The 60,948-nt window shown below is 39.3% G+C and overlaps 2 protein-coding genes and 1 long non-coding RNA gene across 4 annotated transcripts; 2 read left to right on the top strand and 1 right to left on the bottom strand.

The window, feature by feature from the left end:
• The first annotated feature begins 5,565 nt into the window (after window positions 1-5,565).
• On the top strand, window positions 5,566-30,578 carry LOC139585763 (desmoglein-4-like). Its single transcript, XM_071418698.1, has 16 exons — window positions 5,566-5,743; window positions 12,368-12,403; window positions 12,774-12,902; window positions 13,582-13,737; window positions 13,871-14,018; window positions 14,976-15,139; window positions 15,389-15,523; window positions 16,090-16,275; window positions 16,446-16,705; window positions 17,646-17,788; window positions 17,937-18,155; window positions 19,297-19,800; window positions 21,885-22,033; window positions 22,528-22,588; window positions 23,993-24,201; window positions 25,659-30,578. Exons 1-16 carry the CDS (start codon window positions 5,696-5,698, stop codon window positions 26,628-26,630), a joined length of 3,519 nt encoding a protein of 1,172 aa, XP_071274799.1. The 5' UTR covers window positions 5,566-5,695; the 3' UTR covers window positions 26,631-30,578.
• LOC139585776 (uncharacterized) lies at window positions 16,462-37,948 on the bottom strand. Of its 2 annotated transcripts, none has more exons than XR_011677296.1 (3): window positions 37,433-37,808; window positions 24,013-24,103; window positions 16,462-16,619 (listed from the first exon to the last, which is right to left on the bottom strand). It is a non-coding gene; the product is annotated as an uncharacterized lncRNA (long non-coding RNA). The 2 variants fall into 2 exon arrangements; XR_011677295.1 differs by lacking the exon at window positions 16,462-16,619 and adding an exon at window positions 19,569-19,704 and having other exon boundaries at window positions 37,433-37,948.
• A 5-nt stretch (window positions 37,949-37,953) lies between these two features.
• Window positions 37,954-59,828, top strand: LOC139585773 (desmoglein-2-like). The gene is made up of 15 exons (XM_071418709.1): window positions 37,954-38,113; window positions 43,953-43,988; window positions 44,859-44,993; window positions 45,955-46,113; window positions 46,384-46,528; window positions 47,636-47,796; window positions 48,633-48,767; window positions 48,914-49,099; window positions 50,049-50,308; window positions 50,994-51,136; window positions 51,767-51,994; window positions 53,505-53,735; window positions 54,760-54,906; window positions 56,040-56,380; window positions 58,422-59,828. The coding sequence occupies exons 1-15, from the start codon at window positions 38,069-38,071 to the stop codon at window positions 59,445-59,447; spliced, it is 3,378 nt and encodes a 1,125-aa protein (XP_071274810.1). The 5' UTR covers window positions 37,954-38,068; the 3' UTR covers window positions 59,448-59,828.
• Window positions 59,829-60,948: the final 1,120 nt, after the last annotated feature.

Below are 60,948 nucleotides of genomic sequence, written 5' to 3' on the forward strand. Positions count from 1 at the left end.
CAAAGCAGCACACAGGTCCTGCAGCAGTGACCTGTCTAATTTTCTTGACTAAGACCATTTTCTCCCTTGAGTAAGCAATGAGTATGCTTATTGTTTGGTTTCAGTTCCTGGCTCCAAGGATGCTTCCCCTCATACTTAAACATCTTCAAAAAAAGCAGCTCTAAAATCACTATCACAGGCCAAAGCCAGTGACTGTATGGATTGGTGATGACTTTGCTAATCCCACCAGGAATGCAAGGTGTTCACCTTCCCTTATATGAACCATAAATTTCAAGGATTATTATTTTCTGTGATATCTGAGTAAAAACTGCAGAAATTTCTGAACATATCCTTTCTTTTGTTTCTCCAGCACTTCTGCATCCTGCTCAGAGCAATGATCCTGGGACTCTCTGTTGCTCTCTCTGGTGAGAGTGAGATAAGATCAAGGCAGAGTCCAGTCCCCACAAACCGATACTCTTTCACCAGAAACAAAAGCAAATTCTAGTCTGGACAAATCTTTTATACACAACTGTGTCTACTGTTTTTGAGACCCAGGTGCTACAAAGACAAGGCCAAGCATCCTTACATCTTGCTGGAGGGAGTGGGAGCAGCTGCATCTGGTTCCTGAAAACCAAACACAGAAGTAATCAATCAGCAGTAAAATCTAGAAAAGGAAATTAAGGTGATCATCTTCCCCATCTTTAAAGGAATAATTTGTGCAATTGGCCAGTACGTATTAAACTCACAACCTGAGCAAAGTTCTCTTTGATCTTTACCGCTCCTGAATTGCTGCTGCTTTCTAGAGACTATTTGACATCTGTTGCCCTGCCTTCGGGTCTTCCTTTCTAGGCACTGAAGATAAGCTAAGTAAACTCAATGAGAGAAGAATCTACTTAGCCTCTTTTCTTCCAAGAAAAGAGGTAAAGAAAGCGAGGAAGCTTGGGACAATTTCAGTAGTAAGTGAATTTTACCTTCTCAATTAAGTCTTCCTTTTTAGAACATAATAATGAATGGCAGAGGATAGCTTTGGGCTTGAGGACAGATGGGGAGATATTGTCCAAAGACTTTCTCAACTATCCAAGATGATACTTGAAGACCTCTGAAGAACTTCTCTGGCCAGCACCTCATGTATTCTCTGGTATCACCTCCCAGATATTGCCATGCCAGTGAATGTTCTCTTTTACACCAGAAGTCTCTGCTCTGTCATGGCAGAGCTGCAGACTTACACAGAAAACTCAAGGGAAGTAGCATGGTTTGGACATGGGTCTTGGAGAGTTCCTGGGCTGCACAGTCAGGCTGAGGAGCTGGGAAATACTCTCATGATTGTAATAATACAGAGATAGCAAGACTGTCTTTCAGTGGTGGGATTCATCATTTAGGGGGAGCTGTGGCAGTAACTCATTCAGGCATCCATATCCTGCATGTAAGCCCAGGCCCTCCACTGAACTGAGCTTCAGCAGAAGATCAAACTCACTGGCTGTTCATTAAAAATAAAAGGAAAATTACACCCCACAATGGGAGAATAAGAAGGCAGCCAGAGGATGCTAATTGCTTGAAAAAAATAGCAGGTGACTGCCACTCAGGGCTCTTATGAATCCAAGTATTTTTCTGTTGCTGTTGAATTCAAAGGTTTGACAGAGATGACAGGAATAATCTTAGAGTGGGCAATTCTGTGATTGCATTTCTTTAGTAATTCTTATTTCTGCACACTTTTTCTCATATACATTTTCTAATTTAGATGCAAGGTTGTCTTTCTGATTATATGCCTAGGTTTGCCCCACACATTTTCAGCAACTCAGAAATAACATTTTTGTCATCATGATTATTAGTATCAATAGTATCTAGAAGCAGTAAGATGAATGAATAGGCCGGAAAAATCATCTATTCTGAGGAAACTGAAAGTTGCCTTTGGCATAATCCTGCCAAAATCAAATTTTAACATTCAATTTCATTCCCAGACAGATAGGTTGATAGTATAATGAGAGAAATTCTTTTGGACTGATATGTATGCTTAGCAATCTAAAATAATGTTGATAGGAGAAGCTCATAGTGCATAAAAGTTTTCCCAGCCTGCTGTGGTCCTGCTGATATTTAAGTAAGATTCCCAAAATATATCAAAACATAAGTATATGATGAAACAGAAACCCATGTATCAAAAGCATTGCAAAGTGTGTCTGTGTGCCTTACCTGTCAAACAAGTCCCAGGAGCTTAATCTCCATAAATGTAAAATAAGCTGTATCAGAAGTGAGTGCATTGCCATATGCCGCTCATAAGTTATCTTCAAGTGCACCAGGTGAGACAGAGTGCTGCCCCTACTTTGCTGAGATATTTCAGGCAAGTCATTGCATCTTGCTGTGCCTTGGGTTCCTCATATTAAAACAAAAGACATATTAAATCTTACCAACATCATCACACACTGCTTTGATAGAGCACTTGTCATTTTCCATTTGCCTTCTCTTCATATTACAGAAACTCTCCTTTGTAGCCTTGCATATAGGTCTGAATATAAGACTGATAAAATAATTCAAATCCACATTCTTGGGTGTTTTCCAGAAAACCAATAGTTCAGGATTTAGGCTGGATTTCTCTTTCAGAATGGAGAGAAATTCTTTCTTTGTTAACTTAAGTATGACAGATTCTCCAGGTAATTGCTGAGTAAACCTACTTTCTTTAATCAAGAGGGTAAAGCTAGAGCAGAAAAGTTTAATTGTTTCTGTTGTTGGGGTTTCTCACTTCCCACACAGGAAGGTTAATTTGAGAGTGCACTATTAGGGTGTGTGTTCATTATTATCTCATGGAGATAAAAGATCCTTGAGGGGGAAATTGCTCATTGCTGACCTGGATCAAACACCTCCTCTCCAAACCCCACAACAGGGGCAGGCATGAGTCATTGTGGACTGTGCCAGGAGGGGTACAGGACCAAATATTTTCCTGTGAAATGTTCAGAAAGCTGTCTGAAATGTGTGTATATGTATATATTTATCTGAAAGTAGACTGCATCAAATATGGATGAAGCAGGTCTGAAATCAGCTTCAGATTTGGACTTTTGCAATCTTGGAGACCCATTTTAAAAAAATTACTCAAGAACTGTGTTTTAAAAGTAACAAGACCACTGCACAGAAAAAGGGTGCTTTCAGAAGCAGTCAAATATGTCAGCTAATTCCTGAAAATGGGAGTCACTAGGATGTGGACTCTTAGCTGGCTCTGTAATATCCATAGGTGACTGGTTGAATTTTCAGATACCAAAAAATATATTTGAAAAATCTTTCCATGAAAAGAAAAAATTTAATTAACCACATTATACACCAATTATATTTTTAATTCTGTGTCTCTGTTTCCAAAATGGTCCATGGCCCTTTTCTCTACTGTTTTGTAAGGTGCTAACAGGGGTAAGAGAAAAAAACATAAAAACCTTCATTCAGAATATAAAGGAGAGAAAAGCACAAAGATTACAAAACAACTGTGAGGTGAATGCCACTAGTACTCCTTTATTAACTCCCATACTCCAAAAGGGTAATGGCCAGCTGATTAGGATTTCTTCTCCAAGCTGCATCAAACTACTGTAGATTTTTCAGTCATTTTCAATTAGACAAAACTATTTTTTAAACCTTGTAAATGTGCTAATTATATTTTAAATATTTATTTGGAAGTCCTATTTGAAATTTCATTACAAGTTTTCCCATTGAAGAATTGCTCTTATTTATCTTTTTTCATAAATCCATGTGCACTCTTCATAATGAGATATGGCAAAGAAAGATGCAGTGCAACAGCTGGTAATTTTGTTTTCACTTCTGCTGGGGCTATTATTGTTGTTTGAAGAATTTTATCAGCTTTTGTAGATCAAATTATCTTCTGTTATAATAAAAAAATTGACTCAGCAAGGGATATTTTGGTCTGTAATAAAATATGCCTATCTTGCAGTTGCAAGAAATAACTTCTTCTACCCAGTGGTCAAAATAGAATTTCAGCATTGCAAGGAGAGGTTTTGAGTGATACATACTATCAGACTTTCTTGGCTATCAGTCTGGTATGAAAGAATAAAAAATACAAAAATAATGTTTCAAATTCTGCAAACAAAAAAAAAAAATCCATACAAACTGAACAGCTGAAAAATCTAAAAGTAAAAATGCTTTAAAATTGACTTTTTTAAATTTATGATTAGGCAAAAGTTCTGAAATAGGACACTTGGGTTCATAAAAAAATACGCATATTTTATATGTACAACAATTAACTTTTCTCTTAAGCCGAAAGCAAATTTCAGATTGTTGAGAATTTCGCAGAAAAATAAAACTGCAGATAGAATCCATTTAACATTGCCTGTCCCAGTGTGCCTCACTGACTCACTGATGGGCATGTTGAGCTTGGTACCAAGGGCTGAGTGACAAATGGGGACACGCACGACTGGCTTTGGCAGCCCCAGCCAGTCGCAAGATAGCAAAGTAGCCGTGCTAAGTGGCATGGAGACGCGGCGTGCTGCAAAGCTGCTTACCCAGCAGGAGCATGGGACCTCACCCTGGCAGGGGCTGAGCAGCCCCAGAGGTGCTGAGCACTCTTTTCCCAGCTCAAGTCCAGCCCTGGGAGATGCCAAGCACCATGGAGGGCTCAGCAGGCTCAGGAGCACACCAGTGGTATTGCACTTTTGGAGGTGAAGTGTGCACCCTCCCAGCTTCAGTCACAGAGCAGAAGGCCACTCTAACTTCTCCTTGCCCTTTAAGGGGTGGTTCAGGTGTCCCAAAGACATGAGGAGGCACTTAACAACCACTGTGCTGCAGAACAGATAGTAAAGTGGGGAATGATCTGTGGTTTCTTGGTCCCCCACACAACTGTGCTCATGCCTTTAAAAACGAGGCCAGAAGAGAGCTTTGCAGCACATGCTCTCTCTCCTCCACTACCTGCTGTTTTGAGCAGCTTCCCCGTTTCTCTAACACTCTCCCTCTCCACTGTGTCAGCGAGAGCACAGCCCATTGGAAGGGAAAGGTATGGCATGAGGAGGCTTTGCAGCTGGTAAAGGCAGAAAATCTTCCTCCTCTGCTTCAGATATTCTTGCAGTCTCATGAATAAAGCACTATTTTTTTCCCCAAAACTAATAGGATATCTCTCTAGTGACAGCCCCATTCTGCTCTGAGTGCTCCATTCTGTGAACAATGTGCATGGAACTCACTCCTTTGTGCCTGGAAGTAAACAAACGAACTACTAATTTTAATGAATAATTTTTTTAATTCCGTATTCTTTATCGTAATATTCATTTAGTTCTTCTATTATACAGGGTGCAAAGAGAAAACTGGAAGTTGCATTCAAAGCAAAGATAAGTTACCATTTTAATGATTCCTTATGTTGTGAGTAATTTATAAATCACCCGGTATCTTCTCAGCAAAGCTTGCCTCTGTTTTTAAAACGTACCTTTTTGTATCCAACAAAGGGTTTCAGTGCAATAAGAATTAAGGTGTGTCTCTTAGCTTTTACCTGCAAGCAATAATGATGTTGTCAAGCATTTCAGGTGAGACCAGCCCAGGATTTTGGGGTGGGGAAAGACACTCTGTTATACAGCATCTTCAGTTCTTCCCTCAGAGGGAGGCAGAGACACCTTGAAGGGCTGAGTATAAGGACATGTACAGAGTGTCTTTTTAAATAGTCACCAGAGCTGGGGGGGGAGGGGAACAGGAACAGGCTTGTAACCATAACTCAGTTGGACTTGTTTCTGAGAAGTCAGATGCCATGGATTGGCTCCCTCACCGAACGGCTGCTTTTCTGTTCCTTTTGTTGGTAAGTCGGATTTTAAAACAATATTTGTAAATGCTGTGACTACGCCAGTTTCATCTTCCTCAGCAGACCATTACATTTTACATTGTAAACTATTCCCCAAAAATATCTTGTGAAATTTACCATAAAAACCAAAGCTCTGCTCATTTTAAACAGCACTTCTGAATGTTCTATAAAATCAAATAAGCTTTTCATTAAATACTGAAAAATGTTTCTTTTTAGACTTTTGGCAATCTGTTGATGTTCAAGATGTGACTTTCTATGTTTACTGCATGATTTTTCAGGCAAATGTGGCTGCTATTTAAAGGTCACAGTTATTAATAAAATGCTATAATTATAAACATTTTAATGGTTGGATATAATCCGGTTCTATGTCCTTACTTTTTTATCAGTTGAGGAAATACATTTTCTAAAAATTTAAAATGCCGTTTTTCTAAAACAATTAGCAAGATCATTTCAGAGCTGACCAAATCCTACAGCTATTTTCAAGAGAGAAAAAATGACAAAATTTAGTAATCTCAGTCAAGTAAAAATCAAGACTTGGCCTATTATTTCACATTGCAAAGGATTCCTGTGTTGTTGTGCCTTAGCGTCTGAGCCGCCATGTGCTGAGCAAGTGAGTGCATGATGAAAGTGTTGCTCTTTGGGTTTGTTTTTCTCACTGTAAAAGGAAAGTTGTGGCTATGGTCAAGTGGCATAGCTGTTCAATGTGTTCATTAAGGCATGGAAATTACCCAGAAGGGACTTAAAAGGGCTATGGGTGCCCTATTGCTCCTGCAATCTGATTTTTGCGTGGATTCATTTTGCTCATCTGTGATGACCTCTTGAAATTCGGTAGAGGTTTAAGGCCCTGAAGATTGAGAAGAGCAGGATTTCTGCTATAGTTATGTCCTGTGGTTTTCATGAAATTTTATATTGTACACAGTGTATTAGTATGTGTAAATGTTTGTTAGCTTCTCATTATTGAATTCTCTAGAAATGCTGTAGTCTGAGAAAAAGTTTGTGTTATAGTTTAAGAAATCCTAAAACTATTATGAAAATACAATCGATTAATTTTAGGTGACAGCTCTGCAGTCAGTAAAGTAGAACTAATTAACACAGAGCAGCTGCCAAGCAAACAAGGGCAAAACTTGGCAAAAGCAAGTTATGGTTCGGATGAGTTTCAACTTGTTCAAGGCAGCAGAGAGGTGTCTGACACTGGCCTGCTGCACATCACACTAACACTTCTGGATTTTCATGAAGCACAAGTAACTATTCATTTCACTCAGTTACCTGGTGATGCACACTCCCAGTGTGTTGAAGTTCAAAATGCTTGACTGTTTTATGTCTAAGACCTGTCCATTCAAAGGCATTTTGCTGCTTTACTTCTCCCAGCAACTCTGGAGCCATTTTCATTCTATCATTATATTGTTGTTACAATTGCAAATGATGGAGGGTAGGTGCTGGGTCAGAAAAAAGGAGCAATTCTGGAAAATGCCATTGTGTTTTGATGACTATCAAATATTTGAACTTTTACTACCCAGAGGAAACCCTTGTTGTTGTTATGTGTTCTTCTGCCCAGCAATGTTCATGATGGCCTGTACGACTTAATAGCATCTCCCAACTCTTTAAAGAAAGGTGGCAGACAAACTCTCGAGATCAAATTATACATTTACGTATCAAGTTTTAGTGTATTCTGAGAAAAAGTTTTGGCTTTTGGCTTAACTAATCTTTCATGAAAATCACTTGTCTGAATAGTGTGTCTGGTTAGTATATTGTTAATAAGTTGCATCAACTAAAATTAACATGGAGTTATACATATTTTAGTATACTTCTGCATTTTCAAAAAAAAAAAAAGGAAACTTACCAGCCCCGAAAAAAATAATTTTCTCTATGGATTTCACCATTGGTGGGACTGATTCTGCAACCTTTGCTCATGTGACTTCAAAGACATTATTCTCATGAGTAAGGGAGTTCTGTTTGTGATACTAGCACAGACACGTTTTATGGAAATAACCTGTTTGATCAGGTATGACTCTTCTCCTGCCAGCTATCATGTGACAGCCAATAATTTTAAATTCACCACATCTCTTATGCACTTTTGTCTGGATACATTTTCCCATATGTTATCTAGGCTTATTTTTCCCCCCTCAATCATAAGGCTATGGTTACACATGCTACTCATAACTTGATTGCGTAAAAATAACGTAAAAATTGTCAGGAGCTACATCCTCTTTTTGTATATTCATGTGAAACATCTGCCAGAATTGAATCAGGAACCTGCAAGTTCTTCTGCCAAATAATTCTGTTGTAGAAATATAAACTAAAGCAATTCCACATCCAGGAACTATCTCCTAAGATTAGGTACTTAAGCCTGCAGTTTTACATTCCTAAGTAAAATGGCCATTAAGCAAACATGCATTTGCAGCCAGAACGCTCTAAGTCATATCAGAATTCAGGTTTTATTGAGGAGATTTATTGAGGGCACTTAGCATGGCTAATTTGAAAAACTCAAATTTTAATGATAATGGCGTACACCCTATATTGAAATTACTTTTCTGTTCATTTTTCTAATGGTTAAGCTCATTTGCTCTATGGAAATGTATTGTATCTGCATACAATAGAAGATACAATAGCAGAACAGAAATAATCTCAGTGGAAACTTTCCTAAAGTTGTCAGTTCTTTGAGTAAACTTATTTTAAAATAAATAAAACTTAGAAGTAAATTCTTCAGCTTAACATGAGCATTGTCATAATTCCTGAATTATTCCTGTCACAACTCTTGAAAGAGTAATGGATTATCCATCCTGGGTGCAACTCAAAGTATTGCTAACCTAGGAAACACCTGACCTCCTCTGAATTAGAAAACAAAATGCCAGGAAAATAATCCAGAAAATCTTTCCCTTTAAATTGGATGAAGTACATTCATAAGTGACATATGAAAAAGTGAAGTATAGTAAAAGAAAATCATGTTGCAATGTTTAAAAAGTGATAAAATGGCATCTTTTTAAAATATCAGGGTTTGTCTTATATTTGAACTCTGCTTTTCATTATTTCATATGCACTGATGTATCATTTTTTAAAGAGATGCAGAATGAATAAAGGGGAAGGGCTCATTATTGCAATCCTTTTCTAGTCAGGGCTTTGGATGAGTAAGAAAGGTGTAAAAGTCCCAAAACGCTGACAGTGCCAGAGCTACCACGGCAGCCTGATGACTAACACAATACGTGTGAGTTCTCAGCACTCCTCCCATCCAGGCCAACAACAATGCCACTGTTGACTTCAAAGAGAGAGAAGCAGATCCCATATGAATAATGCTGGGAAGATGTTAAAGGCATGTTCAGTCATTTAGATTTGAGTAGGTGGAGAAGGGAGGATTCTGTAATTACGTATGATATTGCTTGGTACTCAATTAATGATTAGTTAATTCTTGTTTGTAAATTGCTTTGAGGGTGCAAAGAACAGAAGACATCCTATGGGCCTAATTCTGTCCCCAGTTACATCAGAATAAATCCAGATTAACTCCAGTGTGACTCTAAGGTGTCATTTTGGACACAGTGTCCAGGTATCATTACAATAAAAGACAAGCTTTCAGACAGAACACTGTGCAAATGACAGAAACCAAGATGACCTGTTTCCTGCCTGCCCATCTCCCAACCCATAACAGAAACAGCTTGTGCAACCAGCATCTAGATTCTCTGCAGCTTCCTTTTTTTCACAGTCTCTCAGAGACTAACAGGACAGCAAATCTTGGCATCATTCTCACCAGCTTGCCTACCCCAAGGTCCTCAGGATGCATCCCACACATTCCAGTGGCTCCTATTGCTTTAATTATTGTTTATCCCTGTGTCTTTGGAAAGTACTGTACTTCGATATGGGTTTAGAATGGATTTTTTAACTACCTAAAAATTTGCAGGGTTAGCTGCTAGGAGACAGAACTTATCTGCTGGAAATAGCACTAGAAAAAGAAAAGGTTTGCATCTCAGATAAATATTAGAAATAGACAACTAACTGGGTTAGGGACAGACTTCTAACTGCTGGTGACAGTGGAGAACCAGAAGACATTAGTTGGGGAGGGGGAGGAGTCTCTATCCCTGAATCCAGTAGGATAAATGTAATTTCAAAATTGTTCAGATTTATCTGGTGAACTAGACATTTATGTCTGAGGTCTGCCTGTCCTCCTTCCTGTACCACAGCTATAACTGAGAGACATACCAAACAGAGCCACCATCGGAGTTCATCAGATCAGCCTTTTCAATAATAACATGAACTGTACTAAGGATTCCGAATTCAAGATCTTCCATTACCAACAAGTAGCAAAATGGGGTTTTCCTTCACTATCACTGCACAACTGTGAAAATACAGGGCCTAAATTCATAATCCGCAGCATCACCAACTGACAAATTCCTGATGCTCCCATTACTGGTGCTCAAAAACAAAGGATAAGACTCCAATGTGAAATATATATTTTTCACTGCTTGAAAACAGAACTCCCTATAGGCTGGAATCAAGAGATTTATGAATGCTCATGTCTTTAAGTAATAGAATTCTTTACAGGTATAATTCTTATTTCAGAAAAACTCAGAATAGTTTTTCAGAATATGAGAGTGATGTGGCTGGGTGTCAGGCATTAGTCTCACTGTTAAGTAACAGGATAGGCCACATGATGCAGACAGCAGACAAGATTCACTAACATTGCACTGGGAGGTGCATACCCATGGTTTGCCGGGTCAAGACAATTGTTTGCATGCCAGAAGGGATTTCAGCCTAAGGGTGGAGAGGATTTCATTGTGCTCACCAAATGAGGTGGGATAGACTGATAAGAGACGTTCAATTAGTGTTATTTCTGGTGGACCTCATCACTCAGGTTCTCTCGTGAGGGTGTAGTCTTCCCCTTTGACTCTTCCATGTTCCCCTGGGCTCCAAAGGGGATTATAAAAAAAGAGGACTGAGCTCCCACTGGGGCAAACAAACCCTGCCATTCACAGGGAGTCTTATATTGTCCCTTCTCTGACATGAGGAACAGAATGGCTGCACGTGAATTTGAACCCTATGCTGAAGCTGAAAATTTAAACAGTCATAAACCCAACAAAAGTTAAATGATGTATTGGTACTTTTAGCACAACATGAACATATTGTAGTGATTCTCCTGCAGAGTACTTTTCTTTACCATTTATGTCAGTAGCTGGCTCAAACAAGGAAAAAAATCCTTACTCTGTGAATAGTCAAAAAAACTTCAAGGAACATAAGCACATCAATTGGGCAGATCCAGTCTAAACTCCTCCATTGAGAAGCGGATTAAGGCATCCATTATAGGCCAAGGTCTCAAGGGATGTTTTGGGTAAAACCAGATCATAGGAAAACACTTTTTTGTAAATGACAGATGGTAAATTCTTGCAGCATAAAGGTAAATGGGGAAGAGAAAGAGGAAGGAGGGTGAAGCTGCTGTTCATTAATCTGTTGCATGTAAGAAGCTGTCTTAACATGAAGTAAGTGGAAAAAATTTTGTGTCCATGTTCCAGTCTTGCCAGTACAATGCAATAAATTTGAAGTGAGGAAAGTCCTATGATGTAAGGATAAAAGACGCCAGATTTTATCCAAATATAGCTGACATAAAACCCCACCGATATAACATATCAGACAAAAAACAAAGAAACCAAAACAAACAAAAAAGCTATGGGAAATTATAAGGAAGTGAAATACTCATAACTGCAGCTGTTAACATTTGTTGAGAAAAGAGAAACACTGCAATAATTTTTGAGTCACCTGGATATTTTGTATCTTCCAATGATGAATGAAACAAGAATCCAGTTCTGAAAATCCCACATTCTTCACCCTTTATTGTCTGAGGAGAGCCAAAGCAGATCCTAAACCTGAAAGAAATGCTCTGAAGAAAGTGAACTTCATTTTCACATCCTATTTAGGAATAAAGTTAATTAAATTGTGCTGTCTTTTAAATTGTGCTAATCAAGAAATTGAGGCTACTCTCATTTGAATTTTAGTTTTAAAGTAATTACATACTGCATCTGATCCTGCTACCTTTATTTACTCAAGATTAGTTACATAGTTGAGTCTTAAATCAAAATCAACTGCACTCCAGGGAAATTTGCCTGAAAACTTCAGGTGGGTTTCCATCTTACATTGAATCTCTTCAATCTCACTGGGGAGTTCCAAAAAACCCATTCTCATTCTTTCTGGTTAAATTACATAATTAAGTACTCCAGGGTTATTGTCAACTTTCCAAATTGGAAAAAAATGAAAAAAAGATTAAATTATTTATGATAAATACTTTCCTGGTTTCCTACGGTGTTTGATAAAAACTCTTACAAATACTTCTCTCTTCAGCTGAAGTGTTAAAAATCTGTGTGAAAGCTTTATTTTGATGAAGGTATAGTTTGAAAATTGCTCTGGTATATCCATTCAAGTTCTGTCTTGAAAGACAGAATGGATTTTGAAGGTTTTAACTCTCAAGGAATTTATGTGCTGGATATAGAAAAAATTTGAATTTCACAAACTCATTTATGGAAATCTTGCAGCTAAGTAAGCTATTGCAATAGGCCTGCAGTATAGCAACGTCTTACAGATGGGTTTTGCTTGCTGCATTTTGCCTTGCAGTTTTACATGCCAATTTTTTTATTGTTCTTGCAGGTACTCTTGGATTTCAGCACAGGATTTCATGTGGAGGTAATATTTATTTATTTAGAAACTATTGTTCTGATTAAACAAAATGTAACAAATGAAAAAATCACGTGGAAAATACTCAACTAAGACACTTCTGAACCTGAAGATTGAAAACATATTTAAATATTAAACAGCTGCAGGTAATAACCTGCTAACCCTCTCAAGAGAAATTCACTTAAATCTAAATGAGTATCTCATACAAATGAGTAATTTTAAAATAAACATGTACGGTCATAGAGTTTGGGACTCACAGACATGTAAAAAAGCACATGGTCTACAAAAATCTCTTTCCTTCTTATTGTTGGAAATTATAATTGTCTATATTTATTTTAAATGGACTGAGGTCACATGATACTGGAACTCTCTGTTAAAGGTAAAAGAATGGGATGAAAATGGAATGGCAAGATGGAAAACCTTTAGAAGACAAAAACGTGAATGGATCAAATTTGCTGCAGCTTGTAGAGAAGGAGAAGACAATTCCAAGAGGAATCCAATTGCCAGAGTAAGTAGAAAGAAAAACACAAGTATTCACTGACAAGGAAGTTTTGCCAAAGACAGGCTGATAAAAGCAGAGAGATTTAAAAATACATATGCTTAGAGTAGTAAGAGAAAGGAATGCAGAATAAAAGAAAGATCATGCAACATTCCCAGCTCTACTGAGACAGTCTCATAAGGTGAATCCACGTGGCTGTTGAGGAGTAACCAGAGGCTTCCTAGAACATTGCCATGAGTCTACTTCCCAGGCAGCTCCAACCAGTGACATTTTTCTTCTCTCTCTCTCTCTCTCTCTCTCTCTCTACCTGGGAAACCCCTGAGCAGAAATTCAAAGATTGTACATGACCTGTGGGAAACAGAGAAAAAGAAATATTTTCCTATTCTCTCACTGTGATCATGCCCTTACTGAGTTCCAGCCACAGTGTGATACCCTTGGAATATCTCTTCATTTCCCTGACAGGCATAGGAGAAATAAAAGGCCCATCCAGCCCTTAAGGGTTCACAGATGTCTAGGTTGACATTTTGTAGAGGAGCCTTCCATTGATTCTGTCAACTGAACCTTGTAGTAAGTGGTTGAGAAACTGAAGTTATATAGAATTTTTTACAGGAAGTAGGAATAGAAGAAAAAACCCTGTAGGTGTCCTCAGTAAACTGGCATAAATTATTATTATTATCTGTAACTGTAGATCCGGTCTGACTGTGAAGAAGACAATCCAATCACATACAGCATCTCTGGAGTTGGAATTGATCGTGCACCCTATGGAATATTTGTTGTTAACCCAAGAACAGGAGAAATTAATATAACATCAATAGTGGATAGGGAAATAACACCAGTATTTGTTGTAAGTACTCCCCTTTTTCTTCACCTTTATAATGATGGATCCGGGATGGGGCAGACAACCAATTGGTTTTTTTCAGATTGCTACTTTGCTTACAAAACTTTTGGTTTTAAAACAAGTAAATCTCTTTATTTAGATACGTTGCTTTGCTAAACACTCAGTGACCGGTATAGATTTGGAACCACCTCTTGAACTTCGAGTCAGAGTCCTGGATATAAATGATAACCCTCCTGTATTTGCACAAACTGTATTTACGGGATCTGTTGAAGAGAGCAGCATGGACAGTGAGTACCTGTGCTATGCTTTCTTCAGTACTGCTAGTGAAGCTCACAGAATACAGTTAATATAAACCCGGGGAGCTCTTTCGGCTTTTCTTAGGCAATGACATAAAATGGTCGGGGCCACTGCCGAGGAGGGAGCAGCAAATGCTTCTCCAAGTGCTATTTGAGCCAGGGCCTGGGCTAATTGCTATAAATTAAACAGCAATGCTTCCTTCTCCCTTTCCTCCCACACACGAGTGCTGAATGTTCCAGCATACCATCATGCAAATTCTTTCAGATGTGAAAATGTAAAAGAAATAATTTCATTCCTTCTCATTAGAATAAAAATATCATTACACTGATTTCCTTGGAGGGTATGTAAAATACATTTTTCCCCATTTTTCTCTTTCAAATATTTGTACTTGTAGCCTGTGTATTTGCAATTGCAGCAGAATATTACTAAATAATTCTGTACTTAAACCATTAAAATAGTTCTTTTTACCAAAAATGCAGCAATCAACATTAGACATGCAAATAGCACTGAGGCAATGGTGCCTAACACTAATTTTCTTCTTTCTAGAAATTCTCATTTAAAGCTGTGATTTCTTATAGCAATCTCTACAAGCTCAGTACTTACTGTATTTGCATATTCCCTATGGTGATAGGGAATTTAACTTCTTTAAAGAAGTTCAGTGAAAGTCTGCATTATTCTTTCTGACATGGATTTTTAATTCATTTGAAGTTATTAACATTGTCAGAATCAGTACTACAAAACTAAAGTTTTGGTTTTCTCTGTAAATGTCAAGGAATAGATAGCCTTCTATCATTTTCATACACTGTTTTAGCATTGTCTTCACGAGTTGTTTGCAAGAACTCAAGAGATTTTGGGGGTTTTTTTGGTTTGTTTGATTTTTTTTGTTTGCTTGTGTGCTTGTTTTGTAGGGTTTTTTTAATTACTATTATTTTTAAATTTATTTTTAGACACACTGGTGATGAAAATCATTGCAACAGATGCAGATGAACCTAACCACTTGAATTCTAAAATTGCCTTCAAAATAGAGAGTCAGGAACCTTCTGGTCCACCCATGTTCATTATGAATAAATACACAGGAGAACTCCATCTTGCAAATTATCTTGACAGAGAGGTAACATTTCCCCTTCCAAAGCTAAATAAAATTATGCTGTAGTGACTATGTGCTATGAGAGCGAGAAAAATATAGAAGAGAGAGAAAGGTTGTGGTTTTTTTAAATATTAGTGGAGAAATGCATGGTTTTGATGTGTCGCAATAAAATGTCTAAGTAGAATTCCTGTATTAGGAAATAGTAGCAAGCATGAGTTATTTATAAGATGCACAGATGGTCTTCTAACATACTCATTTCTCTTTTTGTGACAGCAACATAGTAGCTACACTCTGGTTGTGAAGGCATCAGACCGGGACGGGGCTGCAGATGGAATATCATCGCTTTGTAGCTGTAATGTGAAAGTTATTGATGTCAATGACAACTTTCCAACTCTTGCTCAAAGCTCTGTAAGTTTCCAATAACAAAGGCAGCAATACTGATTTAAAACCCCATTTAAAAGCCCCATTGGTAACAGAGCCCTTACTAACCCCTAGAGAACTTTCACATTTACATGCTCCATGGGATTGACAGAGTTGTTCCCTTGAAGAGTGCTCAAAATACAATCTGCCGCTTGTGCAACAATTCTGGTAACATACACACAGATCATTTTTGCATCCAGAGATGTAAATCCTGACACTGTTAGGACTGACTTCTTTGTATTCAGAGAAATCATACAGGTGCCCAGATCCCTGCAATATGAGATTATGTAGAATAACCCAGTCCTTGGAAGACCATTTCTTATAGAAAGCACAAATCCTTTTCTTCTAAGATGCCTCTGCAAACCTTGGAGGTGACACTTGGAGATTTTCAAATCTGTAATCATAATCACAATTTTCCCAGAACATATTGTTTTTATTTAAAAAATTTATTCTTTGCTCAGAACATCCTTCAAAAGAATCTCTGCAAACAGCTGTGGTTTCCTGTTTTCCAAACATATATATGTTTGCTAATAGGTATTTGTCTGTCATTTCAGTTTTCAGCAAGTATTTCAGAAAATTCACTCAGTTCAGAACTGCTACGAATACAAGCTCTGGATGCTGATGAAGAGTTTACAGACAATTGGTTAGCAGAGTTTTTCTTTATATCCGGTAATGAAGATAACTGTTTTGAAATTGTTACAGATCGAGCTACAAATCAAGGAATCCTCAGAGTAATTAAGGTATGGATAAATATTGTGATTCAGCTCTTGACTTAAAATTTTAATTAATTGTTAGTAGAAATAAACAGGCAGTAAAAACACTGTCAATCAACCATTAAAAATAAAAAATATTTTTAAAATATTAAAGGAGCTTTTATGTATTATCTAGTTCTCTGTGGTTTACCTTTTAGGAGCTGGATTTTGAACATATGCGAACTCATTCACTGATGATCGGCGTCAGGAATGTAGCTGCATTCCACCACTCTGTTGCACATGAGTACCAGATATTTGGGACACCCCTCACAGTAGAAGTAAAAAATTTGATTGAACCACCAAGATTTCATCCATCTTCAGTTGTGTTTTCCCTGCCAGAAGGCGCAAGAGTGAATTATGTTGTAGGAACATACACAGCTATGGATGAGGACACTAGAACCATTGCATCAAATGTTGTGTAAGCTCTGCTCCGCTTAACTTCCTGGATAGAATAATTATTTTGAGATTTCAATGGGAGGAGGAATACGTATTTTAAAGGATGCTTTAAAAAACAATGATTATTGATTAGCAATAGAAAAATGGCAATAGAATAGTACTATATAGTATCATACATTCTATGTTATTATGGAATAGTATATAGCCCATTTTGTCCTTTTCTTTCCTGACTACTTTTCTTAGCCTTATGCACAAGACAAAGAAAAGATCACTTTTCTAACAGGCTGTAACTTAAATAGACTAGAAGAGGGTTTGTTGTTTTTTTTTTTTCTCAGCCTAAGAATGCTTTTTCTTGAAACACTTGCTACAAGGAGGGAATTTGTTAGCATCTCAACAAAGCAGGCAGAAAATCCCAATAACAGTCAATATTTTCCAATCAGAGTAGAATAAGCCCCTACTAGCTCATTCTCTAGTAAAAAAAAATTTACACCTGTTTCTCTTGAAATTAACAATAATAACTGAGACTATAATTTACTTTTCAGTGCATGTAGAAATAAATACAGCCTATTTACAAATAGTTGAAAAAAATTCCTAAGACACAGAAATGTGTCAGCAAATACAACTTTAGAATGTAATAGGAAGAACTGTGGATTTAACCATTGCAATCAACAAGGATTCTAGTAAAGGTTTACAGGATCCAGAAAAGTTTTACTTTTGGACTATGATGCCACTTTCAAAATAAAATGGGTTTCTATGCATTAGCTTTATTCCTAATTACTTTTCTGGTCTACATTTTTTTGGAGTCTACATGGATTTTGCTTGAACTGGGTGAAATGCAATAGGATCTAGCATAGCCGAAAGAAAAATGCCAAAAGAAAAGTGCCAAATTTTGTCCGCAAAATAAATATGTAATATGTATATTCATAACATAACGCTGAGTATTTTTACTTCACCAAACACAGATATAGTATAGGACGTGATCCAGCTGCCTGGTTCAGAATCAATCAAAACACTGGTGAAATCACACTGAACAAAGTTATTAGCCGGGAATCTGTCTATCTAGTCAATGGGCAGTACCAAGCAGAGGTTCTGGCTATCACCAGAGGTAAGAAAAGAGATTAATTTTTCCAAAATAAACTCTTTGTGTTCCAGATTTCTCTAAATGTTTTTTGCTGTTTCTAGTTTTCCAACCCTAACTGCATTGTTTATAGTATCAGTATTCCCTCCTGACCACAAATACCTTCTTTTTACAGGGGTTCCTCGATATACTGCTACTGGCACCGTTGTGCTTTCACTGGATGGCATCAATGCCAATTGCCCAGCTATTAATACTGAAGTGAGGAAAGTATGTATGCATTCCCCATCAGTGGTTATCTCAGCAAAGCCTAGGGATGGTGTTGTCTATGCTACCCCCTTCACATTCAGCATACATGGTGAACCTCAGACTACATGGATTATCAGACGAATAAATGGTAAATTAACCTGCATTTTATAACAGAATAAATGATAGCAATAAGCTCTTATCTAAAATAACTGATTGGGATGTTACTTTATTAACAAACAAAACACTTATTAGAATCTATTCAAATCACAGTTAAATACAAATCTAAGAAGTTACTCCAAATTTGAATATATGCATGCAAATACATATATATTAGAATATTTAAATCAGAAATATTACATGTATTATATTTTAAAGAAAACTGAAAATTTACTAGCAAAACTGTACTTTGAGTATAGATATGACAAGAGCCTTTATGGGTCTAAACATAATGAAATAAATCAAAAGGAGTAATTTGACACTTTTTTATTTCTGTGTTATCTAAAAAATCCTAAGCATATATCAAATCTCAAATTTGTTTATTAAAGTATAAAGTTTATAGTTAGCAGATATTTACTTTTATGACAGGCATATGAAAATGGCAAATTAAGATTACAACTTTTAAAATTTATTGTACCAGTCACACCTACTTGTATTTTAAAGAAAATTGTTTTAGTCAGTGCCCAGTGAAGCTTTGCCAGTTTCCTTCAATACAACATAACAAAATAATGAATTAATCAAATCCCATGCATAACTAAATGACAGAATTTGCATAACTTACTGTTTACACAGAAGACTACATTATATGGCTAGTATCACAATTGCATGTATTCTTCAGTCTCCTACCTGTCCTAAACAGCTGCAAATATGTAATCTTAAATATTTTAAACCTTCTGAAAAACATGGATGAGTTCCTTGAGAGAGGAATAAAAAATGCATAAAACTTTCAACATTTACCTTTACCATTGTGCAAATAAAATACAGGAAATTCAGCAGTAGAAATAAAAGACTTCATTTTCCCCTTTTGTATTGCTCAAGTTTATAAGTGATAACTAGACTGATTTGGCTCAGGTTTTGCAAGGAAAAAAACAAGCATAGATGAGTACTTTATGTTTCAGCTTTGAGTAAATACTGTAGATGCATAAGTAATTGAGGTGCTTAGAAAGGGAACACTTTGTTTCATTCTGTTCTATGAATGTAATACACTAGTATAGATTTGTACAACACTTATAGTCAATACCTTCATCCAAATATTTTTCTCTTTTTTTTTTTTCTTTTTTTTTCTCTCCAAGATTCCTCCGCGGAACTAGTGGGCCAGAACATAGACTTTTACCTTTATAGGATCTACATCGTTGTAAGGGACAGCCAAGGCCGGCGCTGTGCTCGACCACACATAATTCCTGTGCAAGCCTGCCAGTGTGATAGCCGGAACTACTGCACCAGTGGGGCCACAAGAATAATTATCATCGGTGGTGGTGGTGGCGCTGGTGGTGGCACCGGTGGTGGTGGTGGTGGCGGCGGCACTACTGGCGGTGGTGGCGGCGGCACTGGTGGAGGAGGCCGGGAAGACGGAGGACAGCAAGGTGGTGGTGATTATGGAACTGGAGGAGATTATGTGGACCACACAGATTGGCAGGGTTATACTGATGGCTACGGTGGAGGTGAGGAAGGATATACTGCCTCCACTGATGACGGTTACGCTGGAAATGAAAATTATGGCAGGCAATTAGACTCAAATACCACACTTAGTGGTGCTGCCATTGGCCTGATGTTCCTCGGCGGATTAATATTTGTTTGTAAGTATAAAATTAAGAAAACTGTTTTTATTATTTTTCTAAATAATGTAAAAAATGCATTTTTCAAGTCTTCTAAAATAAGGTTACTTTTTCAGTTGGTTGTTAATCCACTGGCTGCTATTGGCCATTTGATAGAGAAAAAAGTTGTCTTTTAAATGAAAAGGATTTCCATAAGTTTTATGTTATACATAGATTTTTCATTTAAAATTAAGCATTTTCTTTCCAAGACTTCTTATTACAATTTTTAGACAGAGCTGTCCTGTCACTTACATTTTGCAATTTCTACTTCCATTACATTACTAGAAGAAATGGGTAAGTATCAGCTCCGAGTTTGGTATGAAAGGATCTAAAGAACAAGATTCCTTTGAACTCAAAGCCAGATTTCAGTAGCAGAACAATAAGTCATAGATTTTGAAACTTTTGGCTACTCCTTCCAAACATTACATCTAATAAAAAACCAGTAGCATTTTTGATAACAGGATCAAAACAGGATGTTAATTCATTTGTCCTAGTATGTTCATGAAGAATTATGAGTTTCGTGGACTCAAGTTAGAATTTATACAAGCAATTATTTCTCAGACTACCACAATCATAGGTGATCATGCCCTGGGCATCAAGTAATCAACATCTAAAATTTTCCACTGCAGAAATACTGACTACCAAACCTGAGGAAATTGATTTTTTTTCCCCCTGATTTTTTGAGGAGGGGGTTTGGCTTGGGTTTTGATCTTTGTTTATTAGGAATCAACAAATACAAAATTTTGAAGCTTCAAAAGGCTGTGCAATTTGTAGTCCCCAGATGGTTTAAGTTACAGGACAGACTGTCTTTCTGCCTTTGTAAATTTCCCCTCATAGTCTGGAGTAAATACATCCTTAGTCATGCTGTATGAGGCAGCACTTTGTACACAGTGTAGTCCTCTCCCCTTTTCATTTCACTTTGATGTTCAAGTAATCAGAGGGCTGGAGCAACTCTCCCATGAAGACGAGCTGAGAGAGTTGGAACTGCTCAGCCTGGAGAAGTCTCCAAAGGAAACCTTAGGGCAGCCTTCCAGTTCCTAAAGGAGTCCTGCAAAAAAGCTGGAGAGGGACTTTTTAAAAAGGCATGTTGTGACAGGACAAGGAGCAATGGATTTAAACTGAAAGACAGTAGGTTTAGGAAGCAATTCTTAGCTGTGAGAGTGATGAAACAGAGGCACGTGTTGCCCAGAGCAGTTGTGGATGCACCATCTCTGGTTCAAGGCTGGGCTGGACAAGTCTTTGAGCAACGTGGTAAGTGGAAAGTGTCCCTGCCCATGGCAGAGGGATTGGAACTAAATGGTATTTAAGATCTCTTCCAACCCAACCCATTCTATGATTCTATGAATTAATACTGCATTGCCTTTCTAAAATAAGCAGTGTTTTTGATGCTCGCCATTACAAGCATTCTGCAATTTCCAGCACTGAGTTTTTTAAACAACTAAGCATAAAACAGCACTCTGGGAAACCTGACTCACTCTATGTAAACATTTGGTGAAACTAGGGCTTGGGGATTGCCCCTACTGCTTTTTCAAATCAAGCATTATGTATATGTAGTGTACAGCTGGAGCCTTAGCCAATGATCTCTGTAGTCAGGTGGACTCTCCACTGATTCTCATATGTCTATTATCACTAATGTGTATTTCTTTTCAATTATTATACTTGAAGAGAAAAATGTATGCTCATATATCTGGAAAGAATAGCACTGAATGCTATACATAGCAACACTGGTTTTGTTTGTTTAATTTTAATATGTATGCAACTTATATTGGTTCAGCTGAGACAGATCAAAGTCTGTTCCCAGGTGTATAAGCATAAATTTAGAGTAACAGCCCCACCCCTATGCTGCTGTGCTATAACTAAAGGTACAAATTATTCTGAATTTACAAATACAGGTATCTCCATAAGCAGCAAATGATTATGAAAGCCAGACTTACAGGCTGCTTGGTTAGAAACATTTGAAAGGCGTATTTTCAAAAGTTCATGAGCACCTGCCCTCTGGGGAGAGCAGCTATTCCTGCGAGGAAGAGATGTGTTAAATCATTGTTTCCTGTTTCTTTCCTCGTTAGTGATTCCAATTTTGATGTCAATGAGCGACTGTTGTGGCTGTGGACCTGGCGCTGCAGGTGGAGTTGGAACTGGATTTGAACCTGTACCCGAATGTACAGAAGGGGCAATTCATCCATGGGGAATAGAAGGTGCACAGCCTGAAGACAGGGTCAGTACATCCCATGTTTCTAAAACCAGAAGTAATTCATGAGTAAAGGCTGCATTTTTTTTAGAGAAAGTGATAGTAACACTGTGTAATCTAAAACCAGTCTGGCATTGTCAACTATTGCCAGGCAGATATGAAAGGTGATTCTTAATTAACATTCACTGATGGGGTTTATGTGTTTTAAGCAGTGGTAAGTTAGTTTGGCACAAAAGTTTGGTGCCACTGTTCCTTCAGATGAAGCATAACAACCAGCAAGCTTCTTCATGCAAGTTTAGGAGAAAAGAACACAAATAATCTTCATTGATCATTGTTCATGTTGACAAGGGAAAAAACTTGTAGTCTCTTTGTTTTGTTTTGTTTTGTTATGGAGATGGTGATAATGACTAGCTACCATTAACAGTTTGGACTGCTAATTTCTTAACATAATTCACAAAGTCTCGGTCTTCATATGGGAATTTCAAGGTAATCATTCAAGGAGTCAAAATATTGTTTTCCAGGATGTCTCACACATTCTTGCCCCAACAACCGCTGCAGGAGGTGATTTTGGTGAACCTTCGGGTAAGCAGATCCTTACATCTTCTATGTTATGCTGTCATAAAGCTGTCTTTCAGCACTTCATGCCTTCAGATTCATGCGGTCCTTTGTTTTCCCAGTTTAACCCAACCCTTCCAATCTCACATCTGCAGATAGTCAAACTCATGCTGGTAGCACTTCCAGTATGAATAAAAAGTCTGGGGTTTGAGCTTTTGAACAGATTAATTTCGGCAAAGTACACTTATTTTGAAATAGCTGCCACGGCTTTCAAATCCCAGGTATTTTTTCTTTATCAGTACAGCTACTGAACGGAGGGCATTTTCAAGACACCAGTTTTAGCAGAAATCATTCTTTAGCCAGAATAAGGATATTTGCTTTCATACCTTGGGTAAAATCTTCAGTTCTCCCCAGTTTCCGGCTTCCCACAAGGGAGCATGTGAAGTAGCTAGTTAGTTAGTGACAATTTGTGTGTTAACCTAGACAAGCTGATACATAACACAATAAATGTATGCTTCTGAGATAAGGTTCCTCCAGGAATTCAATGATCATAGAGAATAAACCCAGCTGTGCAGCGCTACTTTCTCCTTCTCCCCCATTCCTTACTTCAGAAGAGGAATGGCACAGATCCATTTTCCTGAGCTTCTGACAGGAAGAAATGTTTCTCTGCTGACCATTTATTTATAGAAGAATGTTCTCAGATTTCTCATTTCATAAAAATGAAAAAAATATGCAATTTAGCCTGTTTCCCATAGCCATAGTCAAAACTACTGTGTGCAATTGTTTTAATATATGTTGATCATTAAGAAAATTCTTTCCTTTTTATCATGTATTAAAAATATGGAGAAGATAAAATCCTGTAAGTATTACTTCATAACTTATTATAAAGGCCATTTCCATTATGCATTATAAACTGGTGGTTATTATGATCCATTGTTGTTCTCCCCTAAAAAATCTAGAACATGTGAAAGCTCCTTATTTTCTAGGATTTACAAAACTCTTTATTTTCTAAGTGTGTAAGGGAAAAAAATAATGCCAATGTGATCATAAATAATGCATTTATGCATTTGCACAGATAAACATTATCTGATTTTCTAACACAAACCCCATGACAGCACATATATACACTAGACAGAATAATCTGTCCAGCCAATAACAAAATAAGTAACTGATTTTCTAAAACACATGCACTCGTGTTGCCTAGCCTCAAGAATAAAATCAAGCACTTACGTGTCTGTTAATACATATATAATTGTTACTGCAGTTTCAAAGTTTGGTGCCTGTGCACATACCTGTGACTGAGACTGGCCTAAAATACCTTTAGAAACTCAGAAGTGTCATTATAGCATTTGTAAAAACAACTGACAGATTGTGTGTAAAGTTTCACAGAGCACAGCAGACATATATAATAACAAATTTTTCTGCTTTCAGACATATATAATAACACATACGGAGGAGGAGGAGTAGTAGCTTCTGGAGTTGAAGAAACTACAGGTGTTGGCTATGGCACTGGTACTGGCTACGGAACAGCTGGAGGAATTTCTGGAACAGGAGAAGCAAAAGGGTCAATCGGAGGAACAATAAAAGAGTATCGAGAAGGAGGAGTGAACATGGCCTTCCTAGACAACTATTTCTCTGAGGTAATTAAATGCTGTTCTTTGAATTACTACTGTGAGCAGGCTTTCTGTTAGATTCTCCTTCCCAGGTTCCATGGTGGAAATACAAATTGATTCTACTCAAATTGAAATTTCCACGCTATTAGACTGCTGTGAGAGCAAAGCTGATCACACTGGTAGGAAAAGTTACAACACTAGTAGTAGTAATGTCTTTGGGCTGCTGCCATAGTAGGTGGATTGTTCAACAGCCTTTTTGTAAAATTGATGGACATAATGCGGGTCGGGGTAGGAAGCAATTAAATTATTTCATAATTACCCACCAAATTTATGTATTCCCAACCTTTCTCAATGTATAAATATTTAATAACTTTTTGGAATTGTTCACTCCTGCTTCCTGTACAGTTTGTTTGATGCAGTAATTTTAATCCTGAAAGAACTTTAAACATCAGTTCTTCCTTATTTTTATTGCCATTTCTGGTCCCTAAAAGACTCATGAACTACCAGTGACACCAATATGAAGTTTTTCAATTGGCAACACCTAAATTCATCTTTACATATGGGATTAAAAAAATGGTATGGAATTTACATGATTAATGGTTTCATGGGCTATATTTTTATTCATATGCATGAACTGTGAAACATAAGCATTATAATTGCATGTCACCAAAATATCAATTAAGATATAAGGATTGCTATATTTCAAAATCTAAACAAGGTTCATGGAGGAGAGAACAGAGCAGTCCTGATATCCTGAGCATGGATTTCTCCCAGACTGCAATCTTCCTGCCTTGGCCTGAAGCACCATGTATTAATTGTCTGCCTGCCATAGGCCTCCACATACTACTGCTATCCTCCTGGACTATCTCAATTCCCAAACTCTTTGACTCTCCCTCCCAGGCCTCCCCTTCCATCCTTTTCTGCTTCCTCCAACCCAAATCAGCACTCACTTTAAATTCTCCTTTTTCCTGCCTGATGTCTTTGCAATCACCACACCAGGATCCAAAGCATCATTCCCAGTTGGCAATTTCCTTCTTGCTCAAAATGGACTCCCCTCTGGACTCACCAAGTCTCCCCCACTGTGGACAATCCTCCATCCCCATCCTCCTCTTTCCTGGTCTTTTCATTGCTCCCCTTGTCAACCTGCTTCACTCCTCTTCCTACCACTTTGCTCAGATACTGCATCTGTTTGCCTGTCCCTTTTGTCCCACAGTCAGAGACATTGACGGCAGACCAAATTTGAGATGCTACATGTCAGCAGAAACAAGAATAAAACAAAGTACTATTTAAATAAACTTATTTCAAAGTTTAAAAATGTTGATGGTATAGTCTGTCCTGTTGATGTCCTATTTTTCAAGTCAGGTGGGCCTTACTGTGGTTAGGGAAACTTTACTGTGGTTTGATTATTCATGGTTAAAAACCTGACAAAATTCATTCTGTTATTCTGTTCTTTTTTTTGTTTTGTTTGTTTTTTCAAACTACAGAAAGCATTTGTGTATGCAGATGAAGATGAAGGTCGGCCGGCAAATGACTGCCTATTAATTTATGATCATGAAGGAGTCGGTACTCCTGTTGGCTCCGTGGGTTGCTGCAGCTTTATTGGAGAAGATACAGACGAAACATATTTGGATACATTAGGACCAAAATTTAAGACCCTAGCAGAGATCTGTCTGGGCAAAGAGATTGAACCTTTCCCTGATGCTAACCCACCCTGGCCAGGCGTCAACATTCCCTTCCCCAGTCCTGAAAGTGATCTAAACCTCCCGCCACCAGGCACCACCATCATTGTCAACGGAAGCGCACCTATGCCTCCCGCCGCTGGCACTACAACGGTTGTTACCGAAAACACCTACACATCTGGGACAACCATACAGCCCCCGAGGCCCATGCCGGATCCCTTGCTCCATGGCAACATGACGGTGACCGAGACCTACACCTCCAGCCAGCCCTCTGTTTGCGTTGACCCTCTGCGTGCATCCAACGTCGTTGTGACGGAGAGGGTTGTGGGGCCCGCGTCTGCCTCTGATTTGCGTGGCATGCTAGATATCCCCGATCTCACAGAGGGCTCCAACGTTATCGTCACAGAAAGAGTAATCGCGCCTAACTCCCGACTCCCGGCATCTCTGAGCATTCCTGATTTGGTAGATGGGTCAAATGTGGTAGTGACAGAAAGGGTGTTCAGGCCTGCCTCCGGCATGCCGGGCAGCCTAATAAATATTCCCTCAGAGTTATCCAATGCCCACAACGTGGTGGTCACAGAGAGAGTAGTGTCAGGGGGTGGGATGAGCAGCCTGGGAGCAACAAGCATGGGAGGAGCAAATCTGGGGAGCCTGAGCAGCACAGGTCAGATGCTCAGTGCCGAATGTCATCTTGGTCAGGGAATGGGCACGGCATCTCCAGGCACCTCCCGGAGACGAGTGACAAAGTACAGCACCATGCAGTACTCCAGTCAGTAAGGCCTGTGCTGGCACCCCTTCCTGCTGAAATCGCCATTTGCACTGACACTCATTAGCTGCCACCTACCAAGAATATTTTTATTATTTATAACTAAGAAATAGCGCTAAAATTTCAGGGATTCCTGTTTGTGTGAGGATCTCTGATGGGTGCCCCATTTTGAGGTCAAATACACTTTGTCAGTGAAGGGAAAATAGAAGTTAGCTTTAAATTTCTTTCTCTCCACCTAGCACTGCAAGTGTATAAAGAGACTAGTATTTTTGGAGAGATATCTGATTAGCAGGGAGAGCAGTGAGAGGGGATCCTTGCATGCACACAGCATGAATTAATATCATACAAAAGCATGTCAAAATAGTGTACAGCTGAGTGATCTCTCACAATAAGGAGATTTGGGTTAATAGGCCCTCACTGACAAGAGAGGAAAAGAATGTAGTTAATAATTAGTCAACTCAAGACTAAATAAGCACTTTCAAATGCATCATTTAGTTTGCATGTAATTCAAGAAGCGCTACAAAACGGCACTTTCAACCATTTCTCCCATCACCAACAATAGTTATAAATAATAATTATATAAACATAACACACTTCCATTGCTTTCTGAAGTTCTCAGTAAACAAACACCCTGACACAGCCTGCCATGCTGTTCCTGTCATGGCGCAGAGTGATTTGTCACAGCTGGTGCTGCCACGTTGACACTGTCACCCAAGAAGATGTTGGCTTCATCCTTTCTCCATTGCTATTACAGCTTTGCTTAAATCTAAAAGGACTTCAGTGACAACCAGGAACTCTTAGTCATACTTTTGTGCCAAACTATGACTACCATTTAAATTGCCAGCATCAGGTTATATTAAGAGGTCTAAATATACTGTTCCAATTCTCATCTCACATACTGATAAGAAAAGAAAATCTTGGAAGCTTTGTGATGTGAGGAGGCAATAGCAAGTATTGTATTACTGACACTGGTAGCTGAAGTCTTCCTGAAAAGAAAAAAACACTTGGAAGCAATATAAATTTGCTAGTAAGCACTGTGGAGAATTCTTATTTCATATGTCAATGTATTTTGCATTGATATTTTGAAAGTTTATTTGAATGTATTAATTGAAAAAGTCTTTATGAGTTTATAAACTTAATTAAATCTGGCTTTTATTTTCCCACAAAAACAGCTCTGCTGGCCTCTGTTATTCTAATAATACCTTAACATATCTTAGAATATGATCTGAAGGACCAAAATACTGAAATATATCTTTTATCTCATTTTATTTCTGTATCATATGTATAGTAACCATAGCACACCCAACATTGCTTCAGTGTAAATAAAATAGAGTTATAGGGAGGGACTAGCTTTTTTTGCTAGACCACCAAATCAGTAGTTTTCCTGAAAATTTTGCTTTTTTGGCTTTGACAGATAAGTTAGTGAAACGTTTAAGAGTTGTCTGTGAACCTCCCACTCTATAAAATGGAAAAGAAACTCAATTGTGTATCCAGACTAACTTACCTCAGGAGGAATGGATGACCAGTTTCTGAGTCTGATACCAAGAAAAGATTTCTTAAAAGATGTTTTTGGAAATGCAACTAGATCTGCTGTCAACAACAGCCTGCAGAGCCCCCTGAGTCAATGCCACTGTCAACATCAGTAATTCCTAGGAGTCATGACCAAATCCAAGGCTACCTCCAGGAAAGGTCCCTTCCATAGCTTCAGGTTCTTTTCTACAGCATCTGAGCCTGCTAGATGCTCTTCCCATAAAATCTGACATGTTGCTGGTTTTGCTTCTATCTGTAGCCTTGATTATCTTAAGTATCATTAAAATTGCATTGACTTCAAAGGGATTAGTCTTCCCTATATGTTATGTACCAACTGTAATTATGGTTCCTGGAACCATTCTTTTAAGGAAAATAGGTACTAATATATAAAGCTATATCCTTTTACATCTTGAGAATTTTTGCAGAAGTTCACTAAAATGCTGACCAACTCCCTTTCATTTTGCTAACTACCTGTTTACATAAAAAAAAATATTTAAAATACATATTACTATCTGGTATATAAAAAGCCTATGTAATACAGCCAAACCCCACTAGAAAATATTGTAATGTAAAAAAAAATTAGTGTAAATATTTCCATAATCATCTTAAGCAAATCAGAAATACTTTTCTGAATTGTGTTCAAAGTGATGAAACTAGTCTTCAGGAGCACATGCTGAATTCCTTGAACAGGAATGCTGTGTGACGTATGAGTGTCTGAACTATGGTCTCTTGCATGTCTAGAAATAGGGGAAGAATGAATAGGAAAAAATAGAGAAATAGAAAACTAATAGAAAAATAGAGAAAAAATGTTGTTTCAAAGGCCATTTTGGTTTTGTGGTGGTTGTCTACTTCTAGTACTATCTTTTACCAACTTTTTAATTATTATGTAATACAACTTCTTGAAATATTTCTAGCATCTTTTAATATTGGTTTCTTACAACAAACAGCAATTGCATCATCCTGTGCACTTCTGAATATTAACTCTTATTGCTTTGTAATTTTTACAAACTTCCTAAAAATTGTTTTCTTAGTCAGTTGAGGATTCTTTTAGGTTCAAATCTTTTAGATTCAAATTGAGGAAGAAAAAAATGCATGTGAAGATGATGTGAACAAATACTTGGTTCATTAAAAATTCTGTTCAAATTCTTTTTCTAGCTTTATTGTTTAAAAAATAGCATATAGTTTAATTCTGGCCAGCAGACATTAGTTTTGTTTCTTTTCTTCCAGTTGTAATTTAAAAGCCTGTTTGCTGTCTCACCTTTAATCATATCGTTTAATAATGAAGAAGGAATTGTTTTAGGGAAGAAAGACAGTGGTGATATCAGTTCTGCTCTAAACCACTCAAAAGAAATGCTCTTACTTAGAGACAGCAACATGCAATCCCAAATGTATGCCTTGCTTTTCTTTCTTTTTAACTCGTGCTTATTTGGGAATAGGATCCTACCATTTTGAATAGGCTCAGTGAGATCTTGGCATGATGAGAAGTATACTGACATGGAAGAAAACAGAGTCACAAGCTGAGGGTCTTGTTAGATTTCTATCTTAGGAACACTATCTCAATTTGAACTGCAAGTTTCAATACTTTTTACTCTGTCCTAATTCTGTAGTAATAAATAACACTTTTAAACTGTTATGAGCAGCACTTACTATGTGCAATATGAAGAGGCCACACAATTTAAGCAACAATTTAAAAAAATTCTACCATTTTGCTTGAATTAACATAACTGCATAATTCAAATGCTCCTCGATGTTGAGTCACCAAATGCATCATTTTAATTTTATTTAAAATATAAGTAATATTACTGTGGGCTTGTGTTTTCATAAATAAAAATATTAGAGGTTTGTTTGTAATAATTTCTGAATGGCACTGAAAAAATACAATAAATGATCATTTGGAACATCATGTTTTACATAGAGTGGCTCAGAATATTTTTTTTCCATTTATCAGTGGGAAATACAGTTTCCTTAAAACTGATGGGGTTTATTCAGAAAAAAATCTCCTTCTTTCATGAAAAAAAAAAGAAAAAAGGAAATAGAAGGTTTTGATTTAGAAAGTCAGGTAATTCCAAAACAAAATTATTTCACGTGTCAAATTGACTACAATACTTAATTTCAGGTTGTCAAGCAGAAATATGTCAGGTCCAACAAGAATTACACTACGATTTCTTCAACCCATCATTCTCTGCATTGTTCTCCCTCTTTAGACAGCCTTTTCTGTGATACCCTTCTGTCCTGCAACTCTGAAACAGTGCTTCAGAGGAGCTATAAATTAATGCTGGACCACAAGGCACAGAGAGAAGGACAGCAGAAGTCTCTAGAAACACGGTATTTGGGCAGCACAGGCATCACAGGTACATTCTCTGCATGTTGATCAGAATGAATTGAACCAAGGAAAAGCACTTTGGTTCTAAAATCAAATTTCTTTCTAATATTCCAGATCGGTGTTCATGATAATAATTATTTTTTGTACAGAGATTTTTTAAAAAAGTTTTATCTGAACTCAATAAATTACTGCTTTGATAAACAGTATCATGTATTAAGCAAATGTCATCTAATCTATCATTTTATTTTTCCTTAACACTTTGACATCTTTTTATTGCAGTTTCATACAGAATTATTATGGGCACTCTTTCATATTTCAGATAATGATTTAAGTGTCTTTTCAGGAAGTTAAGTTAGAAGAAAAAATTGTCCATCTTCAAATTTATAGCAACTTTTCTATCACTCTGATGATGCTGCCAATTCCAGTGCAACAAAGATAATTTATCATTCATCTTTAGTGTATTTAGAACCTGCCTAAACAGAAATGAACCAAATCTATGTTACACATCAGTTTTTATGCTCAAGCAACTTGAGTTGAAATATATGGGAGTACAGATACAAGTCAAAAATGGGTCAATAGAAAATGTTATTTCATATTCCAAGTGCACTTAAATTTTTGAAAAAGGAGAATAATGACAAAATTACAACTGGTGACAGTTTTAGATGCATGTTTGTATAACGATTAATCTGTCATGTTTCTTTATTGTGACCATATGTTAAAAAGTATCTTGTAATTCAGGATACAGTGAAATAAGTTATGAAATAGAACAGTCACAAAATGACAACTTAGGAAACAAAAGCTGCTTAGTTGAGACCCATCATGTATCCTGACTTCTGATGTTCATCATGTGCTGTTGGGCCTACCTGCAAATTTAAATAGTTGCCAGTTTAATTTTTTTATTTTTCTACTTTTTGGGAAAGCTCTAAAAAACAACAACAACAGCAACAACAACAAATAATATTTCAGGCTTCCTCCCAGCTCCTTCATTAAAGATTGGTTTCAAGCCAGTCAAAATCTAGGTTAAACAAATGGAATTTTTTACCTGCAGGCTTTGATTTTACAGTTTTCCAGTACCAAAGGTCTAGGTGAGGGTCTGTTCTTCTGCCAGTGACTGCAGGCTCAGGCTGTCAAGGAGGTGAATTGTGACACCAGAACAGGACTCAAGAGACAAAGGCTCCCCAGGATTCCCTACAGGATCTTGGTAAGCTGACTAATTTTTCTGAATTTTCAATAAACTGTCTTTGAAAAGGGGGATTGCAACTTAATCTCCTGCCCTTAAGAATATGATCACAAATTCATATGATTACAAATGATTGCAAGATACTCAGGTGTTAAGGTGTTTTGGTAACCCCCATAAATACGTTGTCAGCCATGTGCCTGAAGCACATATGCAGAGGGACATCTGGGATCTTTGATGCTAAATGTCTACTATATGAATGCTATTTGACTGTAAAATCCACTCTAGATCAAATGTTTGAATATAAATAGCAAAATAACAGCTATTGGACATGCAAAAGTAATGCTTTTCTTGAGCTGTTTCTGCATATGTACATCTGACTTTTATCTGTATGACCTTCTTAGATAATATATTACTGAATAAAAGACACCATAGTAAGTTGTAGGTGTCCCAAGAGCCTTAGAAAGGGACTGGAGAAATTCATGTGTAACAGATCAACAAATACAAACTAAACTGGGACAAAAGGAGAAAAGAGGGGGGGGGGGGGGGAAATTCTAATTCTGGGAAGTGTTTTAGACCACAGCACCATCCATTCAAGTAATTACAAGAAAAATTAAGTACACACAAAGTTATAAGGTCAGAGTTTACAGCAGCCTTCCAGTACCTGAAGAGGGCCTAGAAGAGTGCTGGAGAGGGACTTTTTACAAGGGCATGTAGTGATAGACAGTGGAGAATGGCTTTGAACTGAAAGAAGGTTTAGATATTAGGAAGAAAATCTTTACTGTCAGAGTGCTGAGACACTATGCCCCATCCCTGGAAGTGTTCAAGGCCAGGCTGGATGGGGCTTTGAGTAACCTGATCTAATGGAAGGTGTCTCTGCCTCTTTTTGCAGGGCTGCCTTACTGAAATTTCTTGGAGCCTGTAAGCATAAAAGGGAACCAAGATTCCCTTTTATCTTCAGACTGACCACTTTATCTTTATTAGCGCGAATCATGTGACTCCCCCTGAGCACACATCTCACTTTATATATCAAAGACTTGGAAAATTAGAGAATATGTATATATATTGCCTCTTGAATGTCTTTTTATTTAATTTGGAATTATTATTATTAATATATTATGATAATATTATTATTGCCTCTTGAATGTCTTTTTATTTAATTTGGAATTATTATTATTATTAATATATTATTATAATATTATTATAGCCCAATCTAGACAAATATGTTCCTGTTCATTGCACTGGGCTAAATTACCTTTAAATGTCCCTTTCAACCCAAACCATTCTTGGACTCTATAAAAAAATGTGAAGTGACTTTCTGTTATCACCACCAGTCCATTCATAACTGGCAAACACATTATAGAATCCCTTCTATGAGTTGACTGAAAACCACCCAAAAATCCATTGAGCTCTCGTCTCCGAATTTCCAACCAAGACACTCCAAACTCCACCAATCAGAGTTCAACATTTCTCCAGTTTCCATCCTAAACTTCAGGTCAGTTGATATCTGGTTTCCTGCCTGCATTGTTCTTCAGTTGGAGCCCTCTTTTTTTTGCTAAACCAGCCCCTTCTAAGGTTACCTACTGACATAGCATACAGGCACACACAATAGTTTTACATTTATTAGCTCATATGCCTCAGTTGTGACAGAAAAAAAATAATAGAATAATACTCCTTTTCTTCTGAGACTGGGAATGCCACATTCCTGAATCTACAGTCCCTGAAAACTTACACTGTACCATTACAGCTAATACTGGACTTGACAGATTAGAGTAAGATCAGCAGAGATTTTTTCCAAGGTGCAACTTTTCAGAATCATCTTTCTGTTGAATACAGTTCAGTTGTTCAGCACTGATGCAAATTCACAGACCAAAAGGAGGCTAATATATTTCTACTTATGCCCAACACAGGTATAACATGGGAAAGGAGTGGTTGCCGAGCAGCCCTGCAGAGGGGTATTAGGGGTGTTGGCCAGCAGGAGGCTCAGTGGGAGTCAGCATTGCCCTGGCAGCCCAGAGGGCAACCCCCAACCTGGGGTACATCAAACACAGCACACCCAGTCAGTCTTAAAAGGAATTAAAAAAATATTTTGTTGTGTTCAGTGTTGGTGTGGCCTCACTTGGAGCACTGTTAAGAAAGATGTGAAAGTCCTTTAACATGTCCAGAGGAGAGCAACAAAGCTGGTGAAAGGGCTGGAAGGAATGTTCTAGGAGAAGTGTCTGAGAACTATGGGTTTGTCTAGCTTGGAGGGAAGAAGGCTAAGGGACCATCTCACTGCTTCCTACAGCCTCTCAAAGAGGAGAAGTGGAGAGGGAGGTGTTGATCTATTCTCTCTGGTATCCAGTGACAGGACATGTGGGAATAGCCCCTAAAAGTCCCACCAGGGGAGTTTCAAACTCGACATCAGGAAGCATTTATTTTATGAGAGGTTGTTCAAACACTGGAACAGGCTTCCTAGAGAGGTGGCTGATGCCCCAAGTTATCAATAGTTAAGAGGCTTTTCAACTGTGCCCTTAATGACATGCTGTAGCTTTTGGTCAGCCCTGAAGTGGTCAGGCAGTTGGATTGACTGATTGTTGTAGGTCTCTTCCAGCTGAACTATTCTATTCTATTCCATTTATTTTGTTCTATTCTACTAGCTGCACAGCAGAGCAGTTGTTTATTCATATCTACCGAAATGCTCTCTGTCGTGAGCTTTCCCAGGAAGAGATCCACACCACCTTGAAAAAAGGCTACAGGCAATTTCAGAGGAGCGCCAGTTCCTATGCAGAGGAAAGCAACCAAAGGGTTACTCTGCCACGCCTTGTTTCACACACACATAAAAGACAGTATATCACCCTGTCAGTAACAAAACGCCTGTGTTCAGGGCAAGGATCTGGCCTGGCTGTCTTACAGCCCTGCCAATCCCACAGCTCACAGCTCAGCAGGCTTACTCATTTCCACAACTGCACCTGGCACACTCAAAAGTTAAACAACCTGGCCACACCAGAAAAGAAAAAAAAGAAAAAAAAAAAAAAGAAAAAGAAAAAAAAACAGGCAAGTAGCAAATAAGCAAATAGAAGAATGCATATAAGGTAAAGAGCTGAACAGAGAAAGATAGGGAGAAAGCACTTAAGTGAGAGAGAGGAAGCAATACAAAAGAAAGGGGGGGTTAATTTCTGCTTGAATTTGTTTAAGGTGCATGACAGGAGGCATAGAGAATAAAAAACATTGTTCACCCACACAGGAAAAACAATGACTCCATTTTTAGAATGCCAAGTGTTTGTTTAAAGTATCAAATCCTGCTGCTAATCTACTCTCCTCAGCTAGAGCATTTTTGCTCTCAAAAAAAATGCAGGTGCTTGGTTCTGTGAGCACTTTGAAGCTGGTGACTGTACCTATTGCAATTGTTCTGCTCTCAAGAGCTGTCTGGGTGTTAGAAACCCTCTGTGATGTGTATAATTTTTTACATATTATGCATTATCCATTACCTATTTTAAATAAAAAAATGTTATTTTGATATATCTGTGCAATGCCTTGATACACTGCTTTCTACTGGGATCTCTTCCCAAAAAATGAGTGGCATCTGCGACCACAGTGCAGTAAAGAACCTGTAAACAATGCAGAAAAGATTAATGACAATCTCAAACAATGCAAAATATTTGTATAATAGCTTCATGTGAATATAAATGAATTTCAACATTCCATTACTAAGAATATACACTGGGTTTTCCACCTTAACACCATTTGCTAGGTACCACACTTGTCTTATTTGGTTGAATCACTTGTCAAGAAGAAACTGAATTGTTTTAGAAGAAAAAACAACAACAAAACCCACAATAATAAAGTTAACCTTGCTTTTGCAAGAAGCAGAGATGGACTCTGGTGGTCTGATCAAGCTGGCTTCCCTTGTCCTTCACCCCAGGGAAGCCAGAAGTTTCCAGGTACTGATGTAGGGAAGATTAGTCAGCATGAACAGGGAGCGGCAGGCAGAGCTGGGGGCAAGGCAAGGTTTCAAAGGAGTCACCAAGACCCAGCCACAATGGCAAGGGTGTGATAGTAACTTTCTAGAACACCTGTGCTTACAACTATTATCCCTGAGAGCAAACAACTCTCCCTCCTGACAAAAGTTTGGCTGTTTTGTATGATAATTAATTGCTGTTAAAAGTTTATCAGGAGAACTTAGACATTTTTTTAGATGTTTGTACTTTGTGAAAACAGCAACCTGGTGCATGCCTCACACCTTTAAAGCCCCTCTCCTCACCAAGCACCAAGAAGGACTCAGCTGCTTTTATTGAAAAGCACAGATTAACTTTCTCTTTGTTCTGCAGTGTTGGTGAACTCTGAATTGCTGCTGTCCCCAGCGGGGAAAAAAAAAGATTTAATGCTCAATGGATCCTCCCTTGCAAACTGATCATAGGGACAGAACTGCAGCCTGGTTGTGGGAGGAGTGTTTAGCTGCTGCCAGGTTTTAGTGGGGGAAAGACAGAAAGAAATTCAGCCTCAATGGTTGCTAACACACTTACTAGCTGTACTAAAACAAAATCGATACTGTTTGACATTCTTTTGTAACAGCAGGATAATTATTTTTGTAAATAGGGACACAGAAGTTTTTCATACAAGGCAGCCAAGTTAAAGAGAAAAAAACCAACAAACAACTTCTTTATAATAGCTGAGGTTCTTGTAGGATGTCCAAGGCATGTAGCTGGCCCACACTTAAGCCATAAACAACTTAAGAACAGACATCTAAGCTCTGGCAAGCTAATTTGCAGAAGAGCTCCTGTGCTATTGAGCTCTGGGAAAAGATTATTCTATTCATTTCTCTTGTAAGCACATATGACTTCAAAGGGAACTCAATGCTAAGAATTTTTCAAAAGAAATTAATTTAGGTTTTTACTCCACCATATCAGCATTTACAGTTGGCAAATAGCTGTGTGTGTGTATATACATATATACACACTATCATCTCATTAATAGTGTGCTGGATCGGCAACAAAAAACTGTTTCAGAATTCCACAAAGCAACCTGCAGACTGAAAAGAAAGTTGCAAATCATGGTTCTTCTCTTACAGCCTTTTGATGTAAAGAAATACTTGACCATCAGACAAGGAAATGTAATATACATCTGAAAGCAGAATCTACTTCTAAATCACCAAATTAAAAGGGTTGCAATATGCTCTCCAGGACACGCTCTGCCTCATTTATCTCAAACAGGAACAGCTAACAGAAAACTTCACAGTACTTCTATTACCATTAGCTGCAGTAGCTACAACAGCTGTTAAACCTGGGCCAAAACACACCCCTGTCCTCCAGACTCTGAAGAAGAATCCTCACAGGATCTCAGTGTGTACTGCTGTGTGAATGTGCATAATTCTGTGTGATTGTAAAGTGATCAGTCCAGCACAGTGACTCAGTGACAGAACAAAGAAGGCATACAAAAGCCCTTAATACTGTGCATTTCACATATATTAGCTCATTTATGCCTTTTGTTTTCCTTAAATTAAGACAACTATTTTTATGCAGGCGTATCAGCAAACTCCATAAAGTAGTATATTCTAAGTAAATAACACAAACAGATATATGTCACTTCAGAAAAACCTTTGAGGTAAAGCTCTTCCCCTCATGACGGCCATGGAAATTATAATTGTTGCAACTGACATTGAATTATTTATTGTGCATTGTTACAATACGCAATAAAGGTACATAATGTGATTGGAATGACTCCCCTAAGGCTGGTTCCCCTCTCCAACCCCAATAGTATCAATAAAAATAGTATCATAACCAGCAGGTTCTGAAGTTACTCACCACAACTGAGTGTGAACCTGGAAAGATTAACCAGGTAACTGCCTCAGCAGAGAGGATGTACAAGAAAGCACGTTTAATTGTTTCGCCATCGTGAAGAATCAGTTATGCCTCCGTAAGCATCAATTAATCAGGTGTATCCAGGAGAGATCTCTGCCAGATAAGAGTAGAAGGATATGGCTCGGAGCGTATAAAAAATGAGGATTACAAGGGAGGTTGTCCTAAAAACGCCCACAATTTTATTTCCCCGTGAGACTGCGCTCCCCCCTACCAATTTCTCCTCAATGTATCAGTTTGTTGTCGCAGCCCTGCGCTCCTCCGGCAGGCTGCGGCTCGCCTCCCTCAGCGGAAGCGGGGCAAACAAACCAAAGCAAACTTTGGGCGCCCAGGGGAAGCCAGGGCCGGGCGCTCTGAGGGCTGCCCTGTGCAGGCTCCGCGGGCGGGGCGCGGACGGGACTCACACCGCGGGCCGGGCGGGGCTCGGGCCCGGCTGCCTCTTGCCCCCTCCCGGCGCGGATCCCGCCCGGCACACTCCACCCACCCGCGGCTACTTGTGCCCCCCTCCGCGGGCCGCCGGCATTCCCGTGTTGGGCGGCCGCAGGAGCTGAGCCCGTCCTGTCCCATCCCGGCACGGCGCTCATGTCGCGGGGCCCCGTGGCGGCGATGCGGCTGCTGGTGCTGCTGGTGAGTGCGGGGCGCTGCTTTGCCGCGGGGCTCCCTCGGTCCCGGGGCGCTGCTTTGGGTCCCGGGGCGCTGCTTTGGGTCCCGGGGCGCTGCTCTGCCGCGGGATGGAGCCGCGGTGGTACTGCCGCGGGGCTCCCGAGTGTGGCCGCCGGAAAGAAGTGTTTCCGTCGGCACTTGGCAGCCCTCCCAACACTGCATGTGGCTGGGAACGGGTTTTCTCTATTTCTTTAGGAATTAGGTAAAAGCTATTGCAGCTTGCTGCCTGAAAGAGGTGGAGGTAGGAAATCCTAGCAGGAGCGGTATCTGGGATGGGTGGGGTTGCTGAGGCGCCGGGAGAAACAGAAAGGCAGTGAGGAGTTCACATTGTTGCCGTTTTCATGTTCAACATACTCTATACTAGTAAATTGCATTTCCCTTCTGAGGGACCAGTGCCAGAAGGGAAGATGAATCAACAAGTTTGGAACTCTTTATCGCCTTAGAAAAATTACACCAAATTCTTCACAATCCAGGACTCTTTAGGCTTTCTCCTGCCCTTCCCTCGCTATTTTTCAGCCATCAGCCTTTAGATCTTCCATCCTATGAAATACTTTCTCAGGCTAAAAGCAACAACTGTCTCATAACAAACTGAAAACGAAACACTTGGTTTGTTGGATTTGGACTGATGCTTTCTAGCTCTTTTAGCTGGTTTACAGCAAGGTATTCATTGTATCTGTGGCATTTTCTTTCGCTTTTCACCTTTCCAGGCTGGCAGAACGCCTGCGGAAGTTGGGCTGCCGCCACTCAGACAAAGGTGAGGGTGGAGGCCATGCCCTGGGCTGTGCCAGGAGCTGCCGAGCACCTGGGCAGGGATCAGGAATGGCTTGTTGCATGGACAGAATGGAAGGAGCTGGGGGTCGGGACCTTGTTCCCTGAGCTCGGGAGCGTGCAAAATCAGATTTGTTATCTGGAGACCTGATGTCTGATGACTTTAATCCAGACATATAACCATATGTCTGTATAAGTGCATAAGTTGACCAGCAACAGTTAAACCTGTTTTTACAGCAAGCTGATAGTTGGAGTTTGGTTGAAAAATGTTTCATCCTAATTTTGTCCAAATTAACGATGGAGCATCACTTATGCAAAAGTTTTTACGTATTCTTCCTGCAATGCCTGAAGCCACACTATTGTCCATTTTGGTGGGCTTGCACTATCAGGATGCTGTTAGTTTTGCCTGAAGAACATTATTTTTCTCAATCCTCATCATCATCTGTTTCAGCTAAGGCTGGGTCAGGATAAGATGTACTAAGAGTCAACTCAGTATGGCCTAAAATACTCATTCTTAGGATATTAGAGTGAATAAAGCTGCTGATGGCAGAAGAGAAAGAGAAGCACTGCTGGGTTTTGAAATTTTGGGTTTTTTTCCCCTAGTCAAAAAGTCAAGTTTCTTATTCAAGAGTATTGGATTTGGGTCATTTATTTCTTATGAATCTTAAGAAATGACTGAAAAACAAAATTAGTCTAAAAGTAGTGTCTTCTCAAATCTTCTACGTTAGAAGCATCAGGAACGGTAGATTCTTCCTCTCTCAGTTTTTCCTGGAAGTATCTCTCAGTGCTCCCTCCCTGCAGGCTGCATCCCTGTATCATCATCCCTGGGTACCTTGCAGAGGTCACAGCAAATCTCCCGGGGATTTTTCCAGGAACCCTTTTCCAGGAACATTTGTGCTGAATGATGGTGCACCCAAAGGGTTGGGCTTGACTTGGAGCGTGTCCAGGGCACACACCCAGAGCTGTGGGCCTGCCGGGCAGGCATGGCTATCGAGGATTATTAGACTGGGAGGTTTCTTGGTCATTTCTAAAGGGGGTGGACATCATGGCTTCAACAGAAGAAGTCTTAGAACACTTCCTGCATTTGAGTGAAAGAATAGTTGACAGAGATGTATGAATCTTACTATGGGAGTAGCAAAATTTACCTTTCTCTGAATGTCTTCCTCAGATTGTACTTTGTTGATGTTTGGGATGTTAGGCTGGATATGATGAAATTCAGTCCTGAATATATTAGATGTAATGTCAGAGTCAGTAGCAGTTAATTTTCAGAAGTGATAGAAACAAGTTAAATAAAAACCATCACAAAGTGGTGCTTGGTTTTACAAAGAGCAAAGGTGAGTTAATTCAAAGCAACCTAGCTTCTGTTGCCAGTAACATGTTGAAAAGTGGTAAAAGTATTTACAACCATCTGTGGATTGATTCAACATTTTAATATTGTTCCAAAAATGAGGGAAAGCCCAGCTGTGGTGAGGTCTGAAAATAGCTGAGAAATACATAAGGTCTAGTATTTTATCCATTCTATTGAACTGAAGTGGTATTTTACTTTTGAGACCAGACTTCAGAAGAAAGTGATTCTGTCCAGAAGAGACTACAGAACAGTAAAAAAAAAAAAAAAAAAAACAAAACCACCAATCTAAAGTCACAAAATCCTGGTTTATGATTTTTTAAGGGAAATTAAGGAACTGGTAGTTGAGAAAAGACAGTAAGATGTTTGATAAGTTTGCAGATACAAGAAAAGTGAATTGCACCATAGAATGAGAGCATTGTCAACATGAAAAGGAGGTTAGGTTTGAGGCTAAGACATCTCAATATAGATGTTTAAATTTCTGTGAAGGTATATGGAGATGCAGTGGATGCTGAGTGCACCTGTTTGATTGGATCATATTGTACTTTTGAAGAAAATCTCAAGAGTGTGTGAATGGTATCCCTCCTGAGTAAAACCACATTGGGAGATGCATCCATCTGCTTGTAGATGTTTGATCTGTGAGGACAAGCTAATTCTAGTCTGGAGGATCCATCAAACCATGGGTTGTATGGTGTTGGGTTCTCTGCATCAAATGCTTTGTCCTACAAATCCTCCTAAATGTTGAGTTTACAATACTTAATTGGACATACTTATGATCAGAAGAGCTCAGAGAGAAATAAATATGGGCTGGTTTGGGGGCAAGTTGAGCAGCGCTCTCATCTTTGTGGATATTGGCTATATTTCTGCTGGTCATAATGAAAGTTTAAGTGCTTAGCTTTCATTTAGATATGTAAATTTGTGTGCCTTATTCTGAATATAATGCAAGCAGCAATATGGTCAACTTGCAAGGAGCTAAGAATTAGGATCATAAAATGAAGATGAAAATTAAGAGACTTTTCATCTGTAGGACTATCTAGGATCCCCCTTGGGTTAGTGAGGCTGAGGGACGTCCATCCCTCATTTTTAAGAACAGTTGTCAGGAAGCATTTGGGTGTAGTTTGTTTTGCCCAGGGCCAGGAGATGTACTAGTAGATGACTTTGAAGAGTTCTTCATGCTTGCTTCTCTGAGGTCTTCACATGTTGTGTTCAACACCAAACTGACTCACAGGAGGTACAAGCTCCAAACCTCCTAACACACAGCACACAGAAATGATCACATTTCTAGTCATTATTGTTTCCCAGTGTAGTAAATACAGACTCATACCTTCTTGGTTACTCAGTCTTTATAGTTTTACAGCTTAAATCTGAGCTTTATGTTGAAAATATGTCCTTTAGTCACTTCCCAACTATGGATGAGGGATTTGGGCAAGAGCAGCCTTACAGTCACTATACATGGCAGTCACTCCCTTCTTTCCCATGCCTTCTTGCCTATTCCTGTTTCTTTCCTGTAGTGTTTCATTCCAATTTCATTACTGCAAGCCTCAGACTTTTTTTGGTAACCATCCCATTTTCTTCTCACAATGTGTTCGTAGCTCTGGTCAACAGGTGTCATCAGTAGATGTCTGGTTTTTGAGCCAAGGCTGTGATCCACAGCAAATGACAGAGCTTTCCTTCTCTGAGCCATTTAACAAAAGGCAGTTGAAAGATACTAAAAAGAAAAAATAATGTGGGGCGGAGGGGGAAAATTAACGTGTTCAACAGGCAGTAAATTCTGACATTTCACTTGTCCTTGAAGAAAATGTTGTTAAAAAGTGCTTTTCCTCCAGTTTAAGATTTTTGGAACTTTAAAAATTAAAAAAAAAAAAAAAAAAAAAAAAGGGGATGGACCCCTTTATGTATCTTGTGAATAAAATCATAATTCTTAAATTTTTTTTGTAGATATCTTTTAAGTCCCTTGTGAGGCTACCTATCAACTGCAAATTGAATAATACAAAAGCAAAAGTATTTTTTACTGTCTTAGCATTAACCTAGAATGTTTTGAGATACATTTTCTACTATGCAAACAAATTGATTTTTACTTTTACTTATCCTAATGAAAGATTTTCTTTTTATAATGGCTAGTGGAATTTTTTACACATTTTTGACACACATCTCAGTAGAAGATCTGCTTATTCTTGATTTTCAGACGTTTTTGTTTATACTGGGTTCTCAAGTTTCCAATACAAGGAAACTTCTCAGTGCATGCCTCTTGTCTCCATTCAGTTTTGAGGCAATTTTTCCTCCAGTTTAGCAGTTAGAACAACCAAGGATGTTTCTGATGATATCCTGACAATTATTCACCTTCCAAAAGAGTTGGAGCTTCTGTGGAAAACCTTGACTATAAAGCAAAATTCTCCTGACACTCTTGCTGGTATAATCTCATTAGTCATGAAAATAAATTTTGATAATCCTTACTATTAGTAAAATCAAATAAGATTAAGAACATCCATGAAAACTGCTTGGTGTGAGATCCTGTACCCTTCCTGATGCATATCCATTAGGAAACTTGCTGCTTGATAATTTCTGTCTTCAGAATCTATACATTGAGAAAAATATCATTTGAAAAACAGTTTTGTTGAACAAGTTGAAACAGAAATCTGCTGTATTGCTCAACACAGTCTGCTGGATTGTGTGGGTACAAGATAACATCTTTTTTTTTTTTTTAAATGAAGCTGTCATCAATTCAGTAATCAAGGCTGAGTCAGAGGGAAGAATAGGGAGACCCCAGTGAACAGACTAGAAACCAGTCAGAGACTGACTTATTTGAGTAGAAAACCGCCTTTTCTGAGCTTTCTTTGCCTTAGGCAGTGGTATGCCTAAGAAAATGATCACCTAAGTTGCAAAATATAGGTAGTAATAATTTTCAGAACAGTAACAGTTTTCACTACCTGTACAAAGTTAAAAAGCTTGATTTGTAGGTTTCACATGTTGCAATAGCCTACTTTTTATTGTTGCTGCTTTCCAATACCTACATTTTTTTGCAGTTTGAGGGGTGTTGTGACTTGCAGAGTCTATGGTGCCTGGAAAGTGGACATAAATGTGGGGTGTGAAAAGTTGGCTTCTTCCAGCCAGGATTTGTCACCTAACTGAGTCATTCAAAGCCCTGCATAGCTTTGTCAGGATTTGTCACCTAACTGAGTCATTCAAAGCCATGCATAGCTGTCCTGGCCTGTCCTGGTGTGTGAAGAGGTGGGCAGTTCCAATGCTGAGCATTGGCCTGCAAGGTTCTGTCAGAGCAAGCACCTCTGCCTTGTTTAAATGAGTGATGCCATTTATCCTCCCAGCAAGGTTCTGAGTAGGAGAGCTGCTTCTGTCGTGTACACTTCAGCAGATGTTTGGGTTAGTCCTTACCTTTAAACACCATTTATCTGATTTTCTTCTCTGATGCACTTGGTAACCCACCACAGCCACAAATCCAAGGTTTGCCCAGAAAAGGGAGCTTCTCCAAAGTGCTGCATGTTTTTAATGCCAATGGTTTTGGGTGAATTTTTCAGAAGCTGTTATGGGTAAATAATAAATATTAATTTATACATGTCAGAAGCTTTCTTCCTTATGGCTTTGCTGTTCATACGAAGCAGGTGACAAAAGTTATGTTTTAGTGCTGCTGAAGAGACCTAGAATTAATAATGACTTTTATAATTTCCATTGCAGATCTGTTTGAATTATGGACATGGGCTATATGTGAAGGTAGGATATAATGGAAAGCTTTTTCTTTATCAGTGCCTGTAGAAGGGTTCTCTGAGCAACATGTCAAAGCCATACCTTGTTTCAGTTGATAAATGTCTTGAATTCTACCATTTTGTGAAATGTGAAAACTGCATAATGAATAGAGAAATGAAAGCTGAAAAATAAGTGAATAGATTCCTACATCCATCACCTAGAGTGGCATTGAACTTTAAGAAACTTTCCCCTAGCACAGTAAAAATGCAGACTGCTTTTTTGAACTCACTAGATGAAAAATCACTGTTTTAGTGAATATGTTAAACTAGGAGTCAACAGAGACAGTAGAAAATAAAGTGGACAGAAGGATGAGGGGTCTTATGCAGAGTGAGAATGAGATGTAGTTAAACAGGGATAGCAGAGACATTGAGTGGATTGAATAGAGGCCTGCTCTTCCATGTATTCTGTTTCAGAGAGAAGGTTAAATATGCAAGGCAGTATTGGTGGGAAGATAAAGACGGTGGTAATGCAGAAATGGTGTTTCAAAACAGCCTTAGTGCCAAACTTCTTCCCACATCTGATGACAAGCATTTAAATCTTCCAGAGCCAGGTGTATTTTCACCAACCGCTGGTCATGGAAACTTGCTCATATTTTTAAAGCCTGTCTTGCCTAATTCTGTCTTCATGAAAAGACCAGAGCAATTTTCCTCTTCAACCAGCTTGAGGACTGTGTAGCTCTTAGGCTGTGACTCAGAAGGCGGATGCTGCTCCATGATTTTGAAGTTCCTAGCCATTGACAGAGCAAAAGTTGCTCAGAAGTCTTGTCTACAGCAGCAATAAGGCCTTTATCTGAAATGAGTAAACGCAGTGCTGACATTCCATCTTGTCTTTTCTCAGGTTTATAACCGAAATGACAGGAGTGGCCTGCTGTCTCACCCCAGCAGCCCAGTCAGACAGAAGCGAGAATGGACAGTCCCTCCAGCTTTCATACGGGAGGAGGAAGACAATTCCTACAAGAATCCAATTGCTAGAGTAAGCCCAGAAAGCAGTTAAATAGGAAATGCACTTAAAAATAGAGATGAAAATGTAAAATAAGAGTGTGGCTTCCCTAAAAACATGCACAAATATTTCTGTAATTTTAAAGGACTTGAATGCCAGTTGAAGATGGACACATTTCCTTCTGTTTCCTTTACTTTTAAAGCCTGGTTTGGCTCAGTCTCTCATCTTTTCATAGCCCCATTTTTATTAAGCTTTGGGAATGCAATATATTTGAGTTTTTTCACCCCACTACCCCTTCTCAGGTGGGGTTGAACTTGTCAAGTGAGTGCCAAATGTGCTGGTGCTTATTGGGCAGAAGGATGTACGTAGAACATGATTATTTATGCCTAGTCTTTTAGGAAACAGAGCTAAAAATAATCCGTGTGTTATCCTGGGTTAATCCAGATGCAAATCACTGAAAGAGTGATTTGCATCTGGTTCAGCACCAATGTTCAAGCCTAAATTCAGCACTCCTGCCACTTTAGCATATGAAGTGACTGCAGGTGGTGGCAAACTGTTGCCCTCTGCTTGGGATGTCCCTTGGTGGTGATACTGCTACAATGCACGCTTTTCCAGATGGTTTGAATATCTGCTGACAGCAGAGAAAGGGTGTAATCTCTAGTCTCTGCAGCCTCTTCTATGTGTTCATCTCCAGGTCTGACCTTTTTCCTCCATCCTATCTCTTCTCCAGTCCTGGTATATTTGCCAGCTGAAGTCTGACCTCCCAGGTCAACTCCCTGCTCCAGATGTTTCTCATCTCCCTGCACCAGATTCTCAAATAGGACATGCAGCCTTTCCTGCATTCATCTCTACATCTCCACAGTCAGAGGAGTGCAGGGAAATGTGTTAAATATTTTTTTTGTCAATTCATTACAAGACAGCAAAAATATTTTGTTGCACTTTTAAATGGGGTTTTATTTACCGATTACTATTTAATTTGTTATATTCCTACTAGATACATTCAGATCTTGAAGATACAGGAATTGTAGTAACTTACACTATATCTGGTCAAGGAGTAACAGAACCCCCATATGGATTATTTGTTATCAATGGAAAGACTGGTGACCTGAACATAACAGGAAGGGTGGACAGAGAAAAGACTCCCATTCTTCTTGTAAGTTGAAAATTAATTTTTTTCTTTATATGTCTCCTCCTATCCATTTTTTTTCATTTTCTTTAAATGTGTCTGCTTGAAATAATACACATATATAATGTATTTCTGGGTATTTGTGTATACCTGCTTGTATTTGTTAGCATATGTAATAAGCTTTTATAGTATTTAGACTTTGTTATATATAGTGGGTATATTTCTGTTTTGCATATGTGTTTGTAAATATGACAGTCACTCATTGGATTCATTTATTGTTTCTGCCTGTATTATCAGGTCCGAGGCCATGCACTAGATAAGAATGGGGCAAAACTGGAAGAGCCAATAGACCTCCCAATTAAAGTTGTGGACATTAATGACAATTTTCCAGTATTTTCACATGAAGTTTTTGTTGGTTCAATTGAAGAATTAAGCGAAACAGGTAACTTTATTTTAATTTTTTTTTCTTTTAGTTTTTCCCTGGATATGCAGGGGGACATGTGAATTTGCACTTTGGAGCAGTACATCTGCAGTAGCTAGGGCATCCATGTGTGAATGAAGGATTTTATTCAAGGCTGTGTTGTGTGATTAAGGGAGCGCATCCCCCTAGGGACAAGGAAGAACAGTATTTCCTTTTGTGGCACCTTTGGTTTGTTGTCAGAGCTACCACAAATCCAGGAACCAGAGTTCTTCTGCAGGAATTGCACAGGAAGTGCAATCTGCATTCTGGCCTAGAAGTCACAGCCTATTTAGGAGGGACTTCATTCTGCCATCCTCATCCAAAGCCCTGCTTTATTTGTGGGCTGGAGAGTTAGTTTGCTGGTAAGCACATATGGCTGTGCCATAGCCATTGAAGAGCAGGTTAATGGCCATTTTCCTGTTGACATCAGCAAGCACATGTGGCTGTGCCACAACCACTGAAGAACAAGTTAATGGCCATTAACCTATTGACATCAGTAAACATAAGAGCAACAGATTATTTTCAAGAAGATTAGAAAAGCTGGAATAAACGACCTAATAAATACCTAGCAGTGTGTCTGTTTCAATGCCACTACAATGTGAAGAAACATATTAAATTATAAGGGGATTGCCCCATAGGTACCACCACATATATTGAGTGAAGCTGTTGGAGGGCATCAGTACAGATCAGTGGTTTTAATAATGTTCAGGTAAAGAAATAATTAGTGCTCTCTTTATAATAATGTGTGAGGGAAATGTAGCTCATTGTTCAAAAGCTTGTACTTTCTGCTCTATGTGGTATCTACATTTTTCATTCAGAATTACTAAGAGAATTTAACCTGTTTAATTTGTGCATTGAATTTTTTGAGTTTCAGATGTGTAAATGCAATCTTTTTGTTGACTAGAACATATACTTTTGACATGTACCTATTGGGTTTAAGAGCATTTCTTCAACTTCATGTATTAAATAAATAACATCAAGATCATCAGAAAATTGTGCAGTGCATGTAACAAAATGCTCTTATCTTTGACATTGCAGTAAAGTGCATGGTGGTTTAAACAAGTGCCATATTTTGTTTGTGTTTTCCAGGTACAATTGTAATGAGGATAAATGCAACAGATGCAGATGAACCAAATAATCTAAATTCTAAAATTGCTTTCAGGATTGTTTCCCAAAGCCCTAGCGCTGCATTCAGCATGGATAAGAATACTGGCGAGGTTCGAGTAGCAAAAATAAACCTTGACAGAGAGGTAAAAAAACCCCTCCCGTTTTGATGTTTGTTAGTAATGGTTTTCTGGTGCCCATTGTGTCACCCTCAGCCCTGCCTGCAGGGTGAAGAGCTGGCCCTCTTACCTTTCTTAACTTCCCCTGGGATTAAAGCCTTGTCTGTCTGATGCATGCTTTTCAGGAACAGAGGGAGGAGGCAATGGGATTAAGGCTGTATCCCCCCCACCACCTCCCTCGCACAGCACCTGCCTGATGGTTGTTGCTTTTTGTCCCTCCTGTGCAGTCAGGGCAGCAGTTACACAAAACAAGGTGTCATTTCTTTCTGCTGGGGAGTGTATGGCAAAGATAATCTCGATCACCACCTGCAAAGTTGCTGGCTTCATCTGGATTTTTGTAGCCTGCCATGCAAACTGCGGTTCAAAGAGTTAGGACAGGTGCTGCTGTGAAACTGCGTTGGAAGTCACATATTACCAGGGACATGACCTGTGCTTGCAGAGTTTTCTCTGGCCAGCAGATGGTGATGGGAATGCTGGCTCTGTGGCTGAGGGATGTGGCTCTGCCTCTGTCCTGGTATGTAGGTGTCACTGGTCTTGTCCCTGTTCATGGGCACTGGAATTTTTTACTTTGCTATGTAAGTACAGTCTGACTCTTTGTGGTGAAGATGTGAAAGTCCTGTACCCTTTTCAAAGCCTCAGTTCTATTCCAGCAGAATCTGTCAAGGCACGTGCGTGTGAGATTTACTTCTAGCTAGAGAGGAGTTACAATTGACCGTAAGAGACATTATCAAAATGTAGTAGAGGTCATATAGCAAAGAAAGAATTTTTAGCCTGGATTAAACACCTTTTTCTTACCATGACAGGCACAAAGTAGCTATTCTTTGGTGGTGGAAGCAAAGGACCGTGGTGGTGAAAAAGATGGGAATGCTGCAACATGTTCTTTAGAAATCAAGATTCTGGATGTCAATGACAATCTGCCTGTTGTTGAAAGTCGTGTAGTAAGTACAATTATCACAATTTTTAGCATGTTCCTACCCCTGCCACTACCCCATAATAAGACAAAATCAGTGCAAAATTCCTTGCACTGATGAAATGAGGTAAACCATGACATCTTTTTAAACACTAGATTTTTTTTTAATTGCAGTTTGAAGGAAGCATTGAAGAAAACAGAGCAAATGTGGAAATTATGCGAATAAAAGTATTTGACAAAGATGAAGAGTTTTCTGATAATTGGCTGGCAAACTTTACATTTGTTTCTGGCAATGAAGGTGGTTTTTTCAAAATTGTGACAGATACCCAAACAAATGAAGGAATTTTGACTGTTGTGAAGGTAAATACAGATTTTAGAGAGTCTGCTTTATATATTAGAATAATTTATCCATCTGTGTTGACAATTTGTGTTTATTCAGTCAATATGTAAAATGTGTGGATACTCCTCCCTTGCCATATTTTTAATGCATTCAGTAATTCCATGCAAAATAATAATTTTGTCAAGCTTTTCCGTTTGCATTCTGTGTGATTTCAAATATAACTAGTAGGGCAGGAGTCCTCAGACTTCTCTTGCCCTTTGGCCACAGTACTAACATGCTGTAAACTTTCATGTTTCTGCTGTCCTTGATTTCAGTATAAATTTCTTTATTTCCCTTGGCCACTGCTAATGTTGCAGGCAACACCTGTTCCATGTTCCATGAGCTACAGACAATTTTATGAATTTCAGCAAGTTGAAATGATGATGAAAATATTTTAAATTAATGGAAATGTCTATTTTATAATTTTCACATTTCTTTAGTCCACAAGTACTGAAGATGCATAGATGCATAGTGCCCTAAGTAGCTTTTTTTATTCCTGCTCAGGTTTCCTTATCTGAAAACTGCTAATTATTAAAAAAATATTTGAGCATTATTAAGTAAATGATTAGGTTTAAAAAAACCAAATGCAAACACATAAATTTGGAGTAGCCAGGTAATTGAGGACTGATTCACTGAAAGCACAGGCAGAATATATGGGTAGGACTCCTTTCACATACATTGAATAAGTTTAATTCAATAATATAAAGCCATACCTATGGTGTCATCCATTAAAAATTAGCAAGAGTAACAGATTAAGAAACTTCCTTGCACTGTAAGATCCTTACTGCTTAAATATTACTTAAATATTTACATCCTTATTACTCAAGTAAGTATGCTATAGCATTATTTAAATAGTAAATGTATGTGTGTTGTGTAGATATTGGATTCTACAAATTCTGAATTTCTTTATTATTTTCTTTATTGCTCTAGGAGCTGGATTATGAAAAAATGCAAAGCCTAAACTTAGGCGTTGTTGTTACAAACAAAGCAGAGTTCCACAAGTCAATTAAACCCAGTTACAAAGCAGAAACAATTCCAATCAAAATTAAGGTGATCAATGTGCGGGAAGGCCCTGTGTTCCCTGGTGGCACAAAAATTATTGAAGCCAGTGAGAAACTGCAGATAAAACAGGTTATTGGACAGTATCAAGCCTATGATGAAGACACTGGAAAAATAGCAGAGCACATTACGTAAGAATTTTTATAACCATCATAATTGAGTATGTCAGAAGTCATTTGTTATTGTCAAAATTTGCATGTTAAACAGAAAAAATTTCAAAGGCAATATTTTTCTGCTAAGGATAATTCACACCTTAAACATCAAAATGATCATCAATATTCTATTATGCAGAAAACTGGTGATACAAAAATCCTCCTTCTTTTGTTGTATATGGTGAGACCTGAGTATTTGGGTTGAAGTTGTTTGTGTTTGCATGGTATGTTTGTCATACCTGTCTACTTTTGAGATTAGATTTGCCAATCTGATTCCATTGTCTCCAGTAAAATTAGGAAGGAATATGCAGAAACATTTATCAGTCAGACAGAAAGGGTGTAACACAGACATATCTGCATGTGTGCGCTTGGGTTTTGAATCATAGCTTTTCAACTAGAATGTTAATTAACCACCACCATGGCCTGTACAAATGGTGCACAGCAGAGTTGCACACCCAGGGGTGGACCTCTTTCCCCCATGCCTGTAATAGTTTTTCATGGGTGTCTAATGCTCAGCTTTTGCTGTGAGAACAGACAGAGGGAAGAGGACGGTGCCCAGCAGTGCAGCTCTGTCTCCTGTTCCAGTCTTGCTCCCTGATTGTACTTTCTGTGCTGCACCCATACCTAAATCTTTGATTGTCCATCTTTGCATTATTTTCATCAGATACATGAAAGGAAAAGATGCAGCGAACTGGATCACTATAGACTCAGTCACAGGTGAAATCCGACTTGCTAAAAATCTTGATTACGAATCACCTCATGTAGTAAATGGTACCTACACTATCACCATGTTGGGTGTAACTACTGGTAAGTTGAGAGGGTTTTGTTTTCACACAAATTGCCTATCTAAAAGGGTTGCTGGTTTAACCTACCCATCTCTAAAGTTAGGCAGCAAGTGCAGTCTCAGTATTCAAAGGAGAGACACAGGCAAATCACTTTTTGGAATGGGCTCCCAAGGTATCTGTTTCTCCCCTTTGACTAGATGGAGGTGAACTTTTTATAAAAGTTTTCAAAGATAGGTCTGATAGGAAACTCTGTTGGCAAGGTGGGAATTGCCAGTATCTCAATATGCCTATCATCAAACGTAGTCCTAAGTTTTCTCAACTTCTAAGCAAGAAAGACTCTCTGAACTTCTCTTGTACCTAAATAGCATTCTTCATTTATAATCTACATGTTACTGTGTAACCATACAGGATTTTTTTTTTTTCAAGTTAAAGTAATAAACCAGCTTGTCTTCAGACGAACCTTGTCAATATATTTATTAACATTAGGAATGAAGCACTGCTGTCATAAGCTCCAGGGAGATCTCTTTCAACTTACTTCAGCAGTGTTGGGATTTTGGAAGATACTAAGATTTAGGTTTTTTTTTTTTAATTTTATTTTAAGATAAATTTTTGTGCACAAATCAATTTAATTTTTTATATTTTAAATTCTTAGATTCCCCAAGGAAAACAATCACTGGCACAGTCGTTATTCAAGTTAAAGATGAGAATGATAACTGCCCAGTTATTGTGAACCCTGTGCGGACTGTGTGTTCAGATGCAAAATTAGTTGATGTTACAGCTCATGATTTGGATGGTTACCCCTTCAGTTATCCCTTCAGCTTTACTGTCATTGATGAGCCAGAAGGAACAGCAGAAAAATGGATAATCACATCCGGAAATGGTAAGAAAATGTTTTTTTAAATTACTTTCAGTTCTTTGAAGTCCTAAGGTCATAATTTATTCATTCCAGTCAAACTGACAGTTTGGCTGAGTGAGACCAGTACAGCAACCCTATATATGGAGTCAGGCATTAAGACCATATGTTGCATTCTGCTCCCTTTACTCTAAAGGTTGTAAAAGTCCAGACATGTCCTCTGGCCTCTGGGGTGTGTTGCCTTCCTTCAGTTTGACCATCTTTGTCCAGCTTGATACCCCATGTGTGATGACCAGGATTTCATGAATAATGCTAGGAACAAGCTATCCGCATTTTCTTGTGGATAATATGCAGTGATGCATTACCTGAGTGTAGATGACAAGCTGTATGCAAGCCAGCAGTGTGTCCTTGTGGCCAAAAGGTCCGTGGTGTCCTGGGGGCATTAGGAAGAGCGTTAGCAGCAGGTCAGGGGAGGTAGGTGATCCTGCCTCTCTCCTGTGCCCTGGTGAGGCTGCATCTGGAGTGCTGTGTCGAGTTCTGTGCTCTGTCCAGTTCTGCCTCCTTGGTACAAGAGAGATGTGGAATTCCTGGAGCATCCAGTGGAGGGCTACAAAGATAATTGGGACTTGAGCATCTCTCTTCTGAGGTCAGGCTGAGGGAGCTAGCTAGGCCTGTTCAGCCTTGAGAAGAGATGACTGAGAGGAGACCTCATCGACATCTATAAGTATCTGATGAAGGGAAAGTGTCAAGAGGATGGAACCAGGCTCTTCTTGCTGGTGCCAAGCAATAGGACAAGAGTCAATGGGCAGAAACTGATGCTCAGGAAGTTTCCACCTGAATACAAGGAGGAACTTCTTTACTGTGCTGTGACTCTGCAATTGGAGCAGATTGCCCAGAGAGGGTGTGGAGTCTCCCTCACTGGAGATATTCAACAACTGTCTGGATGCAATCCCGTGCCTTGTGCTTTAGGGTGACCCTGCTTGAGCACGGAGGTTGGGCCCAGTGGAGATGCCCCACTGTGGTCCCTCCCAACCTTAATCAGTCTGTGATCTTCTGCCTAAGTTAGTCCTTGACATGACATAGCCACAGGAGCAGGTGTTTTGTTGGCTCCTGATCTCTGTCTGTGGCCTACAACACATTAATCTCCTCGAGACTGAAGCTGCTTCTCTGTGAGTTCAGCCTTTATCTATCCAGATGACATGGTTGATGCTATACAGGTGATTGGGCTGACTTCCGTGCTGTCTCTGGTCATGTGAAATTTCACAATTATCTGAAGCTGCAAATGAGCATGGCTGTTCACTTACCAGCATGATTACTTGATCAAAATCATCAATTACTTGATAAAAATAAAAGCACATATACTGTAGCAGCAGCTAATTAAACTTCATTCCATTACATTGGCTGGGCTTTACTGGAGGGGATTTGCTGGAAGACTGTAACAGTGGTATTTTAGTTAGTTTACAGGAGTCCATTTTCTCTCTGCTCACTCCTTGTCTTTTTTTTTTTTTTCTTTAACCTCCCTCCACTTCTGTCTCAGACACCAGCGTACAGCTGGTACCACAAAACCTGAAGCCGGGCAGAACTGAAGTTCCCATGCTAATAAAGGATTTCCAAGGGGTCAGCTGTGCTCTGCCACAGTCTCTGCAGCTGACTGTTTGTGAGTGTACAGGTGATGGTGTGTGCCAGGAGAGGTTTGTTGGAGCGAAGTCAGTGGGTCTGGGACCAGCAGCAATTGCCCTAATCATCTTGGCATTTTTACTTCTGCTGCGTAAGTAATTGTTTCATATTATCTCAGAGGCACTGTAATGTAATGTAATGTGGTCTGCAAAGCATCAGGAAAGAAACAATCCAGATCCCAGGTTTTATCATCTTGATACATTCTGTGTAAACTCCTAGTCTTGTGGTCATGGCAGATCCCCAGCTAACTTTGGTAATATCAGCATTTCATCCTCAAAGGATTTCAAGCTGTGCATTTTAAAATTAATATCAACAACTTTTAATATTTGTTTATGGTGCAGTAAATAACTAGTGGGGAAGCAGTGAGGAACACTTTTGGTATTCTGAGATGTCCCCAGGTGAACCCTAGCTCTTCCTACTCAAACCACAGCACATTCTCCATTGTCTTTTCTGTCACTGCAGATTCACTGCCTTGCTCAGAGCAGCATGTGACATTCTTCTTTGGTGAGATAAAATAAAAGAAAAATAAGAATATTTGTAATTCTGCTGTGGCCAGGTGTAGCAGTGCTGCATTTAAGCTCCCAATAGTTTATTGCTTGCGCTGGCAACAATCTAATTGTGATAAAACAAAGTTCATGCCACAGGAATAATATTCTCTGATTCTGAAACTGGGTTATTTTGAGTCCCCCAGGCAACTCTAGGCATGTCAAAGGAGTGGTGAGGTGGAATTTACATGATGCCACGTTGTTATCTGGCAGTAAAAGAAGAGGAGGAGTTAGAAATGCTGAGGTTGTACAGTGATAGCCAGGGCTTGGGATTGGTATATGAGATCTTTGATAGAAGTACAGGTACAGACATGTGTGGCCATCTGCAGGATCCAGACCCTGATGTGTTAGTTGTCAGTTTGCTCTCTTGGAAACTGGCCTCAGCATATGTTTTTAGGAAATGCCTTGAATATTTGGGAACCTGTCTTCAGTCCTTGCCAGCCCTCATACTGATCACTAGCTCATTAAAAATACATTTGGGTATGGGAGCTGGCCAAACTTACAGGGGCTGTAAGCATGCTAAGGTCCTAATAACCACACAGTTAATTGCAACCTTCTGTTTCACTGTAGTTGTTCCACTGTTGCTGCTGCTGTGCCCGGGTGGCTTGGGAGCCAAGGGATTTGGTGGAGCAAAGACGTTTGCTGACATACCAGACCACAGTGAAGCGATGCTGCGTCAGTGGAACAGTGAAGGAGCAGCTCCTGAAGAGAAGGCATGTATCCCTAATAGCCCCCCTTCTCTTTGATTTCTATTCCAGTGTTCAGTTTGGCACCCAGGGCCTCTTCCATGCTACAGGAGGATATTTTGAAGCTCTACAACATTGCTGATTTTAACAACACATGAACATTAATCAAAATTAACCCTGTGAGGCTCAGCAAAGGATGTGTGGGAGATGACTTCCACCAGCAGCTGTAGAAAAAGCAACCATAGCACTTAAATCCCAAAATACAAGGAAAGCAATCAAGCAAATGCTGATCATATCTGAGCAGAAGATAGCACTGTGGGAAAAGTGTTGAACCAATAGAGAGTGAAACATTTGTTTTTGCAAGCCTGGAATGCTCTGCACCCCTTTGGGATGATGATAAAACAGCAAAATAATGGGTTATAATGCTGAGCTTCCCTTCATTGATTTGAAGTTTCAGGCTGTTTTATATTACTTCTCTGTGAATTTTCTCTTTGAAACAGAGGAAATTCCTTAGTAAAAAAAGAAAAAGGCAGAAAAAGTGCAAATCTGCAGAGGGAACAGTAAATACCAAGAGAAATTTGCTCCTTGTTGCTACACTACAAAACAACATTTTCAAAAAAAGGGCATGACACTGACATGCTTTTGCACAATAACAGAAACAGAAGGTAAAGGACTTTGATTTAGGGCCAATGCTCACACCAAATTCTTGTTAAAAGATAATTAACAAGCCAAACTGCTAGGGGAAAAAAGGGCTAGGCAGTACCACAAAGGTGGCAGGCAGTGCATATTTCCCCACTTAGTGTCTGAGGAAAACTGGGCAGAGTTTTTCTTGGAAGAGCTGAGCTCCCTAGAGTTTTGCAAGCCTCTTTTGGTGGGTTTTTTTGTTTTGTTTTGTTTTCATTTTCAATCCTCTGAGTTTCAAGAAAACAATGATCTATAGAAACATTTCCATAAACCTTCTTGGCAATGCATTTGGGGAAGCTGCGCCCTGTTTTAGGAGGCCATTTACTCTTTGCAGCAACATGTATAAGTGCAAATTCAAACAAGTCATAAGGCAGCACCCTCCCTGTTCCCACCCAGCCCCACTGCTGGTTTGGTGAGTTCCATGTGCTAGACAGCAAAGCTTTCATGTCACATCTTAATTTGTCTTATTTATGTAGCCAGTGCTAAGCTTCATTCCACCCACTGCACTTGGGAACGTGAAAGGAGGAACAACAGCAGCGGCAGCAGGAGCAGCAGCAGCAGCAGGAATGAGTGGAGAAGAAGCTCTAATAGGAGCAGGCAGCTCTGTCTCTCATGTAGGAGAGCATCACAGCACCATTACCAGGGAAAGGTGGGAAGAGCAAAGGCATCTTCTTTCTGCTGCTGACTATGGAGGCATGGCAGCTGGAGCAGCTGAGGGCATGGCAGGTGTGGATGGGAAGACAGTCGTGTCTGGAGGAGGAGTTGCTGTGGGAGCAGCTGGAGCCATGAATGAAGAATTCTTAAGAGACTACTTCAATGATGTAAGCATATGACCCAAAAATAACAGTATTTTAATGATTGCTCTTAGCATTGTGAAATATCATGTTATGACTGACAGAGGTGAGTAGATATGTAGGTATGAACAGTCTTGATACTGTGCACATGGAGTTGGGGACATTAAGGATTTTTGGATTGGCCACACTTGGAGTGGGACTTGGAGTGTGACAGTGTTCAGTCTTCTAGCACTGAATGCTTGCAAGGCCACACAAATAGACCTTTCTCTCAAGGGAGATATTTGTGGATGGGATCCAGAATATTTAGCAATAGCATAGGAGTGCCTTGCCCGGGAAAAAGCCCTGAGAAAGACTGTGTGATCTAAATTTCAGGGACTTAAGAACATGAAACTGATCTCTAGGGAGGCACCTGTGACTCATCATGAGTCACAGCTCCAAACTTTACCACGGAGCAGGTTTTTGAAAGATAAGCTGAAGATGTCATACACCAGTGGGTGGGGCTGTATTTTCAAAGTAGCTGATGCAGTGAGTGGTGCTGACTTGTCTGTTTGCCCAGCAGCCTGGGTAAAGGGCCATTCATCAAAAGTGTATGAGGCATATGTTGCAATCCCCTTTCTTTTTTTTTTTTTTTTTACTGACCTAACCATTGGCCAGTAGGTTGTTCCTACTTGTTGAAGCTACTTCTCTTCATGTTACACACATCATTAGTCCTTTGGCTGGTGAGCTCCTTGTAGTGAAAGTTTGACTTCCATGCACCATCACCTGTACAAACAAAACGTCTTCACACCCTACAACTGGCAGCTGATGTGGTTTTGCAGGGCAGTAGCTTTGCAGACTTCAGCCACCATCTCAGGCCAGGGAAGGATTTGAGCTTTAGGTACTTGTATGTCTCAGAGTACTCTAGCTACTAGTCTCCTGGGTGAACAGATGCAACAGTAGCAATCTCCTTTTCTTTCACTCTTTGTGACATAACTTTAAACATGACTGCCTGATGAAGTCTGCAGGAGGAAAGTCATACTCAGTATCCATACAACTTCTGGGAGGCTAAAATATTTAGGGATTAGGGGTGAGGAAACAGACAAGTAACCAAACCAAATAGATTCAGCTGCTGATTTTTGTGGCAGAATCTTGGGTTGTGTGCCTACTTTCAGGATCAAATGCAGATAAATATGCAGGGTCAAATGGGTTCTGGATACATAGCATGTTACACAGACTCCTGAGCTAATTTGCAGTCCAGAACTTCAAATGTGGCAGAAAGGTGGTTCTGAGCACAAGCCAGGAGCCATATTAGATAAAGGTTCAGCAGGCCCAGAGGATTTGGCTTTCTTCACTTTTGGAACTGGAGCTGATGCTGACACATACATAGATACTTGTGCCAGCACCGCAGCAGCTCCATGGCAGACACTGCTTTCAGATTGAGCTGACCCTATAAGCACTGTAGCCAGAACTTGTGAGCCCTCCTTGTTACCAGATAGCTTGCATAGAGCCTAAGAATTTATGTGATGAACTATGCATGCATGCTTTACTAATCCATTTAACTTTTTGTGTCCTATTGGGCATCTTGGATGTGATCCTGTAGTCTGTGCTAGTGAAAAGGGCCATGGTAGGTGAAAACATGTCAGCATGTACTCAGTAAATGTTTGTTTAAATGTTAGGATACTCTCAGAAATGGTCTTGGTGTTCTCCCACAAAAACCTAGTCAGATGTGAAGTTCATTCATTGAACTAAAACTAAAACAATTTCTTCATGTTTGTGGATCAGTATCACAAGTGGCACACTTACTGGAAGGAACAGCAGCAGGTGGTGATGGTATCCAAGGCTTTAAATATAATCTTGGATTTTTCTTCTCATCAAGTGTACTGTCAAGTTCAGACTAATTTCAAAAAAGCAAAAAAGCATGTTAGGTACAGCCCTCACTTGGTTGACAGTTTCTGTGGGATCAGTTCAATTTCTTATTTCAACCTTTGTTGGATTTGTTGAATTGTCCAAGTATTTCTGATTTTTCAAAATTACCAAGTCTAGAGCTGGCATTAATGAACTTTTGCTTGCTTTTGTTTTCTGTTTGCAGAAAGCTGTCTCTTTTGCAGAAGAAGATGAAGAGCAAGCTGCCAAAGACTGTCTCCTGGTTTATTCCCAGGGAGAATCAGGCTCCCCTCACGGCTCCGTTGGCTGCTGCAGCTTTATTGAGGGGGATCTTGATGACCATTTTCTTGATGATTTAGGAGACAAGTTTAAGACTCTAGCAGAAATATGTATAGGTAGACAGATCAACATGAAAGACGGTGGCTACAAGAATGAATCAGGTTTTGGTCTTAGTGAAGCAAAGTCACAGTCCTTACATCAGAAAAATGCTTCCACCTCTGAACAAGCCTTTGCCTCAGGCAGTGGTTTCCAGTCCATCCCACCCGTGCACACAGGCAGTAGCACAGGAGAAAGCACCCTGTCCAAGGAGGTGGTCACAGAAACAACCTTTTCATCATCCCATTCTGGGCAGCACAGTGCCCAGCACCTCCCCACAGGCCACACGGAGAGCAATGTCACAGTGACAGAAACATCCTATTCCGTGGGGGCTCCTGCCTGCTCAGCCCCAGTCTTTTTAGACCCCCAGTTTAAGGAGAACGTAGTGGTGACAGAGAGGGTGCTGGCACCTGCATCGAGCATTCAGGGCATGGTGAAAATCCCTGATTTGCCACACGGAAGTAACGTGGTGGTTACAGAAAGGATGGTGAAGTCAGCAGGTGCAGGGCCAGGAGCCCTGAGAGTTCAGGATCTTCCTGACTCTCAGTATGTTGTGGTGAGGGAGCGAGAGAGGGTCCTTGTGCCTGCTGCAGAGCAGGGCTCACTCAGCTTCCCTACTGCAATAGAGGAACACAGCACGGTGCGGAATGAAAGGGTGGTGACAGCCTCGGGGCTGCAGAGCAGAGCTGAACAGGCAACAGCTGCCAGCTCAGGAAGGCAAGAGCATGTTCTGATCACAGACTCCCCACTTAAGTTGATGGGCTCTGACTCACAAGGGCCATCTCCTGCCAGTGCCACACTGAGCAAGTCTTCCAGGGTCACCAAATACAGCACAGTGCAGTACACTCGCTCGTAGTCTGGCTCCATGCAGGGGTGGCAGTGTCCAGCACCCTTCTGTCTGTATGCATCCTGCCTCGGGCTTTTCCATGAGATCCAAATTTGCTGGAGCTTCCAGAATGACATGTACTCATTTGCACTAGTTTGTATAAATATGGATTGTATGACCACAAAGCAAGTAAGGAAATCTGGTGTCATGTTACACTGGCCTTTGAAATGGAAAGATGTGGGAAATACTTTTTTTCTCCTGGTTTGCTGGTGTTTTTTATTGCTTGTTATTATACAGATAGTGAATAATGCCACATAACTAGAGCTGCATAATTATGGGAAAACAGGAAAAAAGTCTCCAGTCTAGTGATGGATAGAAGCCTGCAAAGCACAAGTAAAGTTTTTGAACTGCTATTGAGTGTATCTGAAGTCCTCCTGTGAGGGCAATCAGTTTCTCATTGTGTGTTTGCCATTGTGTTATGGGCCATGGTAGCTCCTCCTGAACCTTGTAAAAATCTTTCTGAGAAGCCCAGGCCACCAAAGCTAGTCTGCCTTCAGAGCAGTGGTGTGTTGATCTCCTGAAGGGATGTCACAATTTCAGGTTATCAGAATTTGTAACTTAAGCAATCAATACTTGCATGTTACCACAGCCGTTAAAGAGAGCAATCTGCAAAAAAGCTGAGAACTTCAATTTTCATTACCTTAGTCTAAAAGTTCCATTACTTGGTGTGGGTCTACACTGACATGGACAAGTAAGCATTTGCATCATGCACGTTCTTCACTTTATTTAACTTATGAGAAACAGCCAAGGCTTACCTTAGCCTTAGAGCCAGAGATTCAGTCAGTGGCTTTGTCAGCAAAGTTTATAGCCCTTGGACATCTGTAGGATCTGATTTACGGGTGCAATTTGGTATTTGGAATTGGTTCTGGAGCTCACAGACTTAGAAGTCAGCCTTGTGTGTGTGAGGTTCCACTAGTTTCAGTACCAGAGCTCAAGTGGCTGGTATAGTGCTGTGTAATGACAGCTTCCCTTGGCTGTGACAAGGTAACAGGAAGCTCCCTTTAGGTCTGCAATATTTGAGCTTACTTTGCTTTCCTTGAAGTTTATGTGGTAAAAGCAAGAGACAGTACTGCACTGTTTGGCAGTATGTATATATATATATGCACATGTAAATATTTGTATGCTGTTTGGAACGTTCTGAAGTTAATTTTATACAGGGAAAAATGCCTTACACTCCTTGTGTTTTCTCAGAGTAGAAGTATTTTAGATGAGGCATAGGTAGTGTGTCTGTCTCATACCTGTAAAATCAACAAGTTGGTCATAAGGTACTGCGAAGCCCATGGACCTGCAGAACTTTCGGGTTGTCTCCATCTCCTGGAGTTTTCCTGCAGCTGCAGTGTTATGTTTTCCACTGATGTCTTTTGCCTTTGACTGGAAATGCTCTCAGTGTGTTTAGTTGTACTAATAGTAAAAGTTGCTTCAAAAACATAAATACATAAACTGGGAACCATGGCTATGCTCAACTGTGACA

Source organism: Agelaius tricolor, unplaced genomic scaffold (assembly GCF_023055355.1).
Source record: "Agelaius tricolor isolate 1412-34295 unplaced genomic scaffold, bAgeTri1.0.p SCAF_2, whole genome shotgun sequence".
Lineage (NCBI taxonomy): Eukaryota > Metazoa > Chordata > Aves > Passeriformes > Icteridae > Agelaius > Agelaius tricolor.

Bases quoted from the DNA above. Each gene is read 5' to 3' on its own strand.
- LOC139585773 (XM_071418709.1), top strand. From the start codon at position 38,069: ATGTCGCGGGGCCCCGTGGCGGCGATGCGGCTGCTGGTGCTGCTG. The intron at 46,529-47,635 runs GTAACTTTATTT...TGTGTTTTCCAG, and splicing joins TGAAGAATTAAGCGAAACAG to GTACAATTGTAATGAGGATA. The intron at 53,736-54,759 runs GTAAGTAATTGT...GTTTCACTGTAG, and splicing joins GGCATTTTTACTTCTGCTGC to TTGTTCCACTGTTGCTGCTG.
- LOC139585763 (XM_071418698.1), top strand. From the start codon at position 5,696: ATGGATTGGCTCCCTCACCGAACGGCTGCTTTTCTGTTCCTTTTGTTG. The intron at 14,019-14,975 runs GTGAGTACCTGT...ATTTATTTTTAG, and splicing joins TGAAGAGAGCAGCATGGACA to ACACACTGGTGATGAAAATC. The intron at 15,524-16,089 runs GTAAGTTTCCAA...CTGTCATTTCAG, and splicing joins CAACTCTTGCTCAAAGCTCT to TTTTCAGCAAGTATTTCAGA.